This window comes from Cucumis sativus, chromosome 5 (genome assembly GCF_000004075.3).
Source record: "Cucumis sativus cultivar 9930 chromosome 5, Cucumber_9930_V3, whole genome shotgun sequence".
NCBI classification, from domain to species: domain Eukaryota; kingdom Viridiplantae; phylum Streptophyta; class Magnoliopsida; order Cucurbitales; family Cucurbitaceae; genus Cucumis; species Cucumis sativus.
In genome coordinates this window covers 18,708,246-18,780,131 of record NC_026659.2, presented here as the reverse complement: position 1 = coordinate 18,780,131, position 71,886 = coordinate 18,708,246, and the positions used below count along the sequence as shown (strand labels likewise).

The window sequence follows — 71,886 nt, the reverse complement described above, 5'->3', positions numbered from 1 at the left end:
CGAGAAGACTTGGAGGTTAGCCATATTAGTAGGACTTGTATGTGGCATGATGGGGGCATTTAGTTAAAAGTAAGTCCAAGTGTCCAAACTATATCATTGTGCACTTTTGAGGTCAATGAGGACATGGAGAAGTTGCTGAGGTGTTTACAAGAGCTTAAGAGGTGAGCCTAATCAAGGATTAAGTGTCATCCTAATCGCATGCAAGGGACTCTATAAATAGGCAAACTTTAGCAATCAAATTCTCATAAATTACTCATCCAAAAATACTTAAATTGGTCTTAAAAGTTCAAAAATTGAGTCTAGTTTGTGGAAGAGGGCTGCTGTTCAATTTGGAATTAAAAAAATGTTTGGGATTGGATCAAGTGAAGGCACAAAGGTCATTTATCGGGTGAATATGAGCAAGGTACACTATTAGAAGGCTACAAAACTTATTACTTGGAATTTTCCATTGAAAATTTGAGATAAGAAATTTAAGACGACTGAGAGAAACTTTGTAAAAGGAAGTTTTATCAAAAGACTTATAGATTTTAAGTTATAGTTTTTTAAAGATGAGTCATGATTTTAGAAGTTAAACAGTGCCTGGGTAGTGGTCATGAGTCATGCATGTGTAGGCAAAATGGGCTTGACATTTTGGTTATAGAGGTTATTTTGGGTTAGGTTGCATGCACATGATAAAGTCATGGCACAGTCGAGCAGCAAGGCACGCGCATGACCCTGCCTTAGAGGTTAGCACGACGCATGGTGTGCGGCAAGCACCAATGCATGCACCATGCAAGCGAGGGACACTGGGTAGGCAACAAGCACGCGGCGCACGCCCCACCTCAGTGAGGTTAGCATGCGGCAGGACTCAAGCCATGCACTCGCGACCAGCTCCCTACACCATGTCAATGGGCTCCGATGAGTTGTTTTTTTTAACTATTTTGGGCTATATATCTTGATATTTTTAGAAATTTGTAAGAAATTTTTAGATATTTTCATGTTCAAGGAATCAATTAAGGATAAAATATGATTTTTTTTCAAGACAAGAAAAATTGGGAGGAACTCCCAAGACCAAGGTTATATTCGAGTGATTATGAGTAACAAAATATTTTTGAATGCTATTTATTGAGCATAATTTTAAGCTCCACAAGCAATAGCTTGTGAGTAACACCATGATTTCTAAATGATTTATTAAGCATGTTTCCAAGCTTACAAACAATAGCTTGTGAGTAACATCATGGTTTCCAAAGTATTTGTTAAACATGTTTTCAAGCTTTACAAAATAGTTTGTAAAATGGTTTACTAAACATGATCTCAAGTTCTTATACAACCCATGCTATGTTTACTAAAATGATATTTCCAAGCTACGCTATGATTTCATGAATTCAAGAAAATGTTTCAAACTTTCAAGGAAATATTTCATGTTTTCAAATGTTTTTTATCCATGTCTAAATATCCATGTATATATGTGGTTAACTCCATATTGATGGTAGGTTGACGAACCTATTTTTAACTATGGGCCATCAGGAAGGATATAATGTTATTGTCTTAAAGGAGGAGGGTTAGCTATCCATCAACTATTCTGTCTTCAGATGAAGGGGTAATACTGCCCGTGGCTAGAGGACTATCTTTGAAAAGCTATTCAAATATTCAAGTTTCATGTTATGATTATGTACTAATAAATATACTATATTTAACTAAGTAATGTCATTCATCATGCTTATCCAATTTCATATATTTAAAATACCAACATACTTTAAATAACTCATGAAATTTATAACCATGCATTAATACCATACATTATAACATTTTTAATAACTAAAAATGCATGAACATGCTTAACTTAAGGTGACATTTATCTAAATGACATCCATAAAGCATTTAAATTATAGCGATTGAACCTGTAAAATTGATCTCTAGGATAAAATAAAGCAATAAATTGGAATAATTAAGATTTAAAATATCCTAAAACTGCTTCTAAAGCTCCAAAACCAATCTTAAAACCTTTAAAAAGTTTCAAATCGGACCTAAAAACCTTGAACTAGTTAAAAATAGCATCAAATCGACCCCAAAAATCTTGAACCAGCCCAAAATATGAAGAATCAGCCCGAAAATAGACTGAACCGACATTAAAATGCAAAATTGTGTCGAACCAAAGCCGACTGCGCGAACCAAGTCAACCGTGAGTCGAACCGTAGCCAACCGTCTGGGCTGAGTCCAAGCCACACCCGAGCCTCCACGTCGAGCCTCAAAGCCACGTCTCTCTTATGTGCTACTGACAACAGCCCATTTTCTCCCCCGAGACACGCGCAAAGTTTTTTTTCATCTTGGTTTGCATCATGTAGTTGCGTAAAATCACCCATTTGAGGTCATTTGGTGGTCCATTTTGGGTGAATTTGGTACCGTTTTTCTTAGAAAAATACCATGAATCCAAAATTGGACTAAATTACAAGATTTACAATTAAAATTACCCAAAAATGCAGTGGCTTTAAATGATCATATCAAAAAATTGTAAATCTATGGCCAAAATTTACATCATACATCAAATTGCAAAACCACATTCATAATGCAAAATTTCACCAAAACTAATATGAAATTTAAAATTCCCAATTAAAATTTGAGATGACTCATCTGATACCAATTGAAGGTATTAAAGGTCTTGACAGTGGAAGATTTTACAAAATTATTCTTCAATTTAATTTAATTTGGGAATCCTAAAATACCAATACATTGGCAATATTTAGAAATAAAATTCTAAAGGGCTAAGCATCCTTTTAAATTAAAAGATATACAAAGAATGAAAAACTCACGTAATTTGACATCTCTGAATCTACTAAAACTCTAAATTGGGAACACCACCCGTCGAAAATTTTCCTATCCTCTAGGATGAGATTGATTTGTGAAAACCAATTGGAATGAAAAAAATGTGTTGAGATAAACTATTTTCAGAGAGGTACAAACATAGGCTAAAGAAAAATTGTTTTCTTCGTGAGATTCTATTAGTTTAAAAATATTAAATTAATAGAAATTTCAAATAAACTAATTAATTAATTAATTAAATTATATTTAAGTAATATTTCATTTAAATCATATTTAATGAATATCTATCACATATCTTATAGTCTAAAATTAAGTTAATTAAATAAAATTAAACTAAAATATTAATTAATTCTCCAATTAATTAGTAGCTAAATTAAATATCTTATATTTAACTTAAATTTGAATCATATTTCAAATATAAATTTCTCTCCCCACCAATAATTTTAATATAAATCTAATTCACATTAAATTAATATTTGAATTCATTCAAATATTTTATCTCTCGTAAATTAATTTTGAATCATATCTAAAAATTAAATTTATATAATAAAGTTTGATTAAAATATAAATTTTATATTATAATGTATCACCATATATTATACTAATATATTTTCAAAGTAAAGTTGAATATTTCAAATTACAACAAATATAAATAAATTTCATTACCGTTTACGAGCTAGGAAGGGGGCCTAATGGACCTACAAATTAGGAACTACAACTATATGAGATTAATTGGCTAAACTCACTAACCACATTAATCAATATTCGTTAACAGTGTGTACATTCTACTAAAGACTCATAATTGAATTCTTCTCATTGTAGATATATTTTTATGTCCACGAATATAGACCAATACCAAAAAATTAGTTCTTCACGAGTGTTCGTAACACCAACTAGATAAATTATCGTTTTACCCCGTGTTACTTCTAGTCCTTAAATATCAGTGCTCCTCTAATAAACAACCTGTTTATGGTCCAACTAATAAAAATAAGCCTCTCTCGTGCCATAGAGAGGGAAATACCATTTGTTCAAGTCTCGGAGACACCATGTAAGGAAACACTCATCTACTTACCTTAAAGTCGGGAAAAAATGAATTTCATCTTGTGTGATTATATTTTCAGCTCCCTACTCGGTCTTGTCCCCAAAATGATAAGCATTTTAAGTTTGAAATTTGGTCAGCCTCACCCGTACAAATCAAAGGACAATCCATTGTGAACATGAGTTTATAATACACTAAGGATTAAGATTAAGTTACCTAGGTCATCCTAATAAAATAGAAATCTAACTAGTTAATGGAGTTACATCTAGTGGTTATTATTCTGTGGTTCGATTTTATGCAAACTCATTGCATAGGATACCCTCACTTGCATGTCACCTACACGAACACATTGAACCATTGCATTTGTATCAAATATAAAGTGAGTCGTATCCGTAGTGTTACCAGGCTAAGGTACTCAGCCTTATCCATATACTATAGACCATTTAAGTTGATCTCGAACATTGATCATGTATGTCTCTACATAATGTTCAAGACTCATCAAACATCTTAGGATGTTAGTTTATTGAATTTAGGTATCAATAACATTTATTGAAATTATAATGATAACACTTTATTAATAACGGTCAATTAGATCATATTTACAATCTACGAGTTTTAGGACATAAGTCCCAACAGATAAGGAGAATCAGACGATTAAAAGAGTTTGACTTTCCAAAGAGATAAAGTTGGAGTTTCAAGAGAATATCCAATTGCTGCGAGCATTCTAGCCTACGTGTCAGGTTTGGGTTGGTTGCATGACGCGGTGAATCGGTAAAGAGACATTATTAAAGAGTGGAGGTGACAATGGATGTGAAAGGTCACTATAAATTGGGCCAAAGGCCAAAGGAAAAGGGAATTTCTATAAATGATAGATTTTCTGATGAAAAAAAATAGGAGGAAGTTCTGAATGTTGAACAATCGGTTAAGAGAACCACTAGACGAGGAGAGAAAGTCGAAAGCAGAGAAGGAAGAGTTGAGGCTAAGTGTTTTCGTGAGTGATCCTTATAATGATCAAATGTTTGTGAGTGCCAAAAAAATTTCGAAAGTTGTTTCTAAAATATTATTTGTGTTATTTAAATATTTTCTATGCTCGAATACGAGTTTCTGAATAATGTGAATGATTCTTTCTAAAGTAAAATGAGTATTCCTCTACAATTGAATAATCGTTTATAACGAAAACATCTGCATTTATGATCTTCGTTTTGGAAAGAAATATTTTGTAAATACTTTGTTATATGTATTCTTCGTAAGCTCTTTTTTATGCTTATTACATGACTTTGCTATTTTTGTGATAATTTGTGTTGGGAGTAAGTTGTGTGCTAGTACTCCCTTGTTGTTAATCATATGGTTTGTGCTTTGTGGTGTGGTATGATATATCGCAAGATGTTGTGGAAACTTCAAGTAACTCGTGTGACGTTGGTTGAGTGTGAATCTCATGTCTCAAAGAGGGGAGAATCCCAGGTCGGGGTGAGTTGTGATGTAATCTTGGCATTGGACGCTGGTTGAATGTGAATCCTAGGTCTAGGCGAGGAATGATTTATGACATGTTGGTTGAATGTGAATCCCAAGTCTGAAGAAAGATTGAAGATAATGCGATGCTAGTTGAATGTGAATGCCAGATTTGAGGAAAGTTGAGTATGACGAGATGCTGGTGAAAATTTGTAACTCGTGTGACACTGGTTGAATGTGAATCCTAGGTCCAGGTGAGGGAAGAATCCTAGGTCCTAACAATGAGTTTGAATGCATGATGGCTTGAGCACGTGGAACTTGTTGTGCTTGTGGTGATGGTTTGTTTGTGGTTTGATGCGATGAGAATCATATATATGTTTGTGATTTGATCTTGTTATTATTTATTATCTGAATCTTGTTCTTTTTCCCAAAAGGTTTTCCTCAAACCCATCACTCACTAAGTCCTTTTGACGTACGTTTTAAGTTTTCCCTTCCTAGGTTGCCAGTCGTTAAAGTCAAGTAAAGGATGGTTCTCAGGTGTAGAAGCCAAGTTAAAAAAGGAAAGGTTGTTATGTAAGCTCATACAGCATGCTAGTCATGTCATCTTATCTCACGTCTAAGGAGTTAATTGGAAAGCGCATCACTTCTTAAGGTAGATGGTCTAGCTCGGAAGAAAGATGAGTGCAACATCTAGGCTGGTAAGGCCAAGCCCGGGGAGCCAGAGAATCAAAGAGTTAAGTCAGGAAAAGGTAGCCCTAATCGTTGTTCGTAAAGTTGAGTTGTTGGACGACCCAAGTGAAGGATGAAGTGAGGCCTTTACACCCCTAGGTAGCTCGCTACAAGAAGCAACATTTAGCGATGAAGAAAGAAAAGGAGTCTTACACTTTCGAACACCTTGGCGCGAAAAGGCAGCACATTGGTGGAAGAAGAAGGACGTGAAGATCAGACTTGGTTTTATTTACAGTGAAATAATAAAAGGAAAGTATTTGTAATTTGAGAACTTTGTGTAAAGTGTTAAGTTAATAAGTAGATGAAGTTTTTTTCTTTTATTTCGCTATGTTTTATCTTTTGTGTTTATCGCTTAAAAGCTAAAATTGTTTAAAGTTAAATGTCAAGATTTAGGCGAAGGAGCTAAGTTCAAAAGTTGTTTTCCGTTGCAAAGTGTTTTGAAGGTCTCTAAGGTTCATGTAAAGAACTATGCGAAGAGGTTTGCGAAGGGAGTTATTCCGCTTACTAGGCATTTGATGTGTCATCTCGCGGATGTTTAGGCGGCGCTATGTATTTACACTATGTGTGATGAAGTTACGTTAATGCTTGACTATATTTACACACCAGTCAATACTTTAACAATTCAATCTTGATGGAAAAATTCTACAGACTAAGCCCTCCAAAATTAGCCAATTAAACCTTCATGAAAAAAACACCAACTTAGAACCAAAACTAAATTATCTTTGATGGGTATATCCAAAATCCATAAAAAAAAAAACCTCACCAAAACTTACCAAAAGTGACTAAAAATGGTTGAAAAAGGTTAAAAGAAAATTTGGCAGCTTGGCTAAAAGAGGAGGAACACGTGGCTCAGACTCCAATGCAGATTGGGTTCACATGCATGGTTAAAAGAGGAGAAGGGCGCGCATACAGGTTCAGCTCGAATGAAAGGAGGTTGGCTCGCGACTTCATAAAGGTGATGCTTGCGCGAAAAGCAGCTCGAAAAGCCATAACAATGAGGTTAGATTGCGAATGGAAAAGGGGCTTCTCGTGGCGACTCGAAGTAGAGAGGAAGAAGACGGGTTCTTCATCTATGTCTGTGCAAGGACCGATGATGAGGCTTGCTATTGGTCGACGATGCACAAATGGTCGTCGAAGGGGCTTTGCAGTGGCAGTGCTAGGATTTGAACGAAGGAGGAAGGTGAGAAAATTGTTTATTTGCTTAGCACACAGATCGAGACTAAATTTATAATAATAATAATAAATGTTATTATTATTACTATTATTTCCTTTTCGTTAATACTTTTAAATAAATCATATTTTTCTATTTTTCTATGAAATGTAAATATTTTTTCAAATGTTCTATTTTTGACAATTTTTCTTAAATATACATAAAAAATGTACTTAATTAATTTCAAATTCAACAAAACCAAAATAACCTCACATTTAAAACAATTCAACATAGCACCCAATATTCTTAAAATAAAAATTAAGATAATTAAATACAGAATTTCCTTACGTTTGAGTTCACAAATTATCTTTGTTGGTTGTGGCTTGAGTGATCTTTAACCATCTATATTTTTAACAACATCACTTTTGTCCCATACTCAACATCTTGAATTCTAAAAAAAAAAAAAAACAGAGAGAGATTATGTGTTAATTTTTCTTTTGGCGTATGACATGATCCTTCGAGAATCTCAACTTTGATTGCTTTATAAATATTGTTTAGAGGAGAGGTGTATTTGAAGGGAAAGAAGAGAATAAATGCTTAATCAAGATCAAGATCATGAAGAGGAATTTTAAGAAGAAGGAAATCCAAGAAGAGAAGAAATGGACGAAGCAAGAGAAACTAGGGTTGAAGACCACCATTTCGTTTATCTGGAGACCACCATTTCGTTTGACTTAAAACTAGGGCCAATATACCCCTTGCCCATGTTTAAAGGAAGTTCATGAGAAGACCCATACAAACATTTGAAAGACTTTCACGTGGTTTGTGACGGAATGAGACCTCACGACGTGACTGAAGAACAACATAACTTGAGGGCCTTCCCATTTCTTTAACTGATCAAAGAGAAAACTTTATTATCTTTCGTTTGAATCTATCAGTACATGGAATGCTCTCAAAAGGACATTTGTAAAAAATTTCTTTCCCCCCTTTAAGAGCCCACAGTATTAGAAAAGAGATCTAAAGTATAAATCAAAACATAGAAGAATCAACATTCGAATATTAAGAGAGATGCAAATAGTTATATGTGAGTTTTCCACATCACCAAATCTCTAACCAATATTTAATAAAACATTTCTACTCTAGTTTACTTGCCTCAGATTGAAATACGATAAATACGGTCGCATATGATGCTTTTTCTAACAAAACTCCATCGGAAGCAAGCAACCTAATAAGTACTATGGCAAAAAATTCACAAAACTTTGGAAATAGAGCAACTGGCGTGGATTTTTTTTTTTTGTCTTCAAAAGAGGTAAACGAACTTAGATCTCAGTTATCTAATTTGACTTCTCTTGTGATAGTGAAGAGAGCAAGTCAACAGGTCATGGCTTATGGAGTTTGTGGAGCACTTGGTCACTTATCGGACAAATGCCCTAAAGTCATAAAGGAGTTCAATGCAGTATGAGGCTTTAATAGGAATTATGATCCTTATAGTAACATATACAACGCCAGATGGAGAGACCATCCACACTTGAGATGAGGAAATAAAGGACAATAAAAATCAAAGCCTTCCTATCCTTCCTCTTCTTCTTGAGCGGGTACTTCTCTTAAAAATATTGTTGAGATTCTAGCTAACAACTCTCTTAAATCTCAAGAAAAGATATGTCAATTAAAAAAAGATTTAACATTTATACTTTTGTTAAGTTTTAAAATTAGTTGTTGATCTTTGCTCGTAGAAAAAGAAAAAGAGGAAACATATGAGATCAATATGCTCGAAAGAAGCAAACAAAAAAGAGTTAAAAGCGAAATCCTAGGAGTTGTTTCTATCTTTATAATCAGAATGAAGAGATGGAAATGAATTAAAATTAGGGATAGTTGCAAGTTTAGCAATTTGATTTAAAATAATTAAGTATATAACAACATTTTAAAATTTTTACAAATACAGCAAAATTTGTCAAATTCTATTAATGATACACCGATAGACTATGTTGTAAATATTGGTTTATCATTGATAGATCATTGAACGATTACCATTACCCTTAAAATTATAATCTACTTTTTAACTCTCCAATATTTTCGAGCATAATTATGGAATCGAGCGTAGTGCAAAAATGTTGTCTTGGATAGGGAACTGCGAGAAAGGACCAACAGTTGGGCCTGACGTTTGAACCGAAAATTTATCTTGGGGTCCAATGCGGAGGATTGGGCTTATAATTGGTGTAGGGTTCCAACTCCAACCCAACAAAACACAAATGCAAATTCTTCCCTCTTTTCACGTGTTTTCACCTCCAACAATCTTCTCTCCATGGCATTGGCAGTAGCAACTTCTCCTTTTTGTTTTAGTCCCCATTAGAAATGCAAATATTCGAGGGATTAAGCATCAAATAGTCAATGATCCAATATTTTAAAAATATTTCCTACCTTTTCAATCACCCAATCCTCCACCTTATCAATTTTGTATGTTTTTATAAGAAAAAGTTGTAATACGATCAGGTAAATTGTTAGAAATCACGTAGTTGAGTTTTCATCTTATAAAAATAACTATTTTTTAAACAAAAAAGTTGTTTTTCTCAATCATCTCGAGCAATATCTACCATCGAGAATTCTTTAAAAATTAAAATTTTCCAAATATTTGAAAATAAGGTTGACAAAATAAGTAGCAAAATAAAACATTTCATTTTAAAAAATATAAAACAAAAAAAATAATAAATTAGAAGAATGACAAAGTGATTTGTAGGGCTATTAACTATGAATTTATAATTTACCAAAATATCCCTACTTCAATTCCTAACCACCAAAATTTCATTGAAATTAAAAATGGGATATTTTTAAATCCTATTAAAATAGTTACTAATAGAAAATTCTAAAGTTCAAATTGTAACCATCAAATTTGAAGTAAATTGCTAATATTTATGATTAAAAAATCTATTAACTATGGAAAAGCATAATATTTTTTTAAAAAACTTAGATTACTTAAAAAAAAACTATGGAACACAACATTTAGAATATAGGATTTCATTAAATTTGGGCAACCAATTCAACACATCATAAATACCTTATATTTTTACTAGTTCAATGTGAAAAAAATAACTATTAGTTATAGACTTAAGACCCATGAATACCTTATACTTAAAGAAATAACTAAACAGATTGCACTATATTCTTAAAATATATTGTATTTGGAAACAAAAAAAACTTAACAAATGCTAAGAATAAATTGAGTTAATTAGTGTAAAATACCTTAGATATCCATATTGTTGGTTCATCATAAATCATGGTCAAATTAAGAGGTAGGCACATCGTTCATGAACTAAAATTGAGAGTCAGATGATGGATGAAGAAATTAGTCCATGTAGAAGGAGAAAAATAGCTTAGGGAAGCTCGTTACAGAACCATTATTGAGAATAAACTTATTTTATTCTCATACCTTATTCTCCATTTTTATCTTCGTTTCATTCATATGTAGTCAGGTGTCTTAGTCCTTGAGATTATAACAATTTTGCCTATTAGAATCATGTGCAAACACACTTTGGCTTTATCAATAAAAACTTTTTATCGATTCCACCAAGTTTTTGATTCAATCTTCACGTTCCACAAGTGTTGAATCAATCAAATTTTTACTTAATTATTTGTATGAAAAAAATGAAAAGATATGAATTCAAATCTTAAATGTAGGACGGTGAAAATGGTTTGAATTTTAAATTTCAAATCTAATAAGATTTATAGAAATTTAGTTAGAAGGTAGATGGATAATAAATTTATTATGTGGGATCTTCAATTTTTAATTTAAAAAAGTATTTTAGAGAGAAAATCATTAAATTTAAACAACCAACTACTAAAAAAAGAAAACAACATTCCTACAATTAAGAGCTTTTTTTTTTTAAACTAACCTACTGACTATAAATCTTATTAATTTTTTGTTTTGACATCCTTCCAAATGCAACTCTAAAAGTTGCATATTTATAGATATGATGGGCTTATTTCACCTTGTGAACCCAACCCACATTTTCTAGGTTAATCTTTTATTATGTAAATTGACCAATAAGTCACGTGGATATTATTCATATTCATGTGGGGTGAAACATTCAGTGAAAAAATAGAATTTTGTTCTCAAGCCATTTGGGGATTGATGTGTGGTCCGATCGAGTTGAAATTTTGACCGTCTATTAATGGCACAAGGGTCTTAACAGTAGAGATTTCGTTTGAAGCTATCTTGAATAGTTGGCTACTATATATTGATCTTTCTATTTTTCTTCATTGTTATTGTCATTTGTTGTTGAGATTACTATTATCAAGATACTTGCCTCTAGTTGTGACTAAGGAGAACTTTGTTATATCCATTAAATATTATAGTGGAAATTTTGACTTCGGTCCTTGCTTTTGTACTCGCATTGAGAAGGTTGTTCACGTTGTAAATATGTTGTGTGAATACTTTGATTATTATTGCTATTATTGTTGATTAGTATTCTAACCATTCACACAAGTGAGATAATTGATTCAAGTTAAAATATCTCAACCATGGTTACAGATACTAGTGTCTTTTTGAAGTTCAATCAAATAAATAACAAAGGAAGTGAAACTAAGTAGAGCACTAGAATGCTTTTGTTTTTCCGCTCTTACTCAGGACCTCTCCATCGGACCCAACAGCAACTCCACATTTTTCAGATACACCTTCGAACATATGTAGATGGCACAATGAATTGGGTATGAGATCGTGACCTTGATCATGCTGTTGAGAGAGAGAAGAATCTCCTCCCAGTGATGAACATTAAAGATTTTATAAAATCACAGTCATCCAAGTCTGTTCCACTTTCCATCATAACTCAGAAAGGGAAAATTCTAAGAATTCCAACGCCTCCTATAATCCTATTGTTTGATCAGAAAATATCCTTCCATTTTTTGAAGAATTTCTTCTTGGAGCGATTAGAATTCAACCTCAAGTCAAGCTGACCTTTAGGGGTTGTTTGGTGCACAGTTCGAAATTGGGCTTATCGAATGGGGTAGAAAGGTATGTGTTTGGAGTGCAGGAATTAGAAATATGGATTTTTGGAGTGCAGGATTTAGAAATATGGGTTTATGATGCTCGTGTTTGAAGACTGGTTTTACATTCCTAGGTTTAATTAGTCTGATTATTTATATATTTATTTATTTTGTGAATCACCATCCTAATGTATCAATTATTAAATTGAAATATTTTTTCAAATTTTGTACCTCTGATTCAATTTCTTTACTTTATTGATTTCTTACGACAATAATATAAAAACAAAAAATTTTAACATTCAATAACAATAATTTTGATCTAAGTTGCATTAACATGAATGGTCTAATTAGAAATATTACAAACCATCCACAAAATATAACAAGTCATTTGATTTGATAGGCTTTACAAAAGTTATAGTTAAGCTACATTTAAAAAGGTTTTGTTTGTTTCAAAAGGAAGCATAAGGGTCAAACAAAAGTGAAAGTTTAGTAAAGCTACATTCAGCAATGATTATGGTTGTCTTCCTAAGATACACATACATTTTCTGTACTTCCATTCTGTTGGGTAGTCAAGGAATTCGTGCAACATCGTGGGATTAGGTAATAGAGACTCGGCTACAATTAAACAATCATCCACGCCCATTCCAGGAATAGTTTGTAATTCAGCATATAATTGTTTGTGTAAGAATGATTCTATTTTCATTTTTTCTTTCTGCCATGCAGCAATCTTTCCAATTTCCTTGGAAGTTTCTTACATACTTGTGCGAAATGTGTCCATGAGGTCCCCTGAACATGATCGACTTTTCTTATTTGGCCTAGATGACCCTGCTGAAGGAATGAAATTCTCATAGCGGAAGCGTGTGAACGCTGTGCAAAAGAAATTCAACTTGAAACCAGAGAAAACACCTAAACATGCTCCTATGGAGGATAAGAAGAAAATAAAACGAATCTTTGTAGAACCTCCCAATAAGTCTCGGAACTCCCAAGAAACACCAGAGAATCTTCATTGTTATCCTCAAGATAAAAAAACACATAGAGTTTGTGGGGCTTCTATGTTTTTGTTTTGTTTAAAAGAAAAAATATTTGCAGACAGAATTAGAGAAATTGTATATCACCTGTCTTCTATATCTTAACCAAAAGATATAAAGAGAGATGGAGAGGGAAGTTATCAATAACTTCTCCCCTCTCCCATTACTTAGAATAACTCCCTTATAAATTCAAATTATATTATATTTTATATAATATTAATTTTATATTATATCTTATATAATATAACCAATTGTTTAGGTTTTCTCATATGATTTATAGTTCTAATATGAATCAAATCCATATTAATTTTTAACCTATAGTTTATTTATGAATCTTATTCATATTATTATTATTTGAATCATATTCAAATATTAACTTCTCTCGTAAAAACTATATATTATAATGTATCAAATACATTATATTAATTGTATCATATACAATTTATTCCCTTTAATCAATTTGAACGATTCAAATTAAAAAAATAATAAATTTGATTCTCATTTATCTTTATTGAGCTAACAAGGGGACCTTATGAACCTACATATTAAAGCTCCAATGACGTGAGATTAATTAATTAAACTATTTAATTAAATTAATCACTATTCATTAACTATCAGTCATTCTACTAAAGACCAATAGTTGCACTTCTTACTGTAGATATATTTTTGTGTCCATTAGATATAACCAATCAACAGTGCAATGACCCTTCACAAATTGCTCATAAGTACAGCTAGGCCAAAAATTACCGTTTTGCCCTATAGTTACATCTAACTCCTTAAGCACCACCAATCCCTCTAATGAACAATAATTATAGTCTCACTATAACTAAACTCCTCTCGGGCCAGAGAGGGTGTGGCGCCACATTATTCAAGCCTTGGAATCAACCCTTAAGAGAGCAATTTCTCTACTTACTCTATCTATAAAGAATGAGTGAATTCTTTCTTGTGTAGTTGTGTTCCCAGCTCCCCAATCAAACGAATCCCCAAAATGGTAGGTCTATTGAGTCGGCGATAGGCCACTCTCACCCATGCAAATCAAAGGACTGCCTTCATAGGCAGGAGTTCACAACTCACTCAAGATTCAGGTCAAGTCACCTATGGTCATCTTGGTGAAGTGTAGTCTCAACTAGTAACGGTGTTAATAAATAAGAGAGACTATTCATTTCATGGTCTGATCTTATACAAACTCTTTGTATAGAATACCCCTGCTCTAATGTCTCGACATGAATGATTAGGACCAAATCATTTGTAGCACTATAGAACAATTGTAACAACTACAAAGCAGACCGTATTCGTAGTGTCACCAGATAAGGTATCCAGCCTTATCCATCTACTACAGACCATTTAGGTTATCATTTAAACATGATCCACTTGTATGTCTCCACATACATGTTTAGGTTACATAAGATAACCTTGGATGTTAGTTTATTGGTTTTGTGGATTAGTGCAACTAAAAGTCAAATAAAATAACACACTTTATTTTATTAGATAAATAAAATGTTTGTATAATATATACAATTACAAACTACAAAACCACAAAATTTAGGGCATCAATCCCAACACCTGCATCATGTGCCATACTTGTTGAAGTGGATGACATGTCCTCCCCCGATGGTGGCTCGAGTCCATGTGGATTTGGAATATCAAAGTCTTCGAGATTAATATCCATGTCATCTTCCTCAATATCTCTTGTATTATGTGAGCACATTTCAACCGGTGTCTTACATCTACCACCAGTAGCCCTATCTCTACCAAACACAATTTCCAAGTCATAGAAATAAGGAAATGGTTTGTTTAGTAGGCCTCGAGCATTGGGGTGTCCCTACATGTTAACAAATGTAAGTATATTATATTTTACTTTTATAGAAAGTATGAATTATATTCACTGTCTTACCTTAACCAAGTCATCGAACACAAATTTCTCTGCCTCAATGCACTTTCGTTTCTCATTCCAGCCAAACCTACTACACGATGGCCCCATCATCTCTACTATGGCAGTGTACTGCTTCTTCAAAATTTTCACTCTCGGCTCTAGATTTGGAGTTACTTGTATGTTGCTTCCAGGAATTTTTTCTTTCATTAGTTTTTGTACTTGTACTAAATATCCTGGTTTGAATGTCCCATTGTAAGCCCTCCAACCACCTTCTTCAATGGTTGTCCATCGATGCTTTGTGGCTTTTGAATTTGTCGACGCCATCTAAATTAGAGCATGAAGTTTAGAAAAGTTAGTGTATACAAAATCTATAGATTGACAGATAGATAGCTTAGTTTTCATAATTTAGAGAAAACCCCCATATATTTATGACTCCAATTACACACAAAAAATAGTTAAAGTACATATCGTGTGATCATAAAACAACAAAATTATATGAAAACTAAACTACATATATTAGTCATTATTTATTCCAATCCTCAAACATTTAGTTTGCAAGATTATCCTTCCATTCAGTCCAAACATTTGTGGTTTCCACGAAGTTTATATTCTCAATGTTCATCTCACTTGAATCACCTTCACCAAGATGTGGCTCCTCAAATGTTGCATCATAACCCATTTCTCTGTGTATCAAGTTATGTAAGAGGCAACACGCCGTCATTATTTTACATTGTATGTCAACGGGGCAATAGGATCTTCCTCATATAATAGCACCCTCAAATGCTCTTTCAATAATGTTTCTGGCAGAGAAATGCCTCATGTTAAATAGTTCTTTCGGGCATATTAGTGGGTTTCCTCCATGCCATTCAATTAGATGGTAACGTTGACCTTGATATGGAGCGAGGAATCCTTCAGCATTCGGATAACCAACATCACACAAGTAGTAGTAACCTGCTCATGTTACGCCCATAATGAAGTATTAGGGTACACCATATTAAATGAGCATATGGTCTAACACCATCGTGTGGGGAGAAGAGAATGCCTCATTTTTCCTCTTGGGACTTTTAGACCAATAGGTCGTGATAGTACATCTCTAAGTACCCTTGAATCAGATACAAACTCTTGCCATCCAGGCATGACAAAAATGAACTCACCATTTTGCGAACACACACCAAGTACATTTGTGGTAACGTCGCCCTTTGATCTAGACCTATATCATGGGCGATCACTCATACTCATATTCACTTTGATGTGTGTACCATATAATGCACCTAGATAATTCTGTCAAGGGGTAAAAGTCATTTTATTCGTCATTTCATAGAAGCACATATCTATTATAAAGTAGTGGGCAAGCTTATTATATACCTAAAACCATCGTCACTTCTCATGCGAACATAAAGGGGTCACTGGATCAGGTTGCTTAAGAAGGATTTCATGGAGTCTAAGAACTGCGTTAAAAACAACGTTGAAGTGTCTAGACACTGTCTCGCCGGACCTTGCAAAATGTCATCTAGCTACCCTATTCTTAACATCGTGTGCTACAATAATATGCAAGAAAATCGCAACCATCTCTTCAACGTCCACACATTGAGTGGCTTCCAATCCCCCTCTTGTTCTTAACATAGTACACAAGATAGTAAAACATCTTCGATCCATCCATGTACTCTTTCCACAAGCTAGATCGTTTTTATGAATTAGACGAAAAGAGTTAAGGGCCCGTTTGGTAACGTTCATGTTTCTTGTTTCTGTTTTCATTTTTTAGGAAACAGAGGTGTTTGGTAACGTTCCCTATTTCTCGTTCTAAAAAAAAGTAGAAACATTTTTCATTTTATAAGAAATTATTGGGAATAAAAAAAAAAGTAGTTTCTCCCATTCCCATTTTTCAATTATTTCTATTAGTTTCTTTTTTTTTTTTCTCAATTATTTATATTGGTTTATTTTTCATTTTTCTCAATTTTTTTTTTTGTTGATTTCCTTTTCCTTTTTCTCAATTCTTTTTATTGATTTTCTTTTCATTTTTTTCAATTCTTTTTCTATTCCATTTTCCTCTCGTGAATTACTTTTTCTTCCTCTTATTTTCATCTTCTTTTCCAAATAACCCACTTTCCACGTGGTTTACTATTTTTTTTCTCTTATCTCGATCGTCTTTCCCAAATAACCATCATCTTCCTCTTTCTCTCATTGTCTTCGTTGTCTTCCTCTTCGCCTCACATTGTCTTCCTCTACACGATACCTTCCTCTTTGCTGGATTTGGATTTTCCTTTTCCTCTTTGCATGAATTGTGTTTTCGCTATGGGTTTCACCGAATTTATGGGGTTTTGTTAGATTTGTGTTTTAGTCATGAGTTTTTGTCTTCCTCTTTGCCGTGGGTTTCAGTCTTCCTCTTCGCTGTGAGTTTTTGTCTTTCTCTCTCGCCGACTTTGTCCTTCATATTTCATTTTTCATCTCGTTCTCCATAAGATTACAAGAAGAACTTTCTATCTAGATTTGATAATTTTATTTTTTTATGTTTAATTGAAGACATATATTTTTGTTTGATGTCTAATTTAATTAGATGTGAATAAAATAAAAAATGAATCTCAGAGAAAATCAAGAAACAAGAAATAGTTATCAAACACATTTTCTGTTTCTGTTTCATTTTTTCAAGAAACAAGAAACAGAAACAGTTATCAAACACATTTATGTTTCTTGTTCTAAAAAAGGAAGAAACAAAAAACTGGAAACAAGGAACAAGAACAAGAAACAGGAAACTAGAACGTTACCAAGCAGGCCCTAAGTTGCCTAATTCGGTGTCTTAAGTGTGGTGATTGGTTTTCTATTCTTCTGTCTCCAAGTTTCATTATCATATTGAACATTAGCATCCATTGTTGTTGTGTCGTACAAATAACAGTAAGTATTGCAATCAATTCGTTTGGTTCTATGTCCATGTTATCTTAGTACTTTAATTAATGATAGGTTCCTGACAAAATAAAAATAATTGAGTTCCTAGTACACGAGGCTCCTAAAGTCCTAATATTGTTTGTTTACTAACATTGAGTTTCCTAACACAACAACCATCTACTTTGATGGTTCAAGTTCTTTTACGAGTGTGACATAACTAAGATTGGTGTAATATCCCCTAAATGAATGATAAAAAACTAAATCAATCTTAATGTCCATAATACTAGTGTGAGTCTAATTATTGTTTTTTAAGTTTTAGTAAAATATTATTTTTGCTTTTTTTAATTACTTAACTCTTCAATCAAATTTGAAAATTTTATTCATTTAATTTTGATTTTAGAAAAGACAATGGTGTCTTAAAAAAAAAACTTGTGAGACTTTATTTTAATTTAGCATTGCTTTAAAAAAAATTATTATTTTCTTTTACAATTTTTTTTTCTTGAAAACAAAAGTTTTAAATTATTGTTTCGTAACAAATTTACTCATGTTTGAAAAAGTTAGTAATAAGTTAAGTTCCATTTGGTTTTAAAAATCAAAGTAACAAAAATTCTTGTAAAAAAATTGTTTTTAGTAATAAATTGTTAATTTATCTTTCGTTTTAAAAATAAAGTAACAAAAATTCCTTAAAAAAATGCTTTTATTCTTTAATCTTTTATCTTTTTTCTTTTTATATTGATTTTGAAATTTTTGTTTTATATAAAATTTCGCTCTTTAAAAATAAATAAATTTCATGTATTAGTCAACAAATCATTATCACATCAACCATAACTATTTTAGTCAATTTTTTTGAAGAAAAATTTTTCAAACACATTTTTCTCATTTGTTTCATAAAAAGCGATGATCATTGTTATTCTCAAATAGAGGAGGTTTTTTTGTTTATAAAAAACATGTGTAGCTTTTTTATTTTTATTACAAGAAGTGAACAATCTAAATTAACTTAAAAAGAAAAAAAACAATGAAACAAAATTACTTGACAAATATAACACAATCATATATACAAAACATGAATGTACACCAACAAAAGAAATTAAAAACACAAAAGTCCATTTACAAATGTGGAAAAGAAAAGAACACATCACATTATCGTGAGTATCTAAATGTGCAAGCTAAGGCAAGACAAGATAGACCTACAAAAGAAAAAAAGCAAAATAAAACAGTTAGATGAGATAAGTGGAGCTAATTAATGCATAAAATATTGTGGTTGAAAGTCACATTACCTTGTAATACAATTGAGCTTACTTTGTGATAGTTGGATGATAGTTCAAAAACACAAAAAAGTCCATGTTAGTGAAGCAAAATGCACATTCCCCAAACAAAATATGAAAGAACATGAAAAAACAAAGTACAATAGTTGATGAGGATAATAATAATATATAGAAAAAAGTAGTAATATATATGGAACAAAGTGTATAAAAAAATAGATAGAAAATAATTTACGAGTCAAATATAAGTGGGAAGGTTATAACTTCAACCTCAATACACTAAATTTTAGATACAGAGAGGTGGTGTGTGTTTAGGGAAAACGCTCTATTTATATTAAAAGGAGAAGTATTAACCAATAATAAATTTTAATTTCAAATCACACAACCATCCTTAATAAATTAAGAGATAATGATTATGCATTAGATACAAATAAAATAAAAATAAAAATTTAAATTTTAAATGTTTCAATAAACATTAAAATTATTTAATACAAATAAATTTTTTTCCAAATTTAAATCTCTCTCAACTATCCCATATACAAATAGTTTTTAATTTTCAAATTTAAATTCCTCTCAATTACTTAAACATAAAAATTATATACACTCAAATTCATCAAACCTATATGTTTTGTCAAATTTAAAATTTTCAACTACCATGTAATTGAAAAAAATTAATAAATAATAGAGAAAACATAATACCAATAATAAAAAAAAACCAAATAATGATGTATCTAACCTTTTTATTGAGTACTAAAATTTTAAGGGATAAATTAATAATCAATATCATCATCTTTTAACATCCTTTAAACAAATAAAAAAAAAACAAAAGAAAGAAATCAACACTAACAGAAGCAAAGAAAAAAAAAAACTGTATCTTTGCAACCAAAAAAAAGATTATCTTGAAACAAAAAAAAGCAGAAAAACACAAATCATTCAAATAGACAAAAAAAAAATTACGAAACAAAAAAAATATGGAAGGCATAGACCCGCAATGTTCTAATTTGCTCTACCAAAAAAAGACATCGTTTTGTTGTTGGTTATCGTTTAGCTTGACGAATGACCACATGTAAGGGAGGTACGAAGACATAGAGAGATTTTTTCATAGGGCTAGAAGCATAGAGTGAGGAACACTAAATATTACATATACCTCTTCATCATTAATAATTATCAGATCATCATTGTTTGCTTTGATCTTCCTAGTCCTTAATCCAAGCCATCTTTTACTTCTACCAAGCATTTTCTTTGTTGCATATAAAGACCATTTTTCAATATATACTACCATTTAATATATGTAAATATGAATTCATGTTCATTTAAGGCATCATATATAAATATAATTACAAAATAAAATACTTTTTTATTTTATTTATTATGAGACGAAGTTGTGTTCGAGGCTCAAATTTTGGTTACTTTAAAATTAAAGAGACCCTAATTTTTACGCATTCACAATCTATTTATACATTTTTTTGTCGATTGCGTTAGCATATTGTTTAAACATCTACAATATACTCAATATATCCTAATCTTTATATGATCCGAAATATACATTCTTACTAATTTAAAATTTCTCTCCTAACATGTGTCGAATTCGACCTCTACATTTATGTAATATTTAGCAGAACAAGGATATACGTGAAAGTTATTAAAAATAAAGGTGTATTGTAAAATATCATATATAATTTGAGGTCTTTCTAGGTAAAGCCCCTAAATAATATACCAATTCCAGTGTTTTTTGAAGTAAATATTCAATTGAGGTTTAGAAAAAAGAAATTAAAAAAAAAAAAGTCATATTTGGAAAATAGGAGAAAAAATAAGAGAAACCTCGGCTTCTTCCTCCATGATAGCCGCCGCCCCACCCCGAGTTTTATTTGCTGAACAATCCTCCGTCGACCTAGCCGACCTCACGTACGACCTGCTCCATCTTCCTTCTCCTTTTCCCGCCAATTCGTCGTCGTTCATTCTTTCAGCCGCCAGTCGCCGCCACCTCAAAACTTTTACTCTAAGTCGCCGTCCACATCCGCCTCCGGTAACATTTAGTCTCCAAAATTGTATTCATTTTGAGTTAAATTGGTTCCAGTTTTATGTTTTGATGAATATTGTCTTGGGAATGCTTTCAGATACTAGTGTTTTTTGAAGTTAAACCAAATAAACAACAAAGGAAGTGAAGCTAAGTAGAGCACTAGAATGTTTTTGTTTTTCTGCTCTTACTCAGGACCTCTCCGTCGGACCCAACTGCAGCTCCACATTTTTCAGATACACCTTCGAACATATGTAGATGGCACAATTAATTGGGTGCGAGATCGTGGTCTTGATCATGCTGTTGAGAGAGAGAAGAATCTCCTCCCAGTGATGAACATTAAAGATTTTATAAAATCAGAGCCATCCAAGTCTGTTCCACTTTCCATCATAACTCAGAAAAGGGAAATTCTAAGAATTCCAACGCGTCCTATTGATTTGATCAGAAAATATCCTTCCATTTTTGAAGAATTTCTTCCTGGAGGCATTGGAATTCAACCTCATGTCAAGCTGACCTCTAAAGTTCTTGAACTTGATGCTGAAGAACAGCTAACATATCAAACTTCAACTTGTAGACAACAAGCTGCGGATCGACTTGTGAAACTCTTAATGTTATCAAGAGTTCATAAAGTACCTGTAAGTATCATTGATCAATTGAAATGGGACTTGGGTCTTCCTAAAGATTATGTTGAAAGTATAGTTCCTGATTTTCCAGATTACTTCAAAGTTGTAGGACATCAAAATTTTGCGTCTGGATCAGGTGATATGCGGGTATTGGAATTGGTTTGTTGGAACAATGAATTGGCCACTTCAGTTATAGAGAAGATGGCTGTAAAAGTAAAGCCTGATAAATCTAAAGGAATGTATATTACTTTTCCTATGAAATACTCGAACGGTTTTGAGATGGATAAGAAGTTCAAGAAATGGGTGGATGAGTGGCAAAAGCTACCTTACATTTCTCCCTACGAAAATGCATCACATCTTTCTCCTAACAGTGATGAATCTGACAAGTGGACTGTTGCAATTTTACACGAGCTTCTTCATATGCTTGTCACGAAGAAGACTGAGAAGGAAAATATATTGTGTATAGGCGAGTATTTTGGTCTACGGTCGAGGTTTAAGAGAGCCTTGCTTCACCATCCTGGGATATTCTACATATCAAGTAAGGCTGGAACCTACACGGTTGTCTTGAAAGAGGGGTATAAAAGAGGTTCTGTGGTTGAGAGTAATCCTTTGATGAACATTAGAAACAAGTATCTTCATCTTATGAACACAGTGGAGGAAGACAGTAAAACAACAACCAAGCATATTGATACTCGCCAACAGAAGCAAGAACAGAAAGAAGAGTCAAATCATGCACCTGGAGAACAGAATGAAGCTGAATTACTCAACTCCTCAGATGATGAAGATGAAGATGAAAATACTTCTAGTCATCGTAATGTTTGTGCTGATCAGAGAGACAACATCCGCGGTGACCGGCGAGGCAACGTCCGTTGTGACCGGAGAGGCAACGTCCGTGGTGACCGGAGGGACAACGTCCGTGGTGACCGGAGGGACAACGTGCGTGGTGACCGGAGGGACAACGTGCGTGGTGACCGGAGGGACAACGTGCGTGGTGACCGGAGGGACAACGTGCGTGGTGACCGGAGGGACAACGTGCGTGGTGACCGGAGGGACAACGTGCGTGGTGAACGGAGGGACAACGTGCGTGGTGAACGGAGGGACAACGTGCGTGGTGAACGGAGGGACAACGTCCGTGGTGAACGGAGGGACCATGTCCGTGCTGACCGGAGAGATCATGTCCGTGCTCACTCTATTTGACTTTCGCTTTTGCATGATCCTTTTGCTTATGCTTATTTTGAAACCTATTAGACCCTTTTTGTTCAATAGATTTACACTTTTTGATTTCGCTATTGGTGGTTTATTACTATGGGTTTTCTTCTATAACGGGGCATTGGATTTATTTTTCTTTCTTAGTCATCATGACTTGTACATAAGAGTATCAGATGGGTTTTGTTTGGAAAGAACAGAATTCAGTTGAATGCCCGATGAAGATGTAAAACATCTTCCTTAACCGTTTTATTTTCACTGTTTCTTTGTTCTATTAACTGCATTTTTGCAACTTATTTTAAGGACTTGTGAAGGAAATTGCAATCTTTCATGGATTTTGCCTGTTTTGTAATTTTTGTTTTCAATGACTGTCTAACTGTGAAGAAATTTGAGTAATCTGTTACTGATACTAAGTTCTCTCAGGAATCTCTAAACTGCATGATGCTTTTTATCTAATTATCAGGTTAAAATGTCTTGATTTATCTGTGGCTGGAACTTAGGGGCCGAGTCAGTTCATAATTTTGGCATCTCGAGGATCAAATGTGAACCATGTCATCTGGAAGTAGTAGTACGTTGAATACAGAATTGTCAAAGAAAACACGCTTCCTTGGTTTGTCCCTATGGGTTTTGATCTTATGTGTTGGTGCACTTATTGTTTTGATTCTTGGTATCTTATCTGTATGGGTGATGTTTCAAAGAAAAACAAGGAGATCCCCCAGGAAACTTCTCTATTTCTCAAATACCAAATGTCTCGAAGGATATTAAGGTGAACAGAATTGCTACTCAATCCGCCCACCACAATCATCTTATATTTCTATTAATGATAAATCAAGTGAGAAGAATTCAGAGAAGATGATTGGTTATTTGGGTATGAGCCAGTCTAGTGATCCTGATAACATAAGCCAATGCAGCTCCAATTATCATCATGAAAGGCTTTTCAGCTCACATTCAGGAGAAAAAGGAAGCTCTGGTACTGATAGAAAACAGTCTTCAATGTCATATGGAGGGTATGGAGGCCTTGTGACTGCCTCTCCTCTCGTTGGCTTGCCTGAAATTTCACATCTTGGTTGGGGTCACTGGTTTACACTCAGGGAACTAGAATTTGCCACAAATCGTTTCGCCGCAGACAATGTGCTTGGTAAAGGGGGTTATGGGGTTGTCTATAAAGGTAGACTGATAAATGGAACTGAGGTTGCTGTGAAGAAACTTCTCAATAATCTGTAAGGAATTTAGGAGTTTGGAGCATTAATTAAACTATGGTATTGATGATTGTACTTTTCAAGTTTAAGTTGCTTCTATATAGGGGACAAGTAGAGAAATAATTTAGAGTTGAAGTGGAGGCCATTGAGAAAAAAGATGGAGCGTTCGAATTGGCAAATTATTATCCTGTTGCTAATGTGGTGGGCTCAGGTCACTATGTTTAACATTCCTTACTATCAATTGAACTCCTTGTTTGCTTGTTTAGATGCTTTGTATCTTGAGTCTGGCTCTGGTTCTACTTTTCATCTCATATTACAGCTCTAGTTCTCTTTATGCTCTCGTCTGATGTTTGGTTTGGCCACACTGCAGCCTAAACTTTATATAGGAAGAGGCATGGCATGAAGCCATGTTCTCATTGCTGAAGTAAGTACACTTTTATGTATTTTATTCCTTTACTTCCAATTTATCACAAGGAGTTGAGGGAAGTTCCACTCCAGTGCTGCTAATTTGTAGCATTGCAAACTGTGACTACGATTTTAGGTTTAGGATTTTATGCTACGTTGCTTTTTTGTTACGTGAATGTTCTGCTTTGCTATCTTTACCCCTTCCCATTACTAGTTTTGTTCACAAAACTTTCTTAGGTTCAGGTATTCACTGCTTTTAATTCTGCTGCTAATCAGTAAGCTAGCATTCAGCTACTATGTGGAGGTGATTTTTCTTATCAATCGTTAATTTGGTTTCAGTATCTTACTGATATCATAAATACTATTAATCTATTTTCTTTGATAATCTTTTGCTTTTGTATTTAAATGGGAATACTTGTAAAATACCTGTAATTTTATTCATCTGGAATGCTTTTGTCTTGATCCTGGTCAATGAGTGTCAATGCAAATAATAACTTACTTAGAGGGAATGAGTGTAGGTCATGGTGGCCGCCATTTAGGATTTAACTTTTTATTAGTTTTTTGGCCACCAAATATAGTAGAATCAAATAGTTTCTTGTGAGACTAACTGAGGTACGTTTGGTGGCCATCCACTTAGGATTCAACATTCTATTTGTTCTTTTGGCAACCAACATATAGACTTGTAAATACATTCTGCCATTAACATTGTTTCTAGCGTATGGATTATCTTCATAATCTTCTCAGTAAATTTTTACTCATGTTGGGTAAATCCTTTTAATAGATCTGGTTCCTTGACTGGATAAGTCATACACTGTCTTCTAATGAAGTTTGTTTGATATTCTTGTATGTATATAACCCTATTTCCATTGCAAGAATTCTTGAAGCAGATGAAGACCCAAATGATAACTCTGATGGAAAGAAGGGGCAGCTGTTTGAGAATATACATAGAACTTACACAAACCAAAACATGGATAGAAAAGGTTTTCTTAGCTATCATTAAGCTTTTTGTTGTTATTTTCTTTGTCATATAAAAATGAAGTTTTATACCATATTGCTTTTGTTAGCAGGTCGTTAGGCTTTCTTTGCTTTTAACTGTCAAGGAATCTGCAATTAATGTGCCTCAAAACTTGGATGCCCGTCGCCATATCACATTCTTTGCGAGTTCCTTATTTATGACCATGCCTAAAGCTCCCAAAGTCAGTGACATTCTATCTTTTAGGTCCGTCATTTTGGATTTGTCTTTCATGTTTCAATCTCCATTTTGATAACAAGTGCTTTCTTTTGTTTGTTTGTCTTATGAGAAAAAAGATACTTTCTATTGTGTTTAAAATTAATAGTATGTTCTTTGGCAATTGATGACAATTCATTTCATTTGGAGGTTTTATTTATTTTTCTAAATCTTTGTATGGTGGTTGTTGTTTTTGTCTTTGTTTTGTTTTTAGTTTTCACATTTACTGCCACGAGCAACTTACACTTGTGTTGACTATATACTAGATGAATGGAACAACTTTTACGAGCGTGTTTTAGACCTAAAACTTGGATATAGTGATAAAGACAAGATGGAGTTAATACGCCATTGGGTATCCTACAGAGGGCAGACATTATCAAGAACAGGTTGAAAGAAATTCCCTTCCTCTCTCTCTCTCCCTTTTTTCTTTGTTTGAATTTATGGATCCTAACCTTAACATTTGCTATGTCTATAAATCTTGATGGTTTATCAGTACGAGGAGTGATGTATTACCGTGATGCGCTACAGCTTCAATTCTTTCTGGAATGTGCTGGGGAGAACAGTATGCTTCCTAAATCTATTTTGCTATAGTAATATTCTCAATCTGATGTTAAAGCGAGTCAGATGTTAATATTGTTGCTATCCTTTACACTGTACAAAGTCCACACACAACTACATTGTGTCTGTAATGAGTGTTTCATGATTTATAATCAAGTGTTCGAGGTTTTTATCGAAAGGTTTTAGTATCTTCTTTTATTTATTCATTTTCTTTTTAGAAAAATCTTTATTTAAATTAGTAGCGATGACCCCAACTATTAGTATAAATAGTTGGGTTGTTACAATTATAGTATATATTATTATATAATTTTGAAAATATATATTATTTGTAATTAATGTAGGATCAAATTGTCATTAAAATTTTTGAAATTTTAGTTAAAAAGTTAATGAAATTTTGTGAAATTTGTATAAAGTTACATGTAAAGTAGGTATGAGAGGTCGATTCATGGGCTAAATAACTTGAGAACCAAAACACATATAAAAAGAGTAAATATTCGCCCGCGAACGTTTCAATTTTATTAGATTTCTAAATTAGGGTCCATCAAATATCATATTTAAAAGAAAGGCAAAAAAATAATAATAAAGATTTGTTATAACCTTAATAATAAAAGAAAAAATAACAAAATAGGATTATATTATGAGAAATTTTCAAAAATAGCAAGTTTTACAAAATATTTAAGCAAATATGTAGTGATAGAAGATGGTAAGTGTTAGAATTCAAAATTTTGTTATAACTTATAAATATTTTAATTTATTTTATTATTTTTTGAAAATGCCTCTATTATTATCTATATTTTTTTAGAAAAATTATTCTATTATTCTAGAATCTACCCAAAGAAAAGAAAGATGTACAAATTTATTTTGAATAGGTTGATTAAATGAAATCTAAAAGAATCCCATAATTGAATAATAAATATCAGTAAATACATGTATACTTTTTTTTTGAATAGTTTCGTTTGCGAGGAGCTGGATGAGAAGAAACTTTCGTATTCGGTTTTATAGTAGAGATGAAATTGACAAATAACCATCAACTATAACCCTAAAAGAACCAGATTCCGTAAACACCATAGAGGAAGAATGAAAGGAATATCTTATCGAGGCAATAGTATTTGCTTCGGGAGATACGCTATTCAGGCACTTGAACCCGCTTGGATCACATCTAGACAAATCGAAGTTGGATGAATGACAACGACATGAAATGCACGACGCGGTGGAAAAATATGAATACGTATATTTCTAGACAAATCCATTGCACTAGACCCATAAAAACACATAAGTTAGGGGAAAGAATCTCCTAAATATTAGGTTGTTTTTTGTTGAACCAAATAGAATACTTTATGAAATGAGTGGAGTAGCCGAAAATATAGCCAGAAAAGCTATTTCAATAGCGGCATCCAAAATGCCTATACGAACCCAATTCATTACTTCGGGATAGAAATGTAGAATCAAAGGAAAGCGATCTTTGTTTGAGATGAAAAAAAAACAATTGTAGATTTCTTTTTTTTTTTTTTTGAAAAACAATAAATAAATAAATATATATATATATACTTCGCCCTACGCACTGAAAGAAAAGATTCCAAAATAATATAATTCACCTCAAACCCTTTTGAATGTAGCAAATAACAGTGAAGCCTGAGAATTGATGTATATTCGAATCATAGGGGCTAGTAATCGACGATATGCTCATATTGGTGACGTTATTGTTGCTGTAATCAAGAAAGCCGTCCCAAATACACCTTTAGAAAGATCAGAAGTGATCAGAGCTGTAATTGTACGTACTTGTAAAGAACTCAAACGAGAAAATGGTATGATAATACGATATGATGACAATGCTGCGGTTGTTATTGATCAAGAAGGAAATCCAAAAGGAACTCGAATTTTTGGTGCGATTGCCCGAGAATTGAGACAGTTAAATTTCACAAAAATAATTTCATTAGCACCTGAAGTATTATAAAATGAGACAGACCGTGAGATAGTTATACTATTTGAATGAAATTAATTAGTAGATTGTGTATCACGTATATACCTTTTCAAATTCATAACTATTTAATAAAAAAGAATGTTGATTAGATCAAAATTTTAAGTAAACAATAATTTTCGTTTATCATGGGTAAGGACACTATTGCTAACATAATAACCTCTATTCGCAATGCTAACCATCACTAAAAACATTGTTAAAATACTTTTACGAGAAGGTTTTATTGAAAACGTAAGGAAACATCGGGAAAGCAACAAGGATTTTTGGGTTTTAACCCTACGACATAGAAGAAATAGGAAAGGACCATATAAAACGATTTTAAATTTAAAACGGATCAGTCGACCCGGTCTCCGAATATATTCTAACTATCAAAAAATTCCTAGAATTTTAGGAGGAATGGGCATTGTAATTCTTTCTACTTCTCGGGGTATAATGACAGACCGAGAAGCTCGACTACAGGGAATCGGCGGCGAAATTTTGTGTTATATATGGTAATCTTTATGATATTCGAATTATACACAGAACTTCCCTATTTGTAAAAAAAAAAAAAAGAAACGAGGTGGATTTGTAGTTTATAATACCACTCCCCCTTCATTAATTGATACTTTGAAAGGTGTTTCATCTGGAATGAAAGAGCAAAAAAGGATTTCTGAAAGTTTAATTACTGAATCACTTACCAATGATATGTTTTGGGTTTGTTTAGAAAACGAGGATCCAATTCTAGGTTACGTTTCAGGAAGGATTCGACATAGTTTTATCCATATTGTTGTTACAATTCAACCATGACTAGAAGACATATAATTTATAGACTACGAAACAAAGATTCGAATGATTAGGTGAAGTAGTCTCAATATTCTTTTTTGTAGGGAGATACAATTCGAAATAGAAAATTTCAAGAAACTTATTTTCTTCCAATAAGTAGATTCGGAATTAAGGTAAGGAATAACAAATATGAAAATAAGGGCCTCCCATTTAGAAAATTTGTGAAAAATGTCACTTGATCCACAGGGGGAGACGAATTTTTGTAATTTGTTCTAATGTGAGACACAAACAAAGATAAAGATAATTTTTATTAAAAAAAGACCCCCAAAAGCCATCCACATTTTGAGATGGTAATTGGGTGTGTACGGGTGAATATAATTTAAAATCATTAATGTTGTTGATCTTAAAATTATATTTACGATCGTTGTTAAAGTACGAGCTTTATGAGAAGATTGTTCTTTAGTGTTTAGGGGAGCCTTACTTCATCAATTATTGAGAAAGAGTTCTCTATTCTAACTTAGGAGAAGCCTATTGTTGACGGCAGTATGCCTTTATTTATCAAATTGTGAGGGTCTAATTCAATTTCTTCCACTTCAAATTTTGCTTCAATCTTTCTTTTTAGTATTTTAAAAATACTTTTTTTTTTGTCATTTATGTTTTAATTTTGCTTTATTTTGTGTCTTTACACTCTTAAATTAAAATCTCAAGTTTCACCCTTTTACTATCTATTTACTAAATTTAACATAAATTTTAGACATGAGGTAGAAATCATTTAATACAAATTTATGGCTAAAGTCTCCATTTTACAAAATTTTCAACTTTACTGTGTTTGTTAAAATGGTTCAAATACAAAATGTATATATCTAATGATACTTTCTAAATTTTACTGTTGGGTGGAATTAAATTGATTTTTTTTAAGGTTGAGTTTCTCGTATTTATAGTATTTGTTTGATTTGATTTTGATACTTGATCAACAACCTTCAAAATATATATGTTTGAAATATTTAATCAAAGTTATCAGATTGAAGCACCTTACAAATAGCTTTTATCACAAAAGTGTAATTCTCATTTTAATTGTTTTTATAATTTTTAAATACAACTTTATAAGTTGTTGAAAAAGAAGTGTTTGAATTGTCAAAATAGTTTTTTTTACCTATGTTCGACAGATATCTTAAAATCTCAAAGCACTTGTTCCATGCTAAATAAACACATAATAATTTACGATAAAGTTAGAAAAACGAAAGAGTAAAATACCTCAAGTCCATTTTTTAAGCATATAGATGCGCTCATTGGATTTGAATTTCTTTTTCTAAGTTTTTTGAAATTTTACTGAACCAAAGGGTTCAGAAATTTCCAAGTTGGTAGTGTTTGTATATGAAATCTATGTACTGTAGGATGTAGTTAATTACTGATTGATTTCCTTTAGTTGTTGCTCATCTCTTTTGTAACTAGATTTGTTTAGAGGCCAATTTAGAAGATTAAATTTTTATACACCTACACAATGGACAAGTCATGGATGATGAAAAATAGGATGTCTAGAGAATATGATTTAGGAGTCGAAAGGTTCATTCAATTTGGTTTGAGTCATGTCAAAGGCGTTATAATTCAATTAGATTTCCATGTTTGAATTGCATTAATCGTTTACTTAAGGATGTCTCAACAATTCTGTATCATTTGTATGCCAATGGAATTGATAAAAGTTAGAAGGTATGGTTATGACATGGTGAAAATTTGAACTCAGAGAATGTTACCTACATAACGGAAAATACAGTTGATGAAAATGAGAAATGGACGATTTATTTAACAGTATGGTTCAATCCATTCACGAACAATCTTCTAATACATCAAATACCTTTGATACTATGTTTGATGATGCAATGCAACCATTATACACAGGATGTAAGAAATTCACCAAGTTGTTAGCCCTGACGAGATTATATGACTTAAAGGTTAGGTATGGCTGGAGTAACACTAGTTTATCTAAATTATTATCCATAATAAGCGATCTCTTACCTGAAAACAATGAAATTCCAAGTTTCTTATACGTAGCGAAGAAAACAGTAGGTGCCTTAGAACTGAGTTATCAAAAATTGTTGCATGTCCTAATGATTGTTGTTTATATAAAAAAGAGTATGAAAACATGACAAAGTGCCCTAAGTGTGGTTTGTCGAGGTGGAAGATCGTTAAGAACTCAAAAAAATGAAAAAAGTGAAATAGTTGCCAAACAGATATGGTACTTTCCAATAGTTCCAAGATTATAAGAATGTTAAAGAGATTTGAGAATGCTAAGAATTTGCGTTGGCATGCGATCAATAGAAAAGTTGATGGTATTTTGAGACACCCGGCTGACACTTCGTTATTAAAATGACACTACGAACACTACTTGCATTTTCAATTTCCCATCATAATTTTACTCAAAATCTAACTTCCAAGCTCTTTAAAAGACTTTGGAGCTTCTTTAGAATTCGGTGTTTACAATTTGCCCCAAGCAAAGCCTTATAGGTTTTTTATCACCTAAAAGGTCTCATTCCGTTAGCAATAGTTGTTCTTCCTTATAAACCCGTGACTAATTCCTTATTTAATCAAAGTGACACTTTGATCGCATTCCTACCTAACATTTTTTTTTTATTCATTTTTCATTTAAATGTATGTAGGTAGAGAATTTAAGGTTGGAACCTTTTGTTTTTGTTTGAGAGTATACATTTATGTTGAAATATGGACTCCACACCAACAGTTTCTAAATTTATTTATGGAAAATATTGAGATGCCTAAGGAAAAAAAAGAAAAAGAAAAAGAAAGAAAGGAGCTTACATACTGATGTGGCGGATGCGAAGCTCACTCAAATATGCTAAGTCAGTCAATGAATGAATGGTAAGAGTATAAACTTAGTTTCAACTCAAAACAACTCACTTCCTTTTCAAAGAATCTCAATAGTTAACTTGTAAGGTTTAATGTCCTAATCCTGTTAGAATCATGTTTTAAACCTAATTTAAGGAAGTTCTTAGGATTCATTAGATAGGACAACAGATGGAAAATTTTGGAGCTAACTTGCGAAGGGATCCAACCCTTCGGTTTGTTCTCTTTCCCTAAACCTCCTCTTGGTGTTTATGAGTCGTCTTTGGCCATTTCTTTTCTTCTTGGATTGATTTTGTGCCCACAAACTGCAAAAGTCTCCCGGGACAATTTTGTTAGTTGATCCAAAATTATTCACAATAAATATTATATATAATATTTGAGATAGAGGAAGATATGGATATAAATTATAATGATCGCTTCATAATTGAGAATTGACCAAAGTGTTTGATGGAGACAAAGAAACTAATCAGTAACCAACGTGCATTCTACAACCATGAGAATTAGTATACTTTTTATTTATTTATTAAATTAATAATAATGTTAGAAAAAGTAAAAAAAAAAAAAAGAGAAAGAAAGAGAAATTTGGAATAGAAAAGAATGTTTCTTTCATGAGAAACCATAATTTAGGCAAAATCATTGGAATTAGTTTTTACAATCTTTTGGCCATTCTAAAAGTCACTAACCCGACATTTGAGGACAACCTTAGTTTCCACAAACTTTGCTTTTTATATAAACTCACCATTTTCTTCATAACTTCTATTACTCTCAATCTCTCCATCACCAAATCCCCCAATACACACACTAATCCTTTTCAAACACTATCGCAATGGCTGATGATCCTCAAGACCAAGCTGAACGTGAACGCATTTTCAAGCGCTTTGACGCCAATGGCGACGGTAAGATCTCTTCCGCTGAGCTTGGGGAAGCCTTGAAGACCCTCGGCTCCGTCACCGCCGACGAAGTACAACGGATGATGGCTGAGATCGACACTGACGGTGATGGCTTCATTTCCTACGAAGAGTTCACAGATTTCGCTCGTGCTAACCGTGGATTAGTCAAGGATGTTGCTAAGATATTCTAAATGTTTGTATACGGTTTAATTCTTTTTTTTTTTTTTCTATTTTTGGTGGTTGATTTCTTGTTCTCTGATTTTTGCTTTTCCATTTTTTAAATGTATCTTGTCGTGGTTGATTTGATATCTGCATGAGAGAGAGAGAGAGAGAGAAAAAAAAAAAGCAAATCAAATGGGCTCCATGTTTTTAAAACATTTTTTCATAATTGAAATCATTTTTTTGGTTGTTAAGCTGCAACTTCCACGAATCTGTATCAACACCAACCACCTCCTAACAATAATTCATTGTTAAGATAATGTTTAAATTCGTAAATTTTGAGATTCAAATCGTGAGTAGCTCACTTTGTTCGAGGCCAATTTCAAATTGTGTTCATAGTCTAACAGAGTCCAAATTTTAAATCTTTTTTATGCACTCGAAAAACTATTCAAACAAGGTAACTTCCCCAAACATATGGAAGCTTTATGTTGCATACCTTTTGTCTCCCGAATCATAAGATGAAAAGACACTGAAGTTTCAAATGAAAATTAATTACATTTCCTCCATGGAAAATGGGGAAAAGTACATCGAAGATCTATACAAAATGATCCTATTTACAGTTTCACCTCTCTCTCTCTCTTTTTTTTTTCCTTCCCATACTCTAACGTCAATAATTCAGCTAAAGAGATGTACAAAAGCAAGCAAAATGAGAAAAAAATCTCTCCTTATTTCAGTTGGTCATGCAATGTTTTTGTATTGTAATTTTTTCAACGACAGAAAAGGTAATCGTCATCTTCAAATTCGGGTAGTCCAGACATGGCCAACGCTAAATGACCCGTCATCTCGCTGTTTGTATTTTGAAACTGTGAATAACAATCAGTGACACATCCATGTCCTAAGAAGCTGTACCTCTTTGATCTGGAGGGCAGAGGCGCCTTTTCTTCCCCTTTCAATATAGCAATGATCTCTAATATCCCCGGCCTGCGTGATTCTTCACCAGTAATGCAAGCAGCAGCAGCTTCGATCATTTGAACTATTTGATTTGAATTCTTTGTCGTACATGTCACCTGTGGATCAAGCAGCTCCGTAATCGCCCCTTTCCCTTTCTGCAACAGTGGCTTTGCCTGTGCGAAATTATCGAGTTTGTTATAGTTAACAAAAACTACTTTCAGTCTATTATAAACTAGTGGACTGCACCATTCTACTTTCAGTCTAGTTGTTTGTGCTTATAAAACAATGTTATTTCAAGAAGAATTATGTGTACGTGTTAATATATTGCAGTACAAAGTTCTACATGTGAATCACATTCCATCAACGTGGATTCAACATGGATTAAACAAAGGGATAAAAAACATGAGAATTGCCATGTTCTATTGCATTATATTACTTTGTTCAGAAGCATAATCATTTATAGCATCTCTAGGTGCAAGAATTTGATTTTCATTCTAAAGCTTTAGATAACCATTAATCAAACAAGAGAAAACAAAATTATTAGAGTGATATAGTGACCTACCCATAAAACCAAGTTCTCCTCTCCATGTGCCCTTGCTTCGAACGGCTTCCTGCCTGTTATGAGTTCCAATAACACAACTCCTACAGCATAGACATCTGTTTTATCTGATACCTTCCCATGTTGGAAATATTCAGGAGCTAGGTAACTACAAATAAATTTTGAAAATTGTAAATTCGAAAGGAACAGAAAAGTGGAAGGCGAGATCGATTCTCATCATCCTTCCCCTAACGTTAGAATGACTTGAAATGAGTGTTCATACCCAAATGTTCCTTTGACAGTTTTGCAAAGGAAAGGCACAGATGGAGCAGCAGTCCATGTTGCTAACCCGAAATCACATAACTGCAAGCAATCATTACCAGGAACGCAATTGATGAATAAGAACAATGAAAGGTTGTAGAATTTGTTGCTTAGAATAATTTGAAGTGATCATTTAGAACATCTTAGTCCTTAGATTGATGACTTTGTTGGTTTCTCTCTATTTCATTATCCTGTCTCTTTCCTTTGCTACACATCAAACAAGCAAAGGAATATCCACAAAAATGACAAAATTCTTTTTACCTTTGGCATTTTCTTGGATGTAAGAAGAATATTTGAAGGCTTGATGTCTCTATGAACAACACATCTTTCAGTCCCATTGTGAAGATAAGCCACAGCCTCAGCAATTCCAAGAGCAATCTTGAATCTTACTGACCAGGGAAGAGAAAAACGACCCTTCATTCCCCTCTTCTTCTCTGCAATTGTTATGATGTAAGAAACTCAAAAACTAAACAAAGTTCAAGTAAATTATGCACTCAAGATCAAGAAATCATGTCATACCATGCAAATGCCTTTCTAAACTTCCACCAGAAACATATTTATAAACCAAAAACAGACCCTCTTCTGGATCTATGCAAAACCCAACAAGAGGAACTATATTTGGGTTATGAAGAGAGCTAGCAATCATTAATTCTCTACAGAATGCCTTTGCAGATTCTTTATCTTCCTTGTCTAAACGTTTGATTGCCACAGCGGTTCTCAAAAACCCAACCCTTCCTCTGAAGACACAGCTTAAGGCCCCTCTTCCCAAAACTCTGCCTAATCACATTTGGAGAAAATGAAAATCAGTTCAAGATTACATATCAGAAATTTGGTTTAAAAAAAAAACGAGAAGGGTCTTTGACTTTGAGAATAACCTTTTGAGAAATTGCGGGTTGCAGAAAGAATTTCGCGATATCTGAATCTAATCAAAGTATGAGCCACAGGGGAAATGCTCTTTTCTAGAGACTCAATCCTCCGCCATTTCAATTCTTTGGTGAGAGCTTCAGCCATCATACCATTATCCAAATTCACCATTAAAACAGTTGCTGCAGTGGTTGAAGAGCCGATGTTCATGGTTTCAAGTTCAACCTGAGAGCAAAAACTGAACCGGAAAGACGAATGAACCGATTGTGGATCAGTATTTAACAATTCCCCACCACCAGCACCGGACTCCGCAAGCAACCAAGCTTTATTATGCTCTAGATTCTTGTTTTGCCCCTCCACATTTGGGTGTTCTTCATCTTGAATACCCTGATTTTTGCGGCGAAAACGAGCAGGAGGAAGAATACACGCGAACCCAAGTTCCCAAATCATTTTTCTCAAAAGGGTTTTAATCTTAAGCTCATTATAGCGACAATGGTGATGATCTAACTCAAGAGGGGTCTCCCTTTGGATAGAACAAGTACCAAGGGAGAAACCCATTTTGAAGCAGATCTCAAAGAAGAGCACAAAAATCTATAAACCCAAAAAAAAAAAGAACAAAACAAAAAAGAACACAAATCACAGATACCCAGAAAGAAAAAAAAAGTGCAAAAAGAGAGAGAGAAAAAGAAGAAAGTGGGAAGAGAAGAATTGAAGTCTGCTTTAGCTTTGCTTCAATGGTGGGGGGAGAATATGTGGGAGAAGGATGTGAACTGGACAAGCACCTAGAAGAATAATGGAATTTAAGTAAAGAAATAGAAGAATAGATTGGTGGCAGGTGGGGGAAGAAGATGAAAAGCCATTGTTAAGGTCCCCTTGAAAATTTTTGTAATGCAGACATGGAGGATGAATGGGTAGCTCGCTTGTTTTACCTTTCAAAATGGAATTATCATTAAATATATATAGATATATATATAATAATAATCATCATCAGAGAGAGAGAGCTTAGTTTCGTTTCTTGGCTCTTCCTTTTTTTTCTTTTTGTGTGAGAGAAAGATGTTGAAAGTGATATGATTTAGTAATGAAAGATTAATTTAACACGAATAACTAATACCAAAACCAACCAACTATAACACAAAAGCTCGTTGGATCTCCAAACAGATTACGCTTAATTTCATCCTTTTAGTAAGTTAATGCACAATTCAATTAATTTGAAGTCTGTTAGTTCACTCAACCATAGCTCATTTTATCAATCACATCCATAATTTTTAGAAAAAATTAATTTAAATTATACCTCACCATTTTTGTTCTCACCATTTATGTTATCATTTTTAAATATAGCATATATGGCAAAGAAAAAAACAACTATTCAAATTGCTAAATTTGCATGTTTTATGGAGATTTTATATTTTTTTATTTTCAAACAACCCTTTCCTAAATAATCTCTTCCTCCCTCATTTTTCCATTCTCTTTCACTCTCAACTTTCTACAACAACAGACCAAAGTCGAGTTCAATAATTATCATTGGTTTTGATTTATAATTTCTCTTCATTTGTGGTTTTGATTTTCTACGACCATTTCAACTTAGTGTTATGCTTGTTTTTATGAATGGCCTGCAACTTTACAATTAAAGTTTCTACTGGCTCAATTGTTGATTTTGTGATCGTAGATCATCTTGTTCTTCCATTTTTAATGAAAAATCTTTTGCAAATACAGTTTTAATCACCCTTTCATTCTTCTTTTTTTGTAGAATCCCTATTATCAACTAAATAATAGAATAGTTCATTGATTAAGAGTTCTTTTATATTTTCGATAAAGAGTTAATTTAAGGTGTGATATCGTTGAAAGAAAGAATCTTACAAGACACATAAAACTCCAATCACTCGAGGTGTGGTTGATCTCTAAAATGAATGGTGTGGTCGACTGAATTAGTAGAGTTGATTGGCTCAATTTTTATTGGCAGAGGAAGGAGGGAAGAAAAAATTGTCTACAATCTGAACTTCATGAGTGGGAGTTAAAATGGAGTTGGATTTGACAAATATTGAATTTAAAATTATGCCTACAGTTTTGCATGTAATCACCAACCGGATTTTATGACCTATTTTTCTTCATTTTTCTTATTTAGTTTATGTTCTTCGTTGTTTCCAATTTCAAAGCTAATAAGTTCTCTTCTTCTTCCATCCATTTTAATGAGGAGGATTTTGTATGTAGCAGACTTAGAGAAGATGAGGGTATATATAGGAGCAAATAAATAGGAAGAAATCGAGATAGAAAAATTAAATTGTGAATTAGAAGCATCGATGAATTGTTTTATATATGCCTAAAGAATACAATATGATTATACGATTGATATCTAGTTTCTATTTGATTTCTAGTTGTATGATTGATATATGATTTGTGTTTGATTGTCATATGATTTATATCTATTTGATAATTGATACCCATATGATTTTCATGAGATATTAGGTACATTGTGGCCTATTTACATGTGAATGTTCATTAGATATTGAATGCTACGTGATTTTTATTTCTAAATTTTCTTTATTTTCCTTCTTTTATCACACTAATTTCTTCAATGTGATGTTGCTATTATCCTTTGGGTGTAACTAAAATTATTTGCATTGTATTAAAGTTTTATATGTATGCAAGTTAAGTACTCTTAGTAAGCGTAAGAAAATTATTAAATACCAATATAACTCATTAGAAGTCAATCATATGATAATTAATTATGCAACAATCAAAAAGTAATCCGTTAATGAATAAAAATAAGTATGAAGGATAGATTTTCTAAATTCTCAAGGTAGGTTTTTCGATTCTATAAACTTTTCCATCACAAACCTGTTTTCTAAGTTCTAAATGTAAAATCCACTGTCTTTATGTTGTTGAGAATATTTTCATTTAATTAGAAAATAACAAAAGGGAAAAAAAACAATCAATTAGCAATCTCACTACCTGAAAAGGAATAACAATGATAGACAATAAAGAAGTTAGTTAGTTAAGAACTTTTTATTTCTTAATAACATGCAATGCAAGTTCATGTATTTCACTATTAACTTATGTGCTAATATCATAGTCATTACCAACCAAATGTTCCAACTGCCTACCATTATATGACAAAATTTTGTTGAAGATATTAATCTACTTTGTTATGTCCACATTACCATCAAAACTATTAACTGATTTACAAATTTGGTAAGACAATCAAATAGCTATAAGAAATAACTAAGTAATTCATTTATAGGATATTATATGTATTAAAATCTCACTTGTAATTCTCAATAAAAGATTATATATTTTGTCTTGGTTCTAATTAGATCAAACACATTTTTCAATTTGATAATTGAATGACATCCAATTTCTACCTATTTAATTAGTTCTTAGTTTTGTTTTCTTTTGACTAATATTCATTTTACACCATTAGAAGAGATTCCATATTAGTTGGCACTAAGAAAGTTTTTCAAATTATTTTTTTGTAAAATAATCAAGTTTAAAATTACTACACATAACTCTATTCCTCTTGTAGTTGTAGTGTTACTGTCAAACTCAAAAAGAATATTTACGGACATGGTTTCTATCTCACTCTTTCTTCAATTCTTACTACTCTTTTTCTTTTACACTTGATTTTCTTACCCCTAACTCTCTCCATTTTCTCTTACAACTCTCTCTCACTCGCTCTTTAAGATTGAAAATGAAGGAGTGAGGAGTGAGGAGTGAGAATCAAGAATATTAAGAGCATGGCCTGCACACTCTGTCCCATGATGAAGCAAGTAAAAGTTAGATAAATAAATAAAAGAACTTAGTTTTAAAAAGAGGAACATATTTGGTTTTGAACTCAAATTTTAGGTTAACGATATATACAAGTATCTCTTATTAAAAACTTGTTAATAGTTGGTGAATGTAAAGGTGTACTTGACTGTAAAAGACTAGAAATTATTAACTAAAATACCTTACTTTTAAATCGATGAATCCTTCATTTTGAGCAAAAGATATTGGGCATAAAGTTAACAAGTTAAGTGAACTTTGGTTTGGAACAAGTTAATAATGAGTAATGATGATAGACTTTTACTTTTACTTCTACCCACCAATGAACCAAAATCCAAAGGAAGTGAGATTCCAAATGAGTGCAAAAATTAAAGAAAGAAGGGGAGAGAGAAGATTATTATGCCCTTTGGCAGAACACACTTTTGCTTTATAGCTTTTTATTTTATTATTATTATCATTATCATTATTTATGAAAAGAACAAAATAATAATAGTGAATATTCAAACTAGAAATAAAATAAATATATAGAACACAAAAACAGTAAAAAAAAAGAAAAAGAAAAAAAGGCATATGAAGTTGGTGACCACCCAATATTTTTGCAACCGCCAACAACCTTGTCTTCTCTTGTCACCCCCACATCCCTTTTTTTTTTTCTTAAATAATATATTAAATCACTTTTTTTTTCTCTAATTTCTTTTTTTATCTTTATTTTCTTTTTTGCCTCTCTTTCCTATCTTTTTTTTATTTCATCATTGTAACCAACCACGAGAACCAGAATTAAAAGATGTTGGATGAAATATGAAAAGATAAAAGTTTTTCTCTTCCTAATATTCTTTTTAAAGAATAAATAATATAGATTAATTACAAGAAACGTTATTACGCGTCCGAATTGGTTTGTGTGTTTTAGATTCGATGTATTAAATTTTGAAATGGATGTTGAAATTGAATGAGGAGATTAAATGATTTTTCTTGACTTTATAAAACTTATGGAATTTTGAACTTCAAAACAACATTTATTTTAATGTCTAAGGATAAAAAAGAATAGGTTTTGAGATGAATATATAGGGGATATATGGAAATATAGAAATGAATATAGGGTTTGAATTTAAAACTAATTAATATTCAATATAATACACATATAATAAGGAATATACAAATGAGATTCCAAAATTAATATTTTGTTACATCATTGTCTCCTTCCTGCCACCTTCATGTTAGACTTTAATTAATTTGCTCTTTTATGTTTAGACTTTAGGCAAAAAATGTAGAGTCTACTAGGGCCATTTAGCCTAGCCTATTTTCTTGAAAGTAATGTTAATGGTCTCATTGCAATTCATTTCAACCAACTTTCTTTTAACTAATTATGTTTTTCTCAATTCTATTAGATTAGACATGGCACGATTTGTCATATATATCACCTTTCATAAGCTTATGTCGATTACCTTATAAGAGTATATAAAAAAGAATCTTTGCGTTCTTTACGTGTACATCACCTAAAATTAAAATGATATATCTTGCTTATGTATCATAATGCTTGAAGAATATAACACCTTTTTTTTAAAAGAAATCCCTCCTCCTCCCTGTGAAGAACACACTTTTACTTTTACTAAGAAAATTACTTATAATAGATTAACACCTGATCACGTAGAAATATACAATTTATAAATGATTTTTTTAAAAAATAGTATAACATAAACCAACAAAATATTAACAATGATACGGAACCACTTACTGATTTAATATAGGATCAGTGACGGGTTTAAGCTCCTCAACATTATCGTCTTTATATAATATATATAAAGAAAATTTTATTTTTTAATACTTGTAAATAGGTTAATCGTTATTGGTTATTTGATTTATTTTTCAAATTTTTCTTTGTTTTATCCAAATTACAATCATTTAATTTTCACTAAATAAATAATATTTGAACACTCTTTCCCACAACCCCATACCTTAATTAAAACTATTAATTCATTTTATTATTATTTTTATTTCTATAAACTTTAACTTAATTTTTTTAGTTTTTAAAATTTCTAGCTTTTTCTTTTATTATTTTATTCAACTTTGTTCGCTTCTTCTTTTTGACATCTTCTAAGGTAGCTATGACATATTCTCATACCCTGTAAAGTAACTATGAAGTCACTGTTAATAAATTTTTTAGATCTGCTACTGTATAGAATAATTTTGAAACCGAAAAAAGCCTTCAAATTAACAATAAAAAATACAAAAAATGTCTCAATCAACATGTGATTAATCGCCCACAAACACACATATAATGATTTTTTAAAATAATCCTAATACGTGATCGTGTAGGTAGTATAGAAATGAAAGTTGGACTCAAAAGGAATATACAAATAGTTTCACTCGATTTCATTTAAGTTGACTCAAAACCATCAAACAGAAATTATTCTTCTCCTACAATTCGATTAAAATTAGACTTGTTTTATATATAAGAAAATGTATAAAAATATTTAGAAATAGAACAAAATATCACAATTTAAAAATCAAACACATATATATAATAACTTAAATAGATAGAAGTTGATATGTGAACTTTACAATTTAACCTAAACTTGTATACCATACCCCACCACATGCATTGAAATGGAAAGAGTGAAGTATTCCCACCCCCTCTTTGCATGGTTGTTTTTGTAAACATTCTAATATTAAAGTGAATGAAATGAGAGATAAGTAAAGAAGAACAAAAGTGAGATGATGAAGAAAATAGCAACATCCCAACTAATGATAACGTCTTAGGATGAATAATAAAATGATGTAGAGGAAATGCAACTTGGGAGAGCTATATGTCCAAAATTAAAATGCTGGAGGTACCTGAACCCAACATCGAAGTACTTTCTTACCAAAATGCCTCTCTCAGGACTCATAATTAACTGAATCACTATCCCAACGTCCTATCTCCAAAATCCTTTTTTTTTTCTAATTAAAAACTAATTATTTCTTTCACGTTGTAGTCACTTAAAATATCATATACATTTGAAAAGTAGTTGAAAAAAAGATAAGTAACTGTGAATGAATTGAGAAAATTTGAAATGGGGTATATGAAAAAAGATGAAGGGATATATACATGCATGGATAAGCATAGGTGGCGGCACCTAATATGATTATGATGCCTATTAATTGTTTGATTTTTTATATCTCTTTCAATAAATAAATAAAAAAATAAAAAAAATATAATATAGAGAGAGTTTAATTAATTGTTTGAAGAAGGGGAATAAAATATATTGGTGTGGAGCATTGAGCATGTGATCCAAAACGGGCACTCGTATTCCCATTTCTCTCCCTTTGCTTCTTCTTGTCGGTGACTCACAAAAATATTATCACCCAAACACCTTCCCTTCCCATTCCAATGAGCCACCTCTATGAATTATGCATTAACATTCATCACCCACCACGCATACCCATTCATTCTATTTGCAACACAACCTCCACGCCCAAACCTCCTCTCGTACTTACTCTTTTTCATTCATTTTATTATTTTTTATTTTTATAACACTTCAACCTTTTTTTTTTAGCTTTTTCATTTTTTTTAACTATTTTTTCTTCAAATCATATTCATTTTCTGCTTTAGTTTTTAAAATTTCTTCTTTTAACCTTTACCTTCTCTTTTCTAACCTTTTTACTTTACTTTCATGCCATCAATTTATATATTTCAAATCATTCTTATTTTTGTATTAGTTTATTTGTTTTATTAATCTCATATTATTTTGAGTGAACTATAAAGTCCCTCCTCAACAATTTTTTTTATTAGAGATGTATACATGTATATTTAGTGATATATATATATATAAATAAATAAAGCAAATATACTTTTGTTCTAAATTTTAGAACACAATAAACATTTTAAAGAAAAAAGAACTTGTAGGTCAATTTATGTATATATAAAAGGAATTTTCCATGTTTTGAATTTATTATATACTTAGATTTTTGTTCTTTTCTCTTTTTCATTTTAATCATCATATTTTTTTGTTGCTTTCCCTTTTCTCCTTTTCTCCTTTTCTCCTTTTCTCCTTTTTTCCAATATTCTTTTCTCTTCTCCATGTAATCATGTTTTTTTTTTAATAAATGAATAAATAAATAAACATTGTAATAACTAGAAAGAAATTGAAATAATTAGATTACATTGCCACTATTACATATCTTGATATTCATTGCATACAATGCCTATTAAATAATAATTATAATACTAAAAAAATAATCATACCATATGGGTATGAATTATTTTAATCCTTCCAACAATTATGAGCCAAAATAATGAAATGGTTAATTAAGGTTGCTAATTATTTTGTATATTTTGGGTATTAATTAAAAAATAGTAGAAGATAAGATTTTGTTGTGACTGACTAATATTAAATAATAAAAGTGGAGTCCATGAGCAGTGTGACCTACTCCCATTTACATAATTTCATCTACTTTAACCTTTATACTCTTCTTTTCCTTTTCATAAAATAGGGAAAGTTTTATACATCTTTTTGCATTCTTTTCATCTTCAAAGAATATTCAATTAATCTACCACAACTTTACTATTAGAATTTACCAAACTAATTGCGTATCCATACAAAGTAGTTGAGAGAATATTTTATATTATCTTCAACCTAAACTTTCTTGGTATGAAAACTAGGCCTTCATGTCTTAAAGGTTAAATCAATTAGGGTTGTTTTTAATTATAGCAAAAACTAATTTTTGAGGTTTTGTTCTAATAACTCTTTTTTACGGGTCTAAATCAAATTTAGTCTAACATTCAAATTTGATAAAAAATTTGTATTTTGCTTGCCACTAGTCGTGAAAATTTCACCTTGTCTTAAAATTACACACGAGGTCTTGGAGCTCAAACAAATTCTTGTTCTCTTTCTAGTTTATCATTTTAGCTTATTGCTTTCTTTCTTGTTTTCATTCGACACCACTATAATTTTTTCATCGATTTTTTTCACTCTAACTTCTCTTTTTAGCTTCTCATTTTTTAGTTTCTAGCTTTTTTTTTTTTGTTCTTCGGCATACGCAACTTGTTAGGTCAACAATTAACGGTATTGTTAGAAAGTAGATGTTTGTGGAACTTTATAAGATTTTTAGTTCACAAAATAAGGTGGGTTTTCTCTTGATCAAATAAAGTGGGAAGGCGAGTTTCTAGCCATCTTTTCACCATAGAACAAAAAAGTAGGCAACAATTAATTTCAATCCACCACTAATTAGTTTAAGAAACTAATTAACCTTGACTAATGAACAAGAGATACATCAAGATCCATACTTAATTTATTGAACACACTTTCATCTTAGTGTTTCCATACATTCTTTAAATTTGCATCAACGTCAAGATTCTAGGTTTTGATGTTGTGACATTCAAAAGCAAGGAAAACCTTCTATTTTACTGACTATTAATAAATTAAAGTCTAATTAGAAATTAAAGAAGAGATCAAAAGGAAAGACACGTTTGGGATGGAATCAATAATTCTCGGTCCAACTTGCTTCAAAATTCATGCTTAGAGTCATTAAAGATTAAACAAAGTTGATGCTTGCTTTCATGGGTGATCACTTCAATCAAGTAAAAACTCATACAATAACAAGATTAAAATTCAATTAATTAAAGATTGAAATTGGAAAACAATTTGGACATGATTCTCAATTCTTTCTTGCTAGAAAACCTGATAATTAAGCATATACATGACAATCATAAGGAGCTAATCAATGAAGGAGATATGATATCCTACAAAATGAAATTGAAGCTCTACAAGCTGAAACCAACTCAAATGAAGCTGATGTTGAAATTCAATGTAAGACTACTTGAAGTAAAATCAATCATTTTGCAACAATGACCAGTGATGAAATAGATCAGCTAGAAGTTTTCTTGAAGGCATTAAATGATTGTTTCCAAATTAAGTCTTCAAGTCAAAGTGAAGAGTTGCAACTTTTTGATGAATAAAAAAGTTACATTTTCATCCAAAAAGATACAATTATATTCCATTATATTAACATTATTTATAAATGATGTATTTATTTAATTTCATGTATTTACAGTTATGAGAGTAACTAAAAGTGCGTTAATTAGATGAATTTATACAATTAAGTGAAATGGTGTGTCCTCTGGTAATGCCTTTTCATTTAGTGTATAGTGTTATATTACTCACATCTCCAAGAGGAGAAGAAGATTGAAATCATAATCTTTGTTTTTAAACCTTAAAAGCTTTTAAGATTTGTTTCTTGTGTGTTATTGTAGTAGAATGCATGAATATTTGATGCATTCAAGTGAGTGTTGATGTGTCTTGTTTTTAGAGTTCTTTGAAGATCAAGGCTTGATGGAAGTTTTAAAGCTTTGTTCAATCCTTAGTTTATTAGATCATCTAAGTAATATGCTATCTAGCCTACTTTAGGGGTTAGTATAAAATTGGTTTTGAGGTTTTTGGATTTGAGTTATTTCAGATTTACTTTTCAACATGGTTAATAGATTTGATGCCATGAGTCAGACGGGTAAGAGACAGAGTGGGATCAGGGGAGCCCGAGGGTTTTATGTCAAAATTCATTCCCAAGGAAAATACCTTTAGTTCTATATGGATCTTGGAGTAGCTTCATGAACAATTTGGAACAAAAGAGACATTCTTGTTGGATTGAAAGAGATAATTTTTATTGATGATCTTGAGAGAGAATTATAAGAGTGTATGCCCTACCTAAAGTGTAGAAAATGAATTATGATGAAGTGATTAATGAATTAATATCAAAATACAAAGGAAAAAGGACTTTAATAGCCAAATAGGTCGAATAGGGGTCAAGAGGTGCATGTTTGATAGAGACTTGATGTTTATAATGCCTCGATGTTAAGGTAGCATTGCAGTTCTTGGCACCATGGCATTGCTTAGTTTCGAAGCTTTTAGATCTTCAGTGTCGTGACTTGGCAACATGACATTGGTGTCCTTTTATTTATGATTTTGCCATCATTCTTCATTTTGTCCATTCTTGCTCGATTTTGCTCAAAATTGGGTCATTTTCGTTTCGTTGGACTCCTTGACTTCTCTAGATCATTATTTTCTACAAAATAAGAAAAATGATGTATAAATATAGCTACTTCAAAAATTTTAACCTAGAAAACATAGCACATTTATCGTGCAATCACAAACATAATTTTTTCTGTGCTTTTTTTTCCGTTTAGATTCATCCTCTCCTTAGGCCTCTAGTTTCTTGCTTCTTCGTCTTGTTCTTCATTCAACACAAACAAAATTTATTTGGAAAAAGAATTGTAAAATGAAGAAAGAAAAGAACAAATTTAGAGAACGAAAAAGAAGACAAGCGTGGGAGAGAAGCCAAAGAAAATAGTATAAGAAAATGGAAGAAGGAGAAGAAGGAGACATAAAAGAAATGCAAAAAAAAAAAAAAATGAAAGGAAAGAAGAAACAGAAAAAATAAGAAATAAGAAAAAGCACAAAAAAAAAACAAAACAAAAAACAAAAAAGGAGAAAGAAAGAAAAAACACTAAAAAGGAAAAAAAATTAAAATGAAATAAAAACAACTACAAGAGGAAGAAGAAAGATGGAAGAAATGTTAAAGTATAATTTCCTAGGGTACTGAAAGAATGCTACTTTTCTGTATTTTCTTATGGGTTATTTTTCTAGTTTTTCATTGGTGATATTCTGATATTTCCTATTCAATATGGGCTCTTGGTGGTTGCGAACTCAGTGTGTGGAGTGTTTAGTATGTCTATATCTAATTTTATGCGAAGAGTCATTGGTCATGATAATTGCATATGCGAAATATGCTTACTATGTTTATCTTCATCGCGTAATTACTAAGTTCTCGTTGAGTACAAGTTTTCCTATTGTTTACCCACGTATAAGCGAAACAATAAATTTCCTAGGTAATCCAAGGTCAAATACAGGGAATTGATATCAAAGCTTAGTTCTAAGACTCACTCTTTATTTAGGCGACATAAAATCACTATCTATACAGTATAAAGTATAAGTTTAAACTATACCTACTTATTTGTATTAGAGAATCTGTAAAAGGGAAATAAAGATGGAAAGAGATGGAAGTCTAAAGTCACTTGTGTTAAGAAAGAGTGAAGGAAGGTATCCACGTTACTAGGCAATTAAGCCATGCAGCAACCTTGATACGATATAGCTCAGTTAACTAGCTTATGATTAAGGCGAACATCTCTCAGTGTCTTTAAACATCACACTTGCTTGCCTCTTGGAATGTAAATGACTAAGCTGCATTAAGCGAAATCTATCTAGAAGGGTTTACTTATACAACTTCTCTTTTAAGGATGACAACCTCTTGGTGCCAGACACCTAAACTTGTTCTCCTTTTGGGACACAAATGACAGAAGTTATCTCGCCAAGGTGGAGTTTCTAAACTCTCTCTTGCTCGCATTAACCATATCCTTGCTACTTGCTCTCTCGAGTAGTTGGCGATATACATTGGCCAAGTGATGACTATAACTCAACTAACGCAATAAGCTTTATATAAGCTAAGTTTCTTATCAAGAACTTATCACATACATAAACTATAAATAACACATTGATAGATGAACAGTAAAGACATGATAGATTGAAAAGGTATAAACATGCAATATATTAAAGAATGTAGGTCTTAGGCCAATAATGTACAATATGAACATATACATTGCAAAGAAATATACAAATGAAAAGTGAAGAAATGAACATTACAAGTTAGGAAAAATGGAAAATGAAATCTTCTATACTTGTACTCTAAGCTTTCACTTACATATTGACCGAAGAAGAAGAATAATGACTTTTATAGACGATGGAAAGACTATTACTTTTTTCCCCACTCTAGGGTTTGAGTCGGTTTATATAGACATCTGACTATTTTCAAAGTCGGTCTTCCACCAAGGGTTTAGTCCATTCAAGCATACTTTTCTTGGTAGGGATAGAGTCCTTTTATAGGTAACTTTCTGCAGGAAAGTTCGATTCTTCTGAGTATGTCAGCGTCGAATGCAGTCTTTGTCATGTCACATTAACTCCAACTACCATTCTTATCTTTTAATAAAAAAAACAAAGCCATATCTATTTATTTTATTAAATAAATTATAAAACAAACAATCTGAAAACAAGAGTTTGAGAAACCATAAAAACTATTAATAAAATAAACATAATTTGAGCTCTATCTAGTTTTAAAGAAAATGTAACATAAAATGTTCATCAAGTTCTTTAACAAAAAGAAAAAGCATCTAACGGTGAAATCATAGAAATCATGGAAATAATAGAAGCAAGAACGTAGATTCTTCATATGGAAGGTCACGATCCTTCTTGCCAATCGCCAGCTTGATCTTTTCTTTACCTTTGCTTGAAAAATCAAACATAGAAAAAAGGTGAGTATAAAAATACCTAGCAAGGGACCCACTACTAGACCCATTAGGTAAATCATAACTTTCTATTATGAGGTATATATCCTGAGTCATATCAGTCTGATGATACCACATGAATACATATTAGTCATAAATTAAACCTAAAGGCACATGTAGCAGTCAATCAATCATCAATATCGGTCTAAATGTGGTGATCTCGAAGAACACCGTACATTTAGGGTACACTAACTTAATAGCCAAAGCTAACAATTACCATCAGTTCAAATAATCCTACTACATTCAAACATAGTCCAATAATAGACATACACATAGCATGCAAACATCATCCAACCAACTCTATATATACATAATCAACCACATAAATAAATCAACACAATACCTATGCCTATCGATGAATTTTAATTTTTGTCAATGCATTTTAATTAGTCAATACATCAATACAATTCCTTCTTAATTCAAAGGTCCGATAGTGAAAATCTCTTATCTAAAAGGAATTAAGTTCTTGTGCATAACCCATGATGTAACTTAAACCACAATTTAACCTAAACATAGCCAAAGTTAAATTAATAATTTTACTAACAAAAATTATCAACTTATGTAACGACCCAACTTTTCTAACTAAGTTGAAGTCATTAATTTTGACAACTTTGATTCGGGACAGTCGGAGGAGTTACGTCGAGGAGTCACGCCGTGGCTTGGCAAATGGGAATGGACTGCGGGTTTGGGGCGACCGGCGGCTAGGACGAACGGAGAAGAGAAGAAGATGGGAGGTGGTGATGGCAGCTGTGGTAGGTCACGAGAAGAGAAGAAGAAGAAATGGGGGGGGGGGGGGGGGGAGAGAGGTCGCACGCGTGAGAGAGGGGAGAGAGAAAAAAAACGTTTCCTTTTTTTAATTAAAATAATAATAACAATAATATATTATTATTATTATTACATTCCCAATTCCTTTTTCCTCATTAACTTCTTTTATTTCTCATTAAATAAATTCATTCTTCAAACTAATTGCAATTTGATTTAAAAAGTACCTTAGTGTTCAGGGTATTACAATTAACCATAGCTTTCTCTATTTACCCAAATTGAGGTTGACCTAAACTCTAAACTTGATGAAAATCAAGAATCGAATCCAAAGGGCTCCAATTGCATCTTCAAAGATCAAGAAACTAAAAAATAATCTAACAAATTAGATCTTAAAATGGCTACTAAAAACCAAAACCCATAAAACCACGTTTAACTCACCCTTTGACCAAAATAAGACCAATGAGCAGTGACACGAGTGGAGGAGTGGCAGACGAAGTCACGCCAGACAAAGGATGCACGACGATTAGGCAGCCAAGGGGTTGGCATGGACGACTCGAACAAGAAGGGTGCTTGGTTGGGCTCTTTACTTGCAATGTAGCTCGAAGGAAGAAGCGGAGGCTATCGTGAACGAGAGAAAAAGGTGAGATGCTTGCGACTTGGCCCATGGTGAGGCTTGGCTATAAGCTGGTCGTGGCTACTCGGTCAGTCGACGGCAGTGCAGCTGGGAGCAGACGTGCGACGAAGCTCGACTACTAGACTTGCATCGTGAAGGGAAGGTGTGGCTTGTGATGAAGAATATGAAAAAAAATATTTTCTCTATAAATCCTATAAAATATACCAGAGTAGAACACTCTTACACTCGACAACAATTATAACCTTCCTAAATAGCTTGAAATTAAAAAGTACATTTATGCTTGCAACAAAAGGAACTCAACAGAAATTTGCATTTGTGCACCCAACAACTAGGTAATGCAGAGTGGTTATGGATGTTGAGGACTAGAAAGTTCAAATTTCTAAAAGTTACTAAGGAATATTTGTTCCCTATAAAAAGAAATGTATATCATCCTAATACAAGAGAGTCTTATCAATAGTAACCTTTCAGATAATTGAAAATTCTTAATCAAAAATTTGAAATCTTTGATCCCTCAATATCTCAAGAAGCTCATTGAAAGTATTATTTTCTGGAAGAAAAAGATCTGATGAGAATCTATTAGATACAACGTTCTCCTGTGACAATTCAACACTTAAAATTTGAATGAAGAAATAAGAAATCTTTGTTAAAGAGTTCACAGGAAAATAACACACATTCCATAAGAACGACACATTATCATTGAAGGGATTAGAACCCTTCGCAGCGGAAGATTTTACAAAACCTAGACTCAATTTAATTTGGGAGCCTAAAAATACCAGAACATTGGAAATAATACAGAAACTAAATTCTATAAGGCTAAACATGCTTTCAAATTAAACACAGAGAATAGTAAAAGAAATACACAATACTTAGGCACGTTGTCGACTCTGTATCTATCAATCACCAAATTGGGGGCACCACCACTTGGAAACCTTCCTATTCTTTGAGCTAGAGATCGAGATCACCTCGTGGGAACCAAAAATTGGAAGGAAATTTTCCTAAAGAGAATAACTTGAGAGAATTGAAGAGAGCACATCAAACTTTTAGAAAAAAACTAATCTACACCATCATCGTACTCCTACCTTCCATTTTTTTAGAATGAAGAAAAGAGAATTGAGAGATATTTGGGTTACGTGGGAGAACCACCCACGTTTTTCCTTGAACTAATTTAATTTAAAATTAATTAATTAAATTAGAATTAAATTAATTAAATTAGAATTAAATTAATTAAATCATACTTAATTAATATTTCATCTAAATAGATATCTCTCATATTTCATTTAAATCATATTTAAATTTAACTAAATAAAATTAAATCAAACAATTAATTAATTTTAACAAATTTAAATCATATTCAAATATAAATTTCTCCCATAACCTATAGCTTTGATTTGTAGCATACACCTATTAAATTTTAACCTATAGTTTTAATATGAATCTAATTCACATTACATTAATATTTGAACTCATTCAAATATTTTATTTCTCACAAATTAATTTTAAATTATTCAAAATTAAAACTATATAGTAAAGTTTAATTAAAATATAAACTTTATATTATAGTGTATCACCATACATTATATTAATTTCCAAAGTAAATCTGAACATTATTTCAAATTACAACCAATACAAATAAATCTTATTACCCTTTACGAGCTGAAAATGAGACTTAATGGATCTATAGATCAGAAGCTACAAAGATATGAGATTAATTGACTAAACTCACTACAACATTAATCAATATTTGTTAACTATGTGTCACTCCGCTAAAGACTCACAGTTGAACTCTTCTCACTGTAGATATATTTTTGTGTCAAGGGATATAGATCAATAAGGAGTAAGTTAGTCCTTCACTAGTGTTCGAAACACCTGTTGGATCAAACTACTGTTTTACCCTTGTGTTACTTCTACTCCTTAAATACAGTGCTTCTCTAATGAACAACATGTTTATTGTCCAGTCACTAAACAAAAACTCTTTTCATGCCTTGAGAGGGCAGTGCCCTTTATTCAAGTTCTAAAGACATCATTTAAGGGAACACTCTACTTACGCTAAAGTCGGGAATGAGTGAATTCCATCTTGTATGATTATGTTTCCAGCTCCTTACTCTGTCTCTTGTCCCCAAAATGATAAGCATATGGAGTCGACAATCTCGCCACTCTCACTCGTACAAATCAAATGACAATTCCTTGTAAACTAGAGTTCATAATACACTTAAGATTATGACTAAATTACCTAGGTCATCCTAATGAAATAGAAACCTAACTAGTTAACAAAGTTACATCTAGTGGTTACTATTTCGTGGTTCGATCTTATGCAAAATCATTGCATAGTATACCCTCACTCGCATGTCGCCTACATGAAGGAATTGAATCATTGCATTTGTATCAAAATATAAAGTGAGTTGTATCCATAGTGTTAACCAGGATAAGGTACCCATGCTAATCTCTACATTATAGACACTTTAAACTGTATCTCGAACAGTGATTCTTGTATGTCTCTACATACTGTTCAAGACTCATCAAACAACTTATGATGTTAATTTATTGGATTTAGGTTATTAAGACAAAACTACTAATATAATCTAGAACACTTGTTGAAATTATAATAATAACACTTTATTAATAACGGTCAATGAATTATATTTACTATCTACGAGTTTTAGGACATAAAATCTAACAATCATCTCATAGCAATTATCATAACGAATACGAAAATCGATGCAAATGCAAAACGAAAAAGAACAAGTTTTAACAATGAGCATATAGTGTTTACTCAAACTATCAAAGAAAGTACACATCTGGAGAAAGTTTGATTAAAGGGACCTATCATGGCTTATGATTGAACAAAAAATAATAAAAGAAAAGCCAGTAATATACAGACATGGTTGCTAACCTGAATTTCTTCACAAATGGTTCTGACTTCTGCTTCTTCGCTAGAAAGAACTGCATTACTTTGGGCTTTCTATCAAGGAAGAAAATTTTAAAATTAAACAATGTTGATAACACATCATATAGCAACAACCATTTGATCTAAACTACACATATCCTATAAGATTACCAACCTTTAAATTTTCAAGAAGGCCACAGACACCATGGTTCAAAACAAGATTTAATTTGTGATAAAACCTCATGCAACAATCAAACTGAAGTTTAGTATATGATAGCTGGGTTACATCTTCGAGTGTAAGTAGCGTATATTTATTTCCTCTCACCCAAATTCTCAGCTTACTTGGTCCATCAACTATATTCATATCTTTACTTCTAATTTTTCCTTTTCTTTGGCCATTTAATTCTCCATGAGCTCTATTATTATTATTTCCCATCTCACATGAATACATCACCGGTAGATGTAACAGAGATCATACATCAACAAGTAACTAACAAGTTGTTGAAAAGAAAATAAATAAAACCAAATGATCAAACATGTTAGCATCTAAGACCTCATTTCTTCGATGTAGACTCAGTTACCCACGTCGTTCTGCTTGTGGCTCGAGATCTGCATTGGAAGTTCTCCAACAACTCCCTGACACTTTTAAGGTTGCATCAGGAGTTCTCACCTATGTCCCAATGCCTACCCAACACGGTGTCAGGAGATGCTTACTAGTGGCTGGCGCTTTTTTGATGTGCTAGAAGATGCCCTATCTCCGGACGCAGTTTCTCATGACAGTGTGATGCCGTGTCGAAGATTCAAAATTTCTTGCAGTGACAACTTCTTTATCTTTAAGAACCATATTCTGATGATATTTAATTTTTGCTCATGAAAGGTTTAAATAGAGTATATTCGATGCTTGGTACATGTGTTAATTACCATGGTATTTTATGGTATTTTAGTTTTTTTTTTTTAACTGTTTAGAGTTCAATTTTTAACGTTGTACATTTTAATTCAAATTAGGTTTTTTTTTTTACAATTTCACGCTTTATTTTTTATTTTTTTATTCAATTTAACCATTTTAATAATTGAATTTTCTTTTTGCTATTTATCCAAACTAAATATTTATATTTTTTTTATTTATCTAGTCACCGCTAAAAAGTGTTGACTAGAAGAATAGCATGGATAAAAAGTAAGATTTAATTTAAATTGATAAAATAGCAAAACCAAAAAATATGAAAAAATAATTGTTGCAATAGTGTCTTAAATGCCCATAATCTAATGAAAAACTAGCATCCCAAATACAATTATTTCACAAACCACAAATACCTCATAATTGGCTCAAATTCACCAAAACCAATTATTACATCTATCTCCTAATTGTTTTCTATCAACAGAATCAAATCAATTAAAACCCGTCAAAATCCTAATTTCTCCCCAAAAGATGAAATTCATCTCCATCAAAACTCCAAATTCAAAACAGAATTTGGACAGTCATTTCATATTTTCTTCAACTCATGCACGAAAGAACGTTATATATCACACGTATTATCAAACCCTTCAAATCATTTACACCTTTCAAACCTTCAAGCATTCAAACGTTAAGAGAAAAGAGGTTCACTTAAAAAGATTCTTCAAACTCTTCCAACTTGAAACGATTTCACACTACAAGAAATCGGAACAATTGCGACGTCAAAATAATGTCGGCGAAAGGTGCGTCGCCGTTGATCACCTTTCACCGACGCACGAAATGTTACGTCGCGAAAATTCTAAAATTAAATTTAATGCGTTCATTTTTTGCGACGCACACAATGGTACGTCGCGGTAAGTCACTTTCCGTCGCAAAGAAACAAGACGTCGCAAAAAGTCAAAAAAATTAAATTTAATGTGTTCACTTTTCGCGATGCACGAAATCAAACGTTGTGTTCACTTTTCGCGATGCACGAAATCAAACGTTGTGTTCACTTTTCGCGATGCACGAAATCAAACGTTGTGTTCACTTTTCGCGATGCACGAAATCAAACGTCGCGAAAAGTTTAAAATAAAAGTGAAAATTAAATTTAATGTGTTCACTTTCCGCGACGCACACAATGGTACGTCGCGGTAAGTTACTTTGCGCGACGCACAGAAACAAGACATCGCAAAAAATCAAAAAAATTAAATTTAATGGCAACGCACAACAATAAGACGTCACGAAAAGTTTAAAATTAAATTTAATATCTTCACTTTCCACGACAGACAAGAATCAAACGTCGCGAAAAGTTTAAAATTGAATTTAATATTTTTACTTTCCGCGATGCACACGAACCAGACGTCGCAGAAAGTTGCATAGTTAAGTGTACCTATTGAAGTGACAATGGTCACCTTTCCGCGACGTGTGGCAGGTACACGTCGAAAAATGTTTAAATAATTAATTCATTATTTAACCTTTCTGCGACGTTGGGGTTACTCGATGTCGGGGAACGGGTCCTTCCCCGACGTGTTCAAAGACGTCAGGGAAAGTTCACTCTATTTATTTTCCCTTCAACACAAAACCAATTGCAAAATCAAAGGAAGAGAAAATCGGCCGAGAGAGAGGGAGAGGAAGAGGTTTGTGCTGTCGCCCATCCGTCTTTGCCGTCAACGTTGCCGTCATTGGACGTGTCTCACTCTCTCTCCTTCCCTCTACTTTCTCCATGTTTTCCTTCTCCGAATCGCTCATCTCCCTCTCTCATTCCTTCTTCGACGTTGGTAAGGGTTTTCGACGACGTATTGCTACGTCGGAAAAACTCTTATTTCTTGTAGTGTGAGCTTCATCCCCTGCAGAAACAACTCCAGCTTCCAGCTTCGTCCTCTTCAAATTCTCCATACATTTGGCATAAGGCAGGGAAGTATTCAGGTTTTTCTTCTTTCGGATGAACTTCTTTATCAAAATGATTCCAGATTCGTTCTCTGCAAAAAAAAAAAAAAGTTTTTTCCTCCATTCTTTTTTTGTTCGCTTGAGTTTCTGATGCTTAGCGAAATCGATGCTTGATAACGTCCCTAAAAACAATATTTAGAATAATGAAAACAAATAACATGAATAATGATATTTCAAAATACTATTAAAAAATACATATTTTCCTAATACTTTTTAAAGATAGATATAAATAACATACATTTTAAGATAATAAACGTATTCTATACATTTTAATATATATTATTATTATTTTTTTTAAATAGATATGACTACCATCAAAATATACATTCTAAAATAAAAAAAATTAACGAACATATTCCGCATACCAAATCAACACTAAATTTTGAAATCTAATCTAAAATAGATCTTATGTATTTACTTAATAATATAATTTCAAACTGTTATTAAAATATATATTATGTATTATTTAATTATAAATTACTGAAATTGTTAATAAATGGTTTGTGTTATAACAAACCGAGAATCTGGGAGAAGTTGTTACAATCTCGTCCACAAACAAAATCCCAAATTTACTTAGGATTTACTAAACTTGGAGGTTGTTTGTAAACTACTTTCTCTTTCTCAAATGCGCCATATCCTACCTCATGTTGGATCCACTAAAGTACATTATACTTTAAATATACAAATTATCTTACTATCTTTTCAGGTTATCCCCAATTTTGTTGTTCCTACAATTATCTCTTGAAAAAATTGAGTGAAAATTCGTCTTTGAATTCCAAAAGACAAAAAAGCAACTCATTTCCTTTGAATTCCAAAAGACAAAAAAGCAACCCGTTTCCTCTAATATTTTTAAAACCCTTTAGTTTTGTCTAATTGTTTTCAGGTTAAAATCATATTTTTGTCCCTAAACTTTGCATAATGTTCTATTTTGGTATCTAAACTTTTAAAAGTGATTGTTTTAATCCTTGAACGGTTGAACAAAAGTTGACGCCTTTGAACCTGGAACCTCTTGTCCACAGAAACATACAAGTGTCAATTGAGCTAAGCTCATGTTGGCGTGACTTTTTATATTTGGATGATTAGAGATTCTGGATTCATGATCATATTAATTCAATTAATAAATAAACAAGAAAAAATTTGCTAATTTACTTCATAAATCTTGTATGCCACCCTATAAATATAATTAATACACTTTAATTAAATAAACTAAAATAAAAAGAGTAATTTACATTAATGTAACAAAAACCCAAAATACATATGGCCGTTATAACAAAATAAGGAAAGCCTATGACACACAATTTTTTCATATATGTTCTTGCGATTTATATCTTCTTTACGATTTATTAATCTTGAGTCATCTCAGTGCAATTATTACCCGAATAACTATATGAAGAAGTTTTTCATTCAGGACATCACGAGGCAATGTATGCCCAAGATTGAATAAAACAAAGGTAGAATTCTTTCATCTCGTACCATCTCAGTGCAATTAAGGCCCAAGATCGAATAACTAAAGGCAGAAGTTATTCATTTTGAGGTATCTCGGGGCAATGTATGTTCGATATCGAATAAAATAAAGATAAAATTCTTTCATCCTTAGACATTCCAGCACCACTAAGACGTGAGATACAATAACTAAAGAAAGAATTCCTTCATCTCAGGGCATCTAGGGGCATGGTATGTTCGATTGAGATCGTGTATCAAAACCTACATGATGGTGTAACACGAGTGTGTGACTCATTTATTGTGTGTTGACTAGAGTAATTTTGGTATTTTACATTGGGATAGTTGCAAATTTAGCAATTAAATTAAAAATAATTAAGTATATAGCAACATTTTAAAAAAATTGCAAATATAGTAAAATTTGTCAAATTCTATCAACGATAGAGTCTATCACTGATAGATCATGTTGTAAAAATTGGTCTATCACCAATAGATCATACGAGTCTATCAATGATACAAGTTTATCAACGATAGTTTTGCTATATTTGCAATTTTTTTAAATGTTCTATATCTTTAATTATTATTCCTCAAATGATCTTTAATTATTATTCCTCAAATGATCATCCATTACAATTATCCATTTTACATTTTGGTCCTGTGAGCATTTTCCGTTTTCAAAAAGTTGTTTTATAGGCATAAATATTTTATCGATTTGTTATATTTTTGGAAAAAAAACTCAAAATTAAAAACGAATTTTGTTCTTCTTCTTCTCAAAGAAAATCTCTCAATGATCCTGGGACTCTCCACATTTTATTTATTTTTCAAATTGAAATCTTCAACCAATATTCCCACAATTAAAATGGTAAATTTTTGAAGTTTGGGCGAAAAACCATTTTAATTTTAATTTTAATTTTGTTTGTTTACAATGAACTCTTTAATCACCTTTTGTCTCTTTCTCGAAAAGAAAAAAAAGAAAGAAATCTGTTTAATCACCCACCCATCATCCCCTGCTTCTGTTCCTCCAAATCCAAACCCTAAGACAACCTAATTTTCAGTTCTCTTCTTCCCTTCTCTTCTACCTATTTTTACATTTTTTTACACTCCTCTCTTGTTATGTCTCTCTGATTCTGCTCTCTTTCTTGTGGAACCCTTTATTTCCCCAACATTTTTTTTACATTTTCATCTCAACTTTCATGGGAGAGACCAACAAACGACGTCTCTCCGACCATACCCACCAACGGAGTAAGAAGCATCTACCTTCCTCTTCCCCTTCTTCTGCTACTCCATCTCCTATTCCTTCAAACTCACTTTCTCATCAAACACACTTCCACAATCCCTCTCCCCACCCACCCCACAAGAATTCAACCCCACATTTTCTTTCCTATCTCGATTTCCCTAATTTGCCTTTTCAGATCAAATTAATGTGTGAAATCATCGCCAATTCCCCTTCTCTCGACGTTGAAAAGGCTTTGGAAGACACTGGCATTCATGCTACTCAACAAGATGTTGAGGAGGTTCTCAAATTATCTTACAGATTCCCAGGTTCCTCTGTCAAATTCTTCCGGTGGTCCGGCCGCAAACTCAACGACCAACACAGCCCCTATGCTTGGAATTTGATCATCGACATGTTGGGTAAGAATTTATATTTCGACCCTATGTGGGATGCTATGAAGTCCATGAAGTCAGAAGGGCTGCTTTCTTTGGCCACTTTTGCTTCTGTGTTCAGTAGTTATGTTGTTGCTAATCGTGTTAAAGATGCCATTATGGCTTTTGAGGTTATGGATACTTATGGTTGCCCTCATGATGTAGTTGCATTCAATTCCCTTCTAAGTGCTATTTGTAGGGATGGAAACACTAAGGATGCAGATGAGTTCTTGCAAATAGCTAAGCGAAAAATTAGGCCTGACCTTGATTCTTATGCCATTGTATTAGAAGGGTGGGAAAGTGAAGGAAATACAGTCTGTGCCAAGCAAACTTTTGGAGAGATGATTGAGGAGATTGGTTGGGATCCCACCAATACCCCTGCCTATAATTCTTTTTTGTGTGTATTGTTGAGGGATCCCAATGGGCTACAACGGGCATTGGTGACCTTCCAAAGATTAAAGGATAAGATGTGCTATCCAGGATTTAAGTTTTTCAAGCTTGCCCTTGATGAGTGCATAAAGTGTGGCGACATCAAATCGGGCAAGTATCTTTGGAATGAAATCATACAGAGTATTAATTTTCAGCCTGATACATATATGTTCAATTCAATGATAGCTCTTTGTTGTCATCAAAATGATACTGATGAAGCAAGAAGGCTGTTAGATGAGATGATATGTTTTGGGGCATTCCCCAATGCGGAAACTTACAATTTGTTATTTCAGTTCTTATTAAAGGGAAGAAAGTTAAGGGATGCATCAGCTATCTTTGATGAAATGATAAAAAATGAGTTTATTCCAAGCCATGCTAATTGTAATGCAGCAATCAGGATTTACATTGAAAGTCAAGATCCGAATGGGGCCATTAAAGTATGGAAATGCATGCTTAAAAACTATGATTCAGATCTCGAAGAGACTGGTAATTTCTTAATTGTACGGCTCCAAGATCAGAAGAGGTTGCCAGAAGCCGTCAAATATGCTCACGAGATGGTCGATAGAGCAATCAAGTTGAAAGATTCAACTTTGGCCAAACTAAAACATAGCCTTTTTGAAGTTAGAAAGGAATCTATGTACGATGAGCTAATGGTGAAGTTGAAATGTTCTGAGAAATAAGTACTTTGGTGTAGAAACGAATTTTTGCTTGATGATCATTTGGTATGAAGGAAGATGAAGGTAGCCTGTTTTGGCAACACTCATTAAAACCACAAGTAAATACTTGTTCAATACTTTCTTGACTGGTGTAGTTTTACTTAGTTTCTTGACTGACTGGTGTATTTCTCACCTTGGGTTAGCCTCCTGAAGAGACAGCTTTTTTGCATGACAAGATTCATGGGATGTGCAACAGTTCAATCATATTTCCAGGAACTCTTTCATACTATTGAAGTTGCAGTGGAGTGGTGTTTTGTGAAAGGACTGATATTAGAGGGGGATATTAAGGGTATACGGTGAGTAGGAGAAGATAAACAATCTTTTGGAGTACGAATTAGGGCTTGAGACTATCTCAAGATTTAGAGGGCTTAAGTACCACAAAACCTTGTGTTTCTATTATCTTTTATATTTTTCAACATATCCGTGTTCCGTCAATATATCTCAATCAAACTGATAGAACCAAACTTCCTCCCATACAGCCATACTGGTGTTTAGAACCAAACATCCTAAAAAACTACTTAGTTAATTCTTATTATATCCTTAATATCCCTCTAATACCATACCTATCATTTTGTACAATGCAAAATGTTTTTGAGGTGCGAAGACGGCTCTGCCACAAATTTTGGTGTTCAATGATAGAGGATATCCTCTTCCACCTGCCATTTCAAGATGAGAGGGAGGATCTTTGGTTAGTTTTTATTTTGCTTCTCTTCGGAGTTTTTTGCTTGAGCTGAATTGAAGAACTTCTAGAAATAAGAGGTTGAGAGGCTTTGAAGAGGTGTGGACTTGGGTTTTTTTTTTAATACCTCTGCGAGTTCTTGCATCCGAGCCGACAAACCATGGGTCATATTCTTACTTCTTTTGTTGTGTGCTCACTTCATTTTTTATTTCTTTCATTATTGTCCACTTCCACACCTTCTAGGTTGAATTGTCTGCGTGTCTTCTTTCATTAAGATGAAAGTTTAACTTTAAAACAAAGATCTTTAATATATTATGAAAAAGAAATCTTAGTTTATGGCTCTTAGTTTAGTTCATTTTTTGACCTTTGAATCAATTTCTTTCATTTCAAATCTTAAAGTTGAAATCACTGTATTATAAGTTGTCCTATTGGGTTTCCTCTGCAACGTTATTGTGTTGCAGTGCCAAAAGGTTGATATTTGTTATTTGATGATCTTTTCAATGATACTTAGTTTGATTTATAGTTTGTATTTGAATTTTGATTTCTTGAGTTTTCTCCATATCCTACGTTGTAGTTACCCCAATCTTCCAATGTTTGATTGGCTTTAAAGATCTCATAAATCTATCGGTTGGTTTTATTTGAATCTTCATGTTCAATCTTGCTTATGGTTCTCTGTGTTTGACTATGAGACAAGAAAATGATTGTGCAAACTTCAAAGTGTTAGAAAACCTTTTCTTTTTGTTTTCTTTTTTTGTGAAAATGGGTAAAATTTTCATTTTAGTCCAAATATTTATACCCGATTACCAGAAAACCAAGTTTATCCTAGGTTATTTGAATTTCACACGTCAAAAGTTCTTTGGCTTTTTACATAGAAAAAACTATCTCAACCATATTTAGGGTCTCCGTTTGGGTATATTTCTAAACAAAAGGTTTTTCAAGAAACATTTTTTAAAAAACTATTTTGATAAAAGCGATTTAAAATACACTATTATTTTGATAAAAACAATTTAAAATACACTATTTGTTAGTGATTGCTAGATATTGTAATTATGTTATGTGGTACACTAGAGACTTGAAAATGCACAATCCAAACCCTATATCCCTTGCATCAACCTTCTCTCTTACTCAATGACACTAAGGGGGGCTTTGGTTCATACGTTTGGAATTAGGGGGTTTGGTATTTGAAGTTAATTTGATGTTTGTCCATTTGAAGTAATATTTGTAGGATTAATGTTTCAAATCCATGAGTTTGGAATGTGTTTTTATTATCATTCAATGTCATATGTTTTAGAAAAAAATTTACTTCAACATTTTATCAATAATCGTTGACAACAATTGTTAACCAACTTCACTCTCAACAACGAGGATCTATCAACGGTCACAACAATGGATCATTTTAATTGTTGCTTTTGGATCATCTTGACTGTTGATTATCAATCGTCTTGATCGTTGGTGATCAGTCATCTTGATTGCTTGTGACTTACAACTTTGGACGTTACTGTCGTGGGGGTGAACATTTTGATCGACAACAACTAATCATTAATTTATCAATCTCATGCCTATTAACAAGGGATCGTAGTGATGGTCAATGATCAACAGTCATAACCCTTAATGACTGATTGTCATGATGGTCGACGACTAGATTTTTATTTCAACTAGATTTTTTCTATTCCTTCCAAATATGAAAAATAAATGGTAAAAGAGAATAGAAAAAATAGAAAGAGAAAAAGACATATTTGAAAAGAATTTATGATTAAACACCAAATAAACATTTATTCTAAAATCTGGTTGGATGTATTTTCACTAAAATGATTTATTTCATAATCTCATTTTTTCAAAATTTATTTTAGACAAATGTCAAACACCTCAATTTATCTTAAAATGAATTATTTTAAAATTTTATTTTAAAAATTAAACACTTCAAAAATCAATCCAAACATACCTTAAGTCTATGACAAGCTTACTTCCTTTGAAATCTCTACTTCAGGACAAACGTTTTAGATACATAAACACCATTTGAATGCGGCTCTAAATTTGGCTTCACCATTTGAAAGTGAACCATAGGATTGACCCAATTATGTTAGAATGGAATTGAGAAGATAGAGTAAATTGATAATCTTGTACAATTGCGTAACAGACCGTTTTTGTAAGTAGGTGATAATGATAACGATCCTTTCACATATGTTCACAATAATATCATACTGTCCATTTTAAGCATATATCCTCATGACCTTGATGAAGATAGTTGTCCATACTTGTACATTCATGATCACTTTCTTTCTTAACCAATGTGAGATTTTGTTCACACTCCTAATAATTCTCTCTTTTAGAATGGAATTGAGAAGATAGAGTAAATTGATAATCTTCTACAATTGCGTAACAGACCATTTTTATAAGTGGGTGATAATGGTAACGATCCTTTCATATATGTTCACAATAGTATCATACTATCCATTTTAAGCATATACTCTCTTTGAATAAAGTACCCTTTTCAATCTCTCATCGAACAAATTTGTTTTACTACTCCCACGAGAGGTTGCTCTAAATTCCAAGGCAACTCTTGTTCATCTTGTGTCACTGCTCACTCAAGCACGAGCACATATCTCACTTGTTCTTATCATTTAATGAAGCATGAAGAAAGCTCACCAAATTTCCTTTGTTCAAAGCCTAGGGATTTCACGGATGCACTTGGGCCTAGACCAAAGCTCTAAAGAGCTTTACATCAATCGATATTAGGATATATGGTTCATTTTGGACATATACTCTCGTGATTTTAGTTTTAGTGTTATTTCAAAGAGCTTTACATCAACAAAGATAGTTATTCACACTTACATATTCACGATAACTTCTTTCCTTAACCCAACGTGGGATTTTAATCGCACTCTAATGATGGAAATATTGACAAAAGATCAAGAAGTCAACTAAAAAACTAAATATTCAAATTAGATATGTTGACAATAATAGTTTATACAGACAAAATTGTTTGGATAGATTTTTTGAAAAAAAATTATTCGTTGAATTTGAAGTTTATAATTGTATTGATTTAAGTAATGTGTACCATCTCTAATATATAGTCATTGAGAGCTTATCATTTGTTGATTTTTTTGGATGATCGATCATTGAATTTATTGATGTTCTTGTAGGATAGATCTTTGAGCTTGGTTTGGAGTAGCTGACTTCTTAATCGGTTTGAATCGACCTTTGGGGTTTTGGACTTCAATAGCTTTAAAGAGTTATATCTTTTGGAATTATTGTCAGCTTTATCCTTAGACCTTTAGGAGGGAGGTTTTCCTCGGAGTTTTAGTTTCAAGATAATTATATTCTTTTGCTTACTAGAAGAATAACAAAATAGAAGGTTTACTTTATATGATAAATTTTTATTTAAATTGATAAAATAGCAAAATCGAAAAATATGAACAATGTCTTAAATGTCCTTACGAAGTGAAAAAAAAAATTGAATCATAAATACAATTATTCAAGAAACCATAAATACCTTATAATTTAAATCAAACTCCCAACACACAATTAACACCTATCACCATCAAAGCTCCACATAATTTATGCAGTTGTTTCATATCTTCTTCAAATTGTGCCCGTCAAGACATTCAAGCGTTTAATATATGAAATATTCTATGTTTGAAAAATCTTAATTTTATTGGTTATTATAAATATTGGTTAGTTAAACAACCAAGATTATGATTCAATAACACTATTTAGGAAATCATTCTTATTCTTGGTTTTGTAACAAATCTACAAGTTTTCTAAATTGGAAAAAAATATATAATTATATGAGCATATAAATATTAATATTTGAATACATGATCATGATATAAAATGAACAGTTTATCACATTATTTAATAGCATAAATTACAATGTATGAACAGTTTATCACATTATTTAAAAGCATAAATTACAATGTTATTGTGTCAGCAACATATGTTATAGGTTATGTAAAATACTTTGGATCTACCATGGAAAGATTAATAACGTCATATAATATATATAAATACACTGTAACTCAATCAAAAATCAACACAATTAAACTTCACAATTTAACCAACAAAACTATTTTGTTAAATTAAGGAAAAACAAGAAATAAACCATAAAACAAGTGGAACAAATTAAATATATTTAAATTTAAAATTTTCTTATATTTTTCAAACAAATATTTTCAAGTATGTTAATAAAATATATTTATTTACTAACCATAAAAATATATTTTTAGATTAAATCAAATTTATTAATTTTTTTTGTTAATAAGAAAAATAAGTTTGAAGATTATCAAATTATTTTCATTTGTTATGAAAAAAATACGAAAAGTAATAAAATTCCAATTTCAAATTCGCTCACTGTGGGGTTTGTTATAAAAAAATTAATTAATAAATTTTAAAATTAAATTAAAATGTATTTTGTATTATTTAATAAAAAAATTATAAATATTTTGAAATATAAATTGTTAAATTTTAAATTACAACAATTTAAATCTTAAACCTTAAACTCAAATTGTTATTAAGAATTTATTTTTGCTAGATATTATGTAAAATTTGAATTCAAAATGATTTTAGAGAGAATGATATAAAATTCAAATTGTTATTAAAAACGTGGATTAGGTGGTATTTAATAAAGGGATTTGGCTATAAATGGAAAGACTTTCGAAATTTACTATTTTTCAATTAGTTATTTACTATTTTGCTACTTACACTGTTATCTCTATATTGTTTAAAAGCTTAGAAGCTTCTTCCTTCAAAATTTCAACCTTTTAACTATTTCCAACACCCCATACATAATAAAGGGCTAAGAGGTTTCTTGGTTCTCTGTGGGCCTTATACAGGCTTGGGCCCGAAAAAGAAAATGGTTGGTTTGGGCTAAAGTTGGTTTTGGGCGAAGACTTTTCTTTGATCCAAAATTTGATCGGAATTGAGGGGACTTAGGACTCGAACAACTTTAACCATTCCACCCAATTCAACTTATGATTCAACAAAGACGAAGATCCCAAATTGAAACAAAGCTTTTTGAAGTAAAAGGAAGCATTATAAACTATAGAAAAGGGGTGGAATTCTCAAGTGATGCAATATTTGTGTTATTACCCATCCTTATATTTTTCAGAAACCAAAAGTATCTAAGCATACAATTTAGTATAATTTCCCATTTTGTTTTAACAACATCATTATTGAAGAGATCCTAAATCTTCTAAATCTCTGCATTGATTTTATTTCTAGATCACTATAAACTTACTTTTTTAGTTCAATTAGTAGTATATAATGTAATTATTATACAGAAGAGAAGATATACATATAATTTTTTGCTAGTAGATTCTTAAAAAATAATTTCAAATTGATTTTAATGGGCCTTCATTAAATTGACAACTAGCTATATGATCAGAACAAACAATTTTCCACCTTCATCAACAAAAAAAAGAAAGAAGAATCATACATTAATTTCTGATCCCAATCTTGCTGTCAGAGCAATGGCTGACTTTCAAAACAAATGAGAATAGTTTATTAATTACTTAAGGGAATATGAATTATTGAAAAGTATATAAAATTGGTGTCATAAATTCTATCTACCAAGAAGAAGTTAAGGATGACAATAAACAGTATGATATTTGATCACTTTTCACTGTTTGAGCTTGAGCTTCTTTCTCTTTGAGATGAAAGAATGACATCAATGGCTTCCTTTACTTGTGAAATATCTGGAGCTTTCCCACCTTGAACTGGCCAAAATTCATCGGTTGCTAGGATCTGAATGAAGATATAACAGATCGAATTAATGTTAAAAAGTAAGAAAGTGATGAAGTTAAAATTCTTGAAAGAAAGTAAAATAGTGTACCTTCACTTGTAGTTGAAGAAATTTTACATAACTAATTGCTTTCTCCAACATGGTTACCAAATCAACCTGCAAATTTTGATTCTTTTTATTTTATTTTAAAATGTCAAACCTTTTCTTATTTTACAGCTTTATTATTCCTCTTTTTTTTTTTTTTTCTTTTCGTCCAAATTTAATTTTAAAAATAATTTCTAAAAATCATACTTTGTTTCTCTAATTTTAAATACTATATAATTAATTTTTAAAAAAATCCAACAAATACTTTTAAATATATTTTCAAAAAACTCAAAGAATAAATGAGTTTATTGAATACATATTCATTCAAATTTGGAAACTAAAACGATAATTTATTTATTGTTATTATGGGATGTTTCTTTTTGCTTTTCTAGGAAAATTTAAGTATATTTTGCTTTCCATTAAAATTTGAAAAAGTAAATGTTAGAATTTTCTTTTTGGTAAAGAAATTAAAATTAGTTTTGAATGAGAAAGAACTTATTAGGTTAAGAAACTAACAAATTTCCAATAAAACTCTTGTTAAAATATCAACATATGATTTTAAAAATAGTTATTATATGATTTGAAAAAAAATTGTCATTATAATAGGATTGTTTAATAAACCCAAAACCATATAACCTAAACTCTAACTATTGAAACAAAAATTACAAATGAACAATTTTAATTTTATTAAGAAAAGAAAAAGTAATAGGATGGCAAGAATCACCTTAGAGCCATTGGGAACCAATTCTTGGAGTATCTTCAACCTCTCGCTAATCCTTTCTCGTCGATTCTAAGTAATAAAACAAACAAAGCAAAACAGACATTCTTTCAGAACCCTAACTAAATTCTTTTTGTTGCTTAAATCACAAGCAAAATAATAATAATAATAATAGTAGAAAGAAACCTTGGCTGCAATGCTTTGTGGATCTTTGGCTGTTGCTGATTTGGGTTTCTGTTTCTTAGGTGCAGCAGTACATTGCTTCTTACATACACTCCCACTGCTCTCTCCCTTTCAATTTTCAATAACAAAATTTCCCCTCTTAGTCACTTCACAACAATTTATCAATAAACAAAAACACTCACTCCATGTTTTACCTACTATATTACAGTTTACGAAACCACTACCCAAAAATGGATTTTCCACCGAAAAACGGTGAACCGAAAGAAACACTAATCTAACTTAATGCGTCATAGTAAAGATCCCACGTTGAAAAGATTATTAAATCTTACGATCTTAATAGAGTTTTGAGCTTCCAATAGGTTAGTTTTAAAATTTGATATATAAACTCTATTTTGATAACCATTTAATGGTTTTCTTTTTTAAATGATAGTTTATTTACTGACCGTTTCTTTATAAAAGAAACATTTGGATCCACAATTAAATTGGAAGATGAAAAATAAAATTATAAAAAACTAAAAATTAGCTGGAACTGTGGAAAATGGGTTTGAACTAATTTTTTAAGTTGTAAAGAATAAGAAAAAGAAGTGTAGCTAGTGTTTAATCATAAACTTAATTTCCAAAAATATCAAAAGTCAAAATCAGATATGCATACAAATTAAATCAAATTTTAAGAAAGAAGGAATTGATAATTTTGTTTTTTTGAAAAGTTGAAAGACTAAACTTATTAACTTCGTACCGTAGTATGGGATCGCTTGTGATTGGGAACAATCTCTTGAGTTCCTTCAGCTTCTTGAATGGAATCGGAAAAATCAGTTGTTGATTCAGAATAAAGCCACTCATAAACAGAACCATTATCTCCATTTTTATTATGGTGATGATGATCTTTTGAAGGACTATAATTATTATGATTTGTAGCTGTCTGAAAGCAATTAGGGTCTTCCATCACACGTTGCTGATCATCCCAATTATAAGTGAGATCTAATTGACAAATCCCTTGTGCTTCAAAGCTCAACAAAGACTCATTATTCATCTTATGACCGAAGTTGATGAGAGATTGTTGTTGCTGCTGACCGAGTTGATAATTCGTGGTGTCTCGGAACACAAAGTCACCATTTGGATTCTGATGATCATGGCCTTTTCCAATGGCTAAACTCTTCAAATATCCACCGCCATTTTTCTCCATGCCATCAACTTCTTGTATAGCTGAATTTGCAAGTGCCATTTGAGAGAGAGAAAGTAGAAGAGAATGAAAAGTGACTTTAAAAGTACTCAAAAGGATACACAACACTCGTACTTTTTTGGTCTCTATTTGTAGGGAGCTTCTAACTAATCCAATGCTATTTTTTTTTTAATATTTAAAGACTATATTATATAAATTTCCTTTTTCTTTTTTTAATCTTCTTTTGTGTTTGTTGACTCGTTTTAATGTCAATTATACACTCTTATATCATTTTCTTTGTCTAGCTAGGTTGTCTAAAAAATCTGACCTTTTGATGTTGAGTACTAAACTCAACATTCATATTGTTTACCATCACTTATAAGCAAGCAGAGATTTAAACTTTTGATTTAAAAAATAATAAATTGTAACTATTAAGCTAATCTCCTACTTTTCTTTTTAATGTTTGTATAGTAATTAAAGAGATTGAGAACTTCAAGAAAAAAATATATGTCAATTATAATTGTATTTTCCTTGAGATTGAAGTTCTTCACCTAAATCTTCAAATCTTAAACCATAAAGTTTGTCAAATGATCGTTAGAAAGGCAAAGATATATACCTCAAATCATATATAATTTCATCTCTCAAACATTTGAATACTTAAGATCTAACTTATTTTCAAAACTTGGACATTCATTAGAAACCAAAATTCATAAACATAAGTTAGTTTGGTTAATGTGTATCCACACATTCATATCATAATAAAGGACAGTTGTTAAGAGAGACAATGTGAATGTAAGTCTAATACTTCTGTAATTTGCTCGTAACATCGTTACATATAGAGTCAAAAGTCAAAGGTCTTTTTTTATTTTTTAATTTTCCTTTATTCTTTCTCTATATATATGTATATCAATTAGCATGGGAAATAGAGATGAATGGCTCTTAAATACATATATTTTAGAAAATAAAAAAGAAGAAGAAGAAAAAGGAAGCATATAAAGAAATGGATTTGTGTGCGTTGGGAAGGAGCAGCTGGCAGAGAGCAAAAATGGGAATTAAAAGATAGCAAATAAAAAATGGAAAATATTGGACCAAAAGCATCGCCGGATGTATCGCCAATCCCACGTCTTTAAGATTCCTAAATTCCACAATACAATACTATAGTATGTGAATTGTGACTTTCATTTTGGTTTTTACTCTATTTGATTTAGTACCATTCCTATTTTTGTTTACGTGATAAATTTTCTTTCATCAGTGTTGTAGACTCAATGTCGATAGTTCTAACTTATTTAGTATTTATACTGCTAATCTCGAAGTCAAAATTCAATTTTGTATTTTGTCCAATATGCTTGCATGAAAGAAAAAAAAGAAGAAGAGAAAGATAAGTGGGGTTGTAGATAAGTATTACTATTTTTGAGAGAACACCAAAATAAAAGAAACCACACTTTCCTCTCAGCTTCCCCAAGTCAAGCTACCACGTGGGGTTCTAAATTCTAATGAGCCTTTTTATTTTTATTTTGGACCCATATTTTACGAAGTTAAAAATATGAAAGCTTTAAGTTGGCAATAACAATAATAAACGTAACACTTAGCTGAGCTGGTTTTTGTTAAGTGTTTATTTTCAAGATATGTGATTTAACTATAAATGTATATGCTACTGTGTGTTTGGTTATTTATTATGCAATCCCATTTTCATTGCTGATCAAGATTTTTTAAAAATTCTTTTGGGGTTTATTATTTTATGCATATATTGATTTTAAAAATATATATGAAATTCCATTCAAATTCGCTGTCGCACCCCATCGATCGGATGTGAATAGCAAGATGCGATATATCGTTAATAATAATGTATTCAAATGTGTAGAAATGAAATCAATGCTAAAGTACTAAAGAAGTTCAAAATTTTGAAATTAAAGATGTTCGTGGTTAGAACACTAAATTATTTATGAGTGTTCTATATATTATAAAGATAAACATGAGGTTTGAATATAAATTAATTGGTGATGAGATTAGAACTTATGTATCTTATTGATATTATAAGAATTTTTTATATTTATTCCGATAACAAATTAGTTTTGAGATGCAATCTATAATGTTTATCCAAATAGCAAAATTGTGACTACTCATGGTTGAAAAATAGCAAATTTTAGAATTATTCATTGTGATGAACACGCCAATGCCACTCGTCCATGAGACCTAATTTTTATAATTAGTCTCTCATTTGTCATTGGTAAATATGGTGCATGTGTCTCAAACATGTGGTAACTATTTTAGATCTTTATATTGTAATTATACTGTACATGTTTACTTTAGGTATTTAGAGGTGGTGGGATTAATGCCATAAATTTCAGGTGTCTCGTAGATTTTCTTAGATAACGAATTACATATTTAATAAAAATAAGAAGTATTTATTGAAATTTGAATGGTATATGATAGGCATACAAGTAGATCATGTTTCAGTAATAACCTAAAATTAAGATTCAGGTACCTTATATCGGTAATACTATGAATATGGTCCACTTTGTAACTATTACAAGTAGTAAGTGTTTGATTTATATCAAAAAGTGCTTATTTTATTTAGTACATTGTTGAATAAAAGTATAACTTTATTTGATATTTTGACCTCGAGATGACTTGAGCCTAAGCAAAATGATCAAAATGTGTTTTTAGAATTGTATAAAGTTGATTGGGAGGGATTTGACTTGGTAATAATATGAGCAATTTTACTGATATTTTACAGTTTGACAGATTTTGTATCTGATGTGCTAGCAACAGAGTTGCAAAAGTGATGTGCCAGTAGCTGAAGTGTTGTGCCCTCATTCCTAGACCCTAACATTCCAAATTTTGAAATATAGTCAGTGCAATTTCATTTTTCACGTTCTAATCAGTTGGGTATCTTTTATTTTACATGAAAAATAGTTTAGAACTTGATTATTTCCCAACCACCTTCGCGACTATAAAAGGGATGGAAGCAATTCATTTCACTATTATCAACTTTCGATCGCAAAACTCTCACTATTTCGGTCATTTTCTAGCAGTCACCTTAGGTTATTTATTTTCATGTTTCAAGTA

General features: G+C 31.8%; 8 protein-coding genes across 10 annotated transcripts; 5 read left to right on the top strand and 3 right to left on the bottom strand.

Moving 5' to 3' along the window:
• Window positions 1–6,870: 6,870 nt before the first annotated feature.
• Window positions 6,871–8,771, top strand: LOC116404077. 2 transcript variants are annotated; one of them, XR_004217017.1, is made up of 2 exons: window positions 6,871–7,196; window positions 8,522–8,771. XR_004217017.1 is itself a non-coding variant. In XM_031886274.1 (2 exons), exons 1-2 carry the CDS (start codon window positions 6,876–6,878, stop codon window positions 7,899–7,901), a joined length of 498 nt encoding a protein of 165 aa, XP_031742134.1. In that variant the 5' UTR covers window positions 6,871–6,875; the 3' UTR covers window positions 7,902–8,290. The 2 variants fall into 2 exon arrangements, 1 of the variants encoding a protein (XP_031742134.1); XM_031886274.1 differs by lacking the exon at window positions 8,522–8,771 and adding an exon at window positions 7,725–8,290.
• Window positions 8,772–14,693: 5,922 nt separating this feature from the next.
• On the bottom strand, window positions 14,694–15,720 carry LOC116403930 (uncharacterized protein At2g29880-like). The gene is made up of 3 exons (XM_031885875.1): window positions 15,625–15,720; window positions 15,063–15,365; window positions 14,694–14,990 (listed from the first exon to the last, which is right to left on the bottom strand). Exons 1-3 carry the CDS (start codon window positions 15,718–15,720, stop codon window positions 14,694–14,696), a joined length of 696 nt encoding a protein of 231 aa, XP_031741735.1.
• A 5,338-nt stretch (window positions 15,721–21,058) lies between these two features.
• On the top strand, window positions 21,059–23,355 carry LOC101219683 (protein WHAT'S THIS FACTOR 9, mitochondrial; the record flags this gene model as incomplete). The annotated part of the gene is made up of 2 exons (XM_031885787.1): window positions 21,059–21,209; window positions 21,396–23,355. Coding segments are annotated over 2 exons (1,776 nt in total), but the record flags the coding sequence as incomplete, so codon positions are not given.
• A 155-nt stretch (window positions 23,356–23,510) lies between these two features.
• Window positions 23,511–26,621, top strand: LOC105435505 (probable receptor-like protein kinase At2g42960). Its single transcript, XM_011656928.2, is given in 8 exon segments — window positions 23,511–23,752; window positions 23,754–23,823; window positions 23,826–24,249; window positions 24,333–24,439; window positions 24,599–25,613; window positions 25,701–25,852; window positions 26,128–26,247; window positions 26,355–26,621. Coding segments are annotated over 5 exon segments (780 nt in total). The 5' UTR covers window positions 23,511–23,578; the 3' UTR covers window positions 24,604–25,613; window positions 25,701–25,852; window positions 26,128–26,247; window positions 26,355–26,621.
• A 6,069-nt stretch (window positions 26,622–32,690) lies between these two features.
• Window positions 32,691–33,238, top strand: LOC101214153 (polcalcin Ole e 3). Its single transcript, XM_004140255.3, has one exon. The coding sequence runs from the start codon at window positions 32,842–32,844 to the stop codon at window positions 33,094–33,096; it is 255 nt and encodes an 84-aa protein (XP_004140303.1). The 5' UTR covers window positions 32,691–32,841; the 3' UTR covers window positions 33,097–33,238.
• A 345-nt stretch (window positions 33,239–33,583) lies between these two features.
• LOC101214393 (probable serine/threonine-protein kinase PBL7) lies at window positions 33,584–36,704 on the bottom strand. Its single transcript, XM_004140256.3, has 6 exons — window positions 35,750–36,704; window positions 35,394–35,651; window positions 35,136–35,308; window positions 34,837–34,916; window positions 34,578–34,722; window positions 33,584–34,188 (listed from the first exon to the last, which is right to left on the bottom strand). The coding sequence occupies exons 1-6, from the start codon at window positions 36,294–36,296 to the stop codon at window positions 33,832–33,834; spliced, it is 1,560 nt and encodes a 519-aa protein (XP_004140304.1). The 5' UTR covers window positions 36,297–36,704; the 3' UTR covers window positions 33,584–33,831.
• Window positions 36,705–58,439: 21,735 nt separating this feature from the next.
• LOC101209191 (pentatricopeptide repeat-containing protein At1g77360, mitochondrial) lies at window positions 58,440–61,453 on the top strand. Its single transcript, XM_004140315.3, has 2 exons — window positions 58,440–60,313; window positions 60,398–61,453. The coding sequence occupies exon 1, from the start codon at window positions 58,659–58,661 to the stop codon at window positions 60,216–60,218; it is 1,560 nt and encodes a 519-aa protein (XP_004140363.1). The 5' UTR covers window positions 58,440–58,658; the 3' UTR covers window positions 60,219–60,313; window positions 60,398–61,453.
• A 4,794-nt stretch (window positions 61,454–66,247) lies between these two features.
• Window positions 66,248–68,957, bottom strand: LOC101209438 (putative transcription factor bHLH086). Of its 2 annotated transcripts, XM_004140316.3 has the most exons (5): window positions 68,395–68,955; window positions 67,662–67,766; window positions 67,482–67,547; window positions 66,764–66,829; window positions 66,248–66,675 (listed from the first exon to the last, which is right to left on the bottom strand). In XM_004140316.3, the coding sequence occupies exons 1-5, from the start codon at window positions 68,878–68,880 to the stop codon at window positions 66,544–66,546; spliced, it is 855 nt and encodes a 284-aa protein (XP_004140364.1). In that variant the 5' UTR covers window positions 68,881–68,955; the 3' UTR covers window positions 66,248–66,543. The 2 variants fall into 2 exon arrangements, with proteins under 2 accessions (XP_004140364.1, XP_031741132.1); XM_031885272.1 differs by lacking the exon at window positions 66,764–66,829 and having other exon boundaries at window positions 68,395–68,957.
• Window positions 68,958–71,886: the final 2,929 nt, after the last annotated feature.

Excerpts from the sequence above, each read along its gene's own strand:
- LOC101209438 (XM_004140316.3), bottom strand. The coding sequence starts at position 68,880 with ATGGCACTTGCAAATTCAGCTATACAAGAAGTTGATGGCATGGAGAAA. Across the intron at positions 67,548-67,661 it reads CACAAAGCATTGCAGCCAAG|AATCGACGAGAAAGGATTAG; the intron begins GTTTCTTTCTAC and ends TTTATTACTTAG. Across the intron at positions 66,676-66,763 it reads TTCTTCAACTACAAGTGAAG|ATCCTAGCAACCGATGAATT; the intron begins GTACACTATTTT and ends ATCTTCATTCAG.
- LOC101214153 (XM_004140255.3), top strand. The coding sequence starts at position 32,842 with ATGGCTGATGATCCTCAAGACCAAGCTGAACGTGAACGCATTTTCAAG.
- LOC101214393 (XM_004140256.3), bottom strand. The coding sequence starts at position 36,296 with ATGGGTTTCTCCCTTGGTACTTGTTCTATCCAAAGGGAGACCCCTCTT. Across the intron at positions 35,309-35,393 it reads TTTAGAAAGGCATTTGCATG|AGAAGAAGAGGGGAATGAAG; the intron begins GTATGACATGAT and ends TAACAATTGCAG. Across the intron at positions 34,189-34,577 it reads AGGAGAACTTGGTTTTATGG|GCAAAGCCACTGTTGCAGAA; the intron begins GTAGGTCACTAT and ends AATTTCGCACAG.
- LOC101209191 (XM_004140315.3), top strand. The coding sequence starts at position 58,659 with ATGGGAGAGACCAACAAACGACGTCTCTCCGACCATACCCACCAACGG.
- LOC116404077 (XM_031886274.1), top strand. The coding sequence starts at position 6,876 with ATGCAGATTGGGTTCACATGCATGGTTAAAAGAGGAGAAGGGCGCGCA. Across the intron at positions 7,197-7,724 it reads GATTTGAACGAAGGAGGAAG|AGGAGAGGTGTATTTGAAGG; the intron begins GTGAGAAAATTG and ends AATATTGTTTAG.
- LOC116403930 (XM_031885875.1), bottom strand. The coding sequence starts at position 15,720 with ATGGGTTATGATGCAACATTTGAGGAGCCACATCTTGGTGAAGGTGAT. Across the intron at positions 15,366-15,624 it reads ACTTCGTGGAAACCACAAAT|ATGGCGTCGACAAATTCAAA; the intron begins GTTTGGACTGAA and ends GCTCTAATTTAG. Across the intron at positions 14,991-15,062 it reads TGTTCGATGACTTGGTTAAG|GGACACCCCAATGCTCGAGG; the intron begins GTAAGACAGTGA and ends GTTAACATGTAG.